Source organism: Cervus elaphus, unplaced genomic scaffold (genome assembly GCF_910594005.1).
Source record: "Cervus elaphus unplaced genomic scaffold, mCerEla1.1, whole genome shotgun sequence".
NCBI classification, from domain to species: Eukaryota; Metazoa; Chordata; class Mammalia; order Artiodactyla; family Cervidae; genus Cervus; species Cervus elaphus.
Genome location: NW_025316787.1, coordinates 342 through 72,430, shown reverse-complemented (window position 1 = coordinate 72,430; position 72,089 = coordinate 342). Strand labels below are relative to the sequence as shown.

General features: G+C 40.3%; 1 protein-coding gene across 1 annotated transcript; it reads right to left on the bottom strand.

Moving 5' to 3' along the window:
- Positions 1-24,712: 24,712 nt before the first annotated feature.
- LOC122691408 (cyclin-Y-like protein 1) lies at positions 24,713-62,224 on the bottom strand. Its single transcript, XM_043897971.1, has 10 exons — positions 61,833-62,224; positions 51,022-51,096; positions 49,201-49,235; positions 43,772-43,872; positions 38,469-38,504; positions 36,285-36,336; positions 35,318-35,440; positions 31,283-31,443; positions 27,906-28,068; positions 24,713-26,784 (listed from the first exon to the last, which is right to left on the bottom strand). The coding sequence occupies exons 1-10, from the start codon at positions 62,041-62,043 to the stop codon at positions 26,671-26,673; spliced, it is 1,071 nt and encodes a 356-aa protein (XP_043753906.1). The 5' UTR covers positions 62,044-62,224; the 3' UTR covers positions 24,713-26,670.
- Between the last annotated feature and the right edge of the window lie 9,865 nt (positions 62,225-72,089).

Here is a 72,089-nt window from a genome sequence, read left to right as displayed (position 1 = left end):
ACTGGACCTGAGCTATACAGTAGGCTCTCATTATTATCTATTTTTTACATAATATCAACAATGATACATACACAGGGAACTCTCCTCAGTGCTCTGTAGTGACCTAAATGGGACAGGGAAGCCTGGAGTGCTGCAGTCCGTGGAGTCGCAAAGAGCTGGACACGACTGAGTGACTGAACAAGAAATGGGAAGGGAATGCAAAAAAGAAAGGGGAGCTGATTCACTTTGCTATACAGTAGAGACTAACACAACATCGTAAAACAACTATACATAAATGAAAATTAGTTAAAAATTATTTTTCTATTGTCGAGTAATATTCAAGGTGTGGGTGCATCAGTTTTCTAACCATTCAGCCATTTAGGAATATGTAATTGTTTTCACTTTTTGGCTATGAGCATCTGATAACAGTTTTTTAATCAACAGTGTCACTCCTCTGGGATAAATGTCCAAGAGTGCAATTGTTAGGATGTATGGTAGTGGCATGTTTAGTTTTATAAGAAACTCCCAAGTGCCTTGTACCATTTTTACATTCCTACCAACTGTGTATGAATGATCCAATTTCTCCACATCCTCACCAGCATTTGCTGTCACTATTTTTGTTTTAGTCATTTTGATAGATATGTAGTATCTCCTTGAGGTTTTAATTTGCATTTTTCTAACGGTTAATGATGTGGAATATTTTTGTGGGCTTGTTTGCCATCTGTATATCTTCTTCACTGAAATGTCTGTTCATATCTTTTGCTCATTTTCTAATTAGATTGCTCATTTGAGAATAATTAAACATTATTTAAGTTTTGAGAGTCCTTTGTATGTTCCAGATACTGATCCTCTATTAGATATGTGGTTTGCAGTCTTTTCTCTTAGTACTAAACTTCTGGGGTTTAAGCTGGGCATCTGGCTACTTTTCCCAACCTCTCTTGCAGCTAGGTGTGGCCATCTGGCAAAGTTCAGAGCAATGAGATAAAAGCAGAAATCCTACATGCTATGCCTGAATCATCTCCAAGGAAAACAAAAACTGTGTGTTCTGAATTTCCATCTTCTCCCTCTTCACGCAACACGCTGTTGCAACTACCCAGCTTCAGCCATGTATATGAAAACTGTGCCTTAGGGCAAGATGGGCAGACTTTTTGTTGAGGGACAGACAGTTTGGGCTTGTGGGCCTTACGGTCTCCACACATGCTCTTCATCTCTGCTGTTGATAGAAAAGCAGCTGTTGTCACGGAAGCAGCTGTGACAGTGTGCAGTCAAGTAGGCATGGCTGTGTTTACATAAAATTCATTTTGAAAAACAGGTGGTCTGCTCACGAACTTCAGTTTGCTGACTCTCCTTTAGGAGTCTATATTAACACAAAACCACACACAGCAGGAATGGGATCTCTGAAGTCACATGGAACCATTCCATCATCCTGGATTGCTACCCTCTAGATTAATTCCTGACAAAGAGATAAACTTGTCTTATTCAAGTCACTTTCTTTTACAGGCTCTTTGGTAGCATCTCAGCCTATGCCTATCTAAGAGCAATAAACTTGGCTTTCACAAGGCACTTGTTCTGCTTGATGTACAAAGATGATTCAAAGGTGTATACCTATATTCATTGCCTAGAGAGAGTTTGCAGTGTGGTGTGAGAGAGTATCCCAGTACTGTAGATTGAGCTATAACCTAATTATAAAAAAAAAAAAAAAATGTGCTCTGTAAACAGCATGGGGATGACTGGGGAGAAGGAAAGAAACACCGAGTGCCTAACATATGGCAGGCATTTTAGTGTTATTATGTGGCTGAAGTTTCAGAGACATCTATGAAATATGTTGCATTTCCATTTTAGGGAGAAAAAAATGAGTCTCCAAAAAATTATTGAACTTTCCCTGTAGCAGAGATGAACCTTTGAAAAGTGTCCACTTCCATCATGGATTTACTCCTTGCTGACATTCACAGACTGACCTGAGTCCCCTCCTTGGGCAGCACAGCACCTTTCTCTCCAAGTCCCCTCTGGCAGGCAGAGCCCTCATCATCATATTCTGTTAAAGTTAGCTCAGCAAGCATTTACTATGCACCTTCTATCTGCCTGCAACCAAAACCAGGAAATATAAAGGAATGTAGTAAAAGGCCTGAAAACTGTTTCATTTTTTTTTTTTTCTTCACTTTTTGGCTATGGGGCCTTTGTTGCTACTCACGGGCTTTCTCTAGCTGTAGCGAGTTGGGGCTACCCTCTGGTTGTGGCAAGAGTGTTTCTCACTGCAGTGGCTTCTCTAGCCGTCAAGCACAGGCTCTGCAGCAGTTGTGACTTGCGGGCTCTAGAATGTGGGTTGAGTAGTTGTGGTGCAGGGGCTTTGTTGCCCCGCAGCATGTGGAAACTTCTCTGACCAGGAATGGCATCTGTGTCCCCTGCATTGACAGGTGGATTCTCAACCACTGGACCACCAGGGAAGTCCAGGAGTTCATCTTTGAAAGAACAAATCTTTGGACAGTGTTGCATTTTATATGAGCCCTGCACTCCTGGAAGCTTTTGTGTTCCTGGACTTGCTAACAACAAAGGAGGTCCTTGTATATTCTGAGATAAGATCTGTCTCCATCCTTATCCAGGACTCCCATGAGACTCCTAATAAGTTGTTTGCTTACCTGCCTCTATAAATCCCAGGTCCCCTTATTTTTCTGTGAGACATTCCTCATTAATTACCATTTTCCTTATTGCAATAGTATAAGTAAAATCATATCCTTAATTGTCCAATGCATTTTGTCTTTCACAGTTTCGGTGCTGTGACTTAAACAAGATTGGACCTCATCTTTGAATTCACATTTACTCTATCTACATACTGAAGCTTCTCAGAGTCAGCTGTGCTCCCTCCTTGACTTCTAACTTGGGACCCCCATGGTGCCCCTGACTCCTGGCTGGTATTCTGGGCTCTTGCCTGTTAATAGCTGAGTAAGGATTTGGTGCTGATTCTGCGTACTCACTCGACTTCCAGTCCTGGCTTTTCTTGGTTTTATTGTCTGACAAATTGGTGTTCTCTGTAAATAGACTAATGTAAATGTAACAGATGTAACATCATGAAAAAGTTCTTTTCTCTATTGGATGGAAGATAGCACAGAATCAGAATTGTTAGTCTTTCCTGTTTGTCTTTTGTTTGTTTTGAATTTGAATTAACTAAGAATTTGTATGGGAAAAATTCCTTGATACAGACCAGCGAGTCTTGTATTTCTGTTTTTATGCTTGATCCATAGCTGACATTTTAAACTTGAAGCTATTTCTCTCTGTATGTGTTTGTGTGTTTATATATATATGATTCAGAAAGACCTTCACCTTTCCTTTGTGTGACTGTGTAATGTTTTCCTGTTTCTGAATTGTATTACTAAATTAGATTATAAATCTCTTTATAGGAGCTCTATTCTGATTACCTTAGAGGTAAATAAGTGCTTATGTAAATGGAATATTCCTAAAATTCCAAGAAATTAAGGAAATTAAGCCCCAAATATTTTCAATGTGAAAAAGAGATATTCCTATGTAAATGAACTCAGAAATGATTTAAGAATTCAAGTTAACATAATTTAGGTAAATCTTTCACAAAGAAGACTTGTATAATTTTGGTTTAATAAAAACAGCTGTTTTTCTGAGTTATTGACAGTAAGTATAAAAATAGCATATATTTTGTTGTACTTTATGGGTTTTCTAAACATACACGTGTTCACTTATTAGATAATTAACATTACTTTTACTTAATGCTTAAGGTTATGAAAGACATACATTTATATTTTCCCAAATTGAATCACTATTCTGAAAACTTTATTTCAACAGTAATTATCTTTTGTAATATGTAAGCTTGAAGGTAATTTCCCAGAATATTAGGTGATTTAAAACTTTAGACTTCTACTAAATTGAGTTTACATACATCACCTCCAAGTAAGATAGAGTACTAAAACATTAATTACTAATCATAATTTAAAGTTTGAATACACTTGCCTCTTATTTTTATACACTGCAGAGAGGTTTTCTACTTTGGGTTGTTAATGAGCATGTTTAATTTTTGCCACTTTGAGACACTGTATTGTAAGGGACATGTATGGTTACAGGAAGTTGTGAGCTCTGCTAATGTGCTGCAAAATGCTGGTGTGTGGCAGATTGTTCAGTTATCAGCCTCTTAATTTTCCCTCTGGAATAGAAGTTGCTGTGGTTAAAAGTTATAATCAATATATGTGAAGGAGATGCCAGAGAGGACTAACTCCATATGCAAGGTAGGTAGGATGTGCTTTTGTTAATGAAGCAAGAGAGTGGTTTGGTTCTAAGCTATCACTGGTTGCTGCAGAATGAGAAAGAGAAAAGAGGAAGGCCGAACCTAAATGGATGTAAAACCTAATAGAAAATTTGTGAAAAGGAAATTTTATTTGTTGTGGTCAGTGCTATCTCAACTTTGATAGGTTTCTTATAAGATTTCAAAAAGGGCTTTTAGTGTCAAATATTGGTGGTAGTGGTTTAGTTACTAAGTCATGTTTGACTCTTGCAACCCCAAGGACTGTAAAGTGCCAGGCTCCTCTGTCCCTGGGATTTCCAGAATACTGGAGGCGGTTGCCATTTCCTTCTCCAGGATCAGGAGAAGGGATCCTGATCTTCCTGGATCAGGGATCAAACCTCAGTATCCTGCATTGAAGGCAGATTCTACACCATCCAAGCCACCAGAGAAGCCCGAGTGTCAAATATTATGCTGATGCAAAATTGAGATTGTTTTTATCTCTGTTAAAACGGCAAAATTTTCTGTCCATTTAGCATGAAGTTTTAAAATATTATTCTTTGCCTTCTGCATAATGTTTTAGTTCACAAAGATTTTGTGTCTTAACAGAATAACCCTCTATGGTTTAATGTTGGTTTTAATGTATCTTTGAAGATTTAAGAAAATAAAAGCTTATCACTTAGGAAAAAGCACGTTACCTTCGGTGTTTATTTTTGGATGTTCCATTGTCACTTTGAAACAAGAAGCAAAATGTCTCAGGCACTCATGATGCAATTCTATCTTAGATGTTCAAATTTCCTAACAACTTTTGAGTTTTGTATTTCCAAAATACAGTTATAAATGATATCTTTACACCTAAAACTGCCTTTGAGATTTCCCAGAGGGCCCCTAGAAACTCACAGAGAATTTGTTCTTTCACCTTATCAAAAGAGAGGTGCTAGAAATAATCAAATTTATTTCCTATGTTACTATTGATGAAAGGCAAAGAGTTGTCAAATCAAAAGAGATGCTTAGCCTTCCCTAGGTAAATTTGTATGGGTGATATTATTAATACAAACATTTTAAATTGTATGTCATAGAGGAAGTTCCTAGAGATCTGTCGGTGCCCTTGCTTTCTACAGTATGTTTCTATTTATCAGATTCCTGGTTCTTCATTGCCTTATATTAGATAACATCAGTGTAGTATTAGTCATATTTTCAGTATTTAAAAAAAATTTAACTTTGTTGCAACTTTATTTCTTTACTTTAAATCTGATAACTTCTAGAACTGAAATCTGACTGCCTAGATCCCTATTAGGATACTAGATTGCCTTGTAGGTGGTGCTATTTCCCAAGATCTGAAGAGGCCCTGCAAGCTGAAGCCCAGCAACTTGCCATAAACTTCCAAGGGCTCACCACTGCAGCAGAATTCTCCCTGTACAAGCTGTGTTTGGATCACTAAGTGAGTGCAGTGAAAAGTTCAGGTCATACATGCTCTTTTACAAGATGTAACCAAGACAGTGGACAACATCACCAAGAACAACAACGTCCCAACTGGAGAACTTTAAGAAATCGAGTACTGCCGAACAACCTTCTCCAACCTCTTGGAGTCCATTGGACTAGCTGCCCTTAGAATTCAGCTTCTGGCTCTTTACCTTAATACAACATTCAGTGCTAATATTTACCTTTCTAACTTTAGGTATCCCTCTTTCAAGATGCCTGATCTCCAGAACCCTAAAACGACTGATCTTCGCTACCACTTCTCAACAGATGGTTCACCTGGTCTTACATGAATGGCATTAACAAGAATGCTTGCATTGCAGGAAGAGGGACCCTGAGAGTGGATTCTTGTCTAACACTTGGAAATGAATTGGCACCTCCTTTTGACTTTCCCAAGTTCTTCTATTAATCATTGTTGGTGGCTTGTTAGTTTCATGTTCCTTACCAGGATCACTTGTCATCAAATAACTCACACAAATTGTTACTGTGGTGGCTGGCCAGGATAGGCAGTTTCAGTCAGTGTTTTCTCTAACAACTACCTTCCTGCAACACCTGGGAGACTATTTCTTAGATTCTACCTTGCCCTCTCAAGAGGCTTATAATTACCTCTGAGTTGTTCAGCAATGAATGATGCTTGTCTGGAAAAAAGGGGTTCTGACAATGTTGAATTATTTTCTGAAACTTGTGCTCTCAGAAAGTTGCAACAGTTAAGAAATCCCTACACTACTGTATATAAAATAAACAAGGTCCTACTGTGTAGCATAGGGAACTATATTCAACACCTTGTGATAGCCTATAATGGAAAAGAATTTGAAAAGAAAATTAGTTGTGCATATGTGTGTGTGTGTATAACTTTGCTGTACACCAGAAAATAACACAGCACTGTAAACCAACTATACTTCAAAAAGTAAAGTAAAAATGAATGCCAAAAGTCAAAAATCCAAAACCAACCAACCAAACAAAAAAGAAACCTTCCCCCTAATCCTTCCTTTGTATACTCCAAGATCCATTCCCATCCTTTCTCCTGACTTCCATAAGACTTGTAGATTACTTCCTTATTTATCTGCTCTACAAAACCCAGGTTCTCTTCCTTTTTATGAGATGCTCTTCATTAATGAATGTTGTCCTTGTTGCAATAGCCTGAACAAAATCATATCCTTAATTATCTGATACAGTCTGTCACACTCTCATTTCTACGGTTGAGTTCTCTCAATTTCTTCATTTCTCTGAGCCTCAATTTCCCCATCTATAAAGGACCATTATGTCCACCTCCAAAAGATGTGAAGGTTGAGGCAATACACAAGATAGAACAAGCTAGTCTAATAGCAGGTGGTCAATAAGTAATAGTCCTTCTCCCTAGAGGAAAACAATCTCAATGCAATTGGTAGCCAGAGTGGGAACTGTGGTGACTCAAGATTGAAATAGCAGATGAAACCAAGGAGGGGCTTGGAATGCAGGAACAGAAAAGCCAGACCCTTATTGTCCTTCCCTCCCCCATGTTGTAACTATTAATGGATTTCAGGTCCTCCTGGGCAGTGTAACCTGTCTCCCCTCCTACCCCACAGGGAGAAGGTATTTGCCCTACTCTTCCCCCCACCCACTACATGTGCCTTATCCAATCAGCAAATGACCCGCAAGACCCCTATCCCACTCCTTGTACCCTGGGTATAAAAGTGGACTAAGGACCCCTGTTCAACGTCCCTTCTCTCTTGAGCTGGCCAGCTGTTCTAACAGCGCCTCCCACTCTAATAAACTGTATTTCCCTCTCATTCTGTCTCATGTCTGGAAATTCTTTTCCTACTACTGCCCGGACCACGACCTTTTTGGGGCCTGTATGGGGACTTGGGGTCTCTTCCCCACTGCCTCAATTCTCCTTTCTCAAAGGGACCCTCTGCGAACACACAAGTGCTGTGGAGCAACTGAGGCACTCTGGCCAGGGTTATCCTCTGGTGTGTTCCAAAGGGCCCGCTGCCCGCTGCGCCCCAGTAGCTGCTGCCAGAACGGGTGAGGGTCTTTCCTTTGTCTTCTTTCCAACTGAGGACTAGGCCAACCAATATCGTGTGAGCACAGGTTAGGCACTTAAAAGCCACATGAAGACTCCCGTGTGAGGATAAGGGGCACACGGAACAGATCAGGCCACAAGGGCCTCCGCCCACAGCAAGACAACTTCCATGCACCGTGTCAGGCTCACAGTGGTTAACGCAAAGCAGAGCCCACTGTCCCCTGGTCACCGCCTCCCCAGGAGGCTCGGAAGGCAGATTCCTCAGCCTTCTTCCCTGTCACTCTCCCTTCTTTCCCTTTCAGTCCGGATTCGGTTACAGGAGCCTCGGTGTTGCCTCTGGGCCATGCCAAGAGTGCCCTCCGCGTTTCAGGGAGTCTCCCAGCCGTGCATCACCCTGTTGCTCCCGGGAAGCTGTCTTTCTCTGCCCGGGTCACACGGTGCCCTAGCTGCACGGCTCTCGGGGGTCGCCTCTCACTGTCGGACACGGCTGTGGGGAAGGGCAGCCATTTTTATGCCGTTAGTGGCACAGAGAGATCCCTGGGACAAAGGGACGCCTTTCTGTCAGCCGGTGACTCTCAGGACCCACGTTCTATGGCAGGTAGGCTAAGAGTGGGTTCTGGGTGTCCTGGGAGCCCTCTCAGACTCACCCCCTGGCTACATTCTCAGAGACGGGAAAATTCTGACCTTGTGAAAGGTCTGGCCTCAATACAAACTGGGGGACGCCCCCAAAATGGCCTCTGAATGGCACACTAGCTCTTGCCAAGAGCAGGGAAACGACCCAGAATCTCCTCACATTCAGTCCTTCATGGCCCTCAGTCAGAATTCGGATTTCAGGACTCATGCCTCACGTGTCTGTCTGTTGCCTCCTTATCTCCCGTCCCCCTCTGACTCTCTCCACCAGATTTCCTAGGCGACCCCTACTCGACCTTTCATATCCGCATGATTTCTAGGAAAGGATTCTGAGGTTCCCTTTGGTCCAAGTCTTTCTCCTATATTCAAAAGCCTGAAGGATTAAAACCTCTCCTAACATTCTAAAGAATGTTCTAACTACACTCATCTCACGGGTGTGGAGGGAACCAAGCTTTCCCCACTCCTGAACATCCTAAAGAATTCCCTTCTAACTACTTCTGTTTCTCAGGGTAGAGAAATACCAAGCTTCCCCCACTCCTGCAAACTCCCTTAACCCTTCAGATTCTTCTGATGTGACGAAGACCTCCCTTCCCACCAGAGATTTTTATCAGCTGATATCGCCTGATATCAGAGTCAGTTTGAGCACTATTTGGTCTATATTTTAGCTATAGAACTATGACTACAGAAAGGAAAGATGACTTTTTGACACAGGATGGCCATGATATTCTTTAGACTCTGGAGAAATCTGGTTAAAATGAAAATTTTTTTTTCTTGGAAATTGCAAGACCAATTCTTTTTGCATATGCAATTAAAAAAAAACTAGCTTGTCAAAAGGCCTGCCTAGGGAAAAGCTTGAAGTTAACCCCTTCCATGTCCTTGAAACACACAACCAACTTTGAGACCTCAACCTTGGCCAAATTAGAACTGCAAGCCAAAAAAGAGGGTGGGGGCCGGGGAGGTGGTGTCAAAGTGATATTTTAAAGCTCAAGCAGAAAATTATGAGATCTTGCAGAAAACTGAGATCTCTGTCTGTCTGTCTGGATTTATGCATGTCTCAGTGTGTGTCTTTTGTGTTTTGTTTTTTTGATAATATTGCTGAAGTTGTAAATGAGTTCTAAATTGGCCTAAAGAAAAGTAAGCACTTACAAGTGAGATAATTCTAAATACAAGAGAAATTAACCTAAATGAATTTAAGATTCACATGAACTGGGAAATATTCAGTATTAGATATCTAGTATTAATGTTTGCTTGTTAACCTAATATAGGCATGTCCAAGAGTTATTAACATTAAGCATACTATTTTCACTGTCCCTAGGTTTATTATAAGTTATGTGTTATTATATTGTTATTATCTATTACAAGTTTATCCACAAGGAAAGAACCTCAAGAGAAGAAACTTCCAAAAAATATGTAAATGAGATATGAGCTTTTAGATAAACTCTGTTAAGAATAACCATACTTTAGAAATGTCTGTCTAAAACAGTCTCTCTAGATTTTGGTAACCTGAATTTCTAGGGTTGTGCTAAACTAAGTAACAGAAGTTTATTGAATAGATAGGTCATTTCCAAATAAAATAAGATTCTGAAACATTCATTACTGAATACTAACTTCCTCTTACAGAGAAACTAGAGATTTTGGACTATTAATGAATAATGTTTGATGGCATCCTGAGATGTTCTATAGAATTTTTTTTTTTAGAAATTGTCTATGTTCACCAATCTATAGAATGCTAATATAAAAGTCACTTCTTGGTTGCTTGAGGAAGGTAGGATGTGTGTTTTCAGTAAAGAAGGTATGAGGAATGAAATTACATTTTATAAATGGAAACATGAGTAGGTCTGACTTATAGGTGGCTGTTTCAGGATGGGTGAGGAAAGTAATGGGTACAGATAGTGATAAGAAGATTTTATGGAAAGTGGACCCCAAGGGAAGAGTTTTTTGCATAAATACAAGTTTTCTTGAGATGTTGAACTGCCTTTGATAATAGATTTTAAGTTTCTTTACCTCTGAAGTGATATGTTCTATGTTTACCTTTGAAATCTTCCTTAATACTTTGGTTAAATGAATATATTGTTTTACAGTGATCTATATGATTCTATCTGACTGTTATAAACCCTTTTGATATTTATCGACAAAACTTCTTAAATAACTTAACTTCTAGCTAACTTTGGGATGCTTCAGAGGGCCCCTGAGACATCCCAAGGAGCTATTAAACTACCTGGGTTCATTGGACATGTTAAAGTACATGGGAAGTACTATTGAAGGGGTGACAAATCTTCTCAGGTTATACTGAATGGTTGATGTTATTAATATAGATATCCTAAAGTTATATGGAATTCATATAGATCTGATATACCCTGAGAAAATGTGGTTAACTATAATGCTAGTTAGCATATTGAAGTGTTACATCTCACAGCAATGACCAGGCTATTTTGTCAATTGGAATTTAATCAGATTTTAAACATGCCTTCTATGGTTTCACTCTGATAACTGCAAGAATACTGCTACTTCAAGATTTATGGAAAAGACTTATCTAAGATTAACCAATAAACAAATTTTCTTTGTTTCTTATCTGGTAAACTGGTAACAGACTGGAATTTATTCTACTCTCTTTGTTAAGAGAACAAAGTTTTCTTAGAATGAAACTTTTGTTAATGGATTATGAATTTCTTTGCCTTTAAGTGATTTATATTTGTTTTTAAAATCTTTTGTTACTTTGATAAAGTAAATAAGTATTATTTAAGATTATGGTACATATAGGCAAAGCTCATTCTGCTTCTACAAAAAATAAGTCCTCACTGTTAGACCTTTGCTATCCTGATGTCCTTAAAACATGGCAACAGTCTACTCCTAAATCGGGGAATTAGAAATAGGTGAACAATAGCTGTAAATCAAAGAGTCAGGGCTGTGGGAAATCCAAGGTGGCCGCTTGGCTTTCCTTGCTCCCTGACAAACCTCATTTTCATTTGATGAGTTAAAGCCTTCCCTGGCTACAGGGTTAATGTCCTCACAATGACAAAAAATTATATTTCACTTAATATTAAGTTCTAGTTTTGCTAATTAAGGCCTGGTTTAGTACGATTCATTTCTGAGATAGTTCCTTGTTGTTATGTTATATTGCTAAAAGGTTTAATTAATTAAGTTATTAGAAAGGACATTCTAAGTTTGTTTCTAAAGCTTATCTCAACGACTAATCTTTGGATAAAGGTCAGAGGCTCCATGATGTACACCAGGAGATTAACACATGGCTATAGTCATTTAACTAAGTCAGATGACCTGGGGTATACTGGGCTATACCTAATGAAAGTTCTTGACTTAAATTCTTGCTTAAAGTGAAGTCGCTCAGTCGTGTCCGACTCTATGACCCCATGGACTGTAGCCTACCAGGCTTCTCCGTCCATGGGATTTTCCAGGCAAGAATACTGGAGTGGGTTGCCATTTCCTTCTCCAAAATTCTTGCTTATGACCTTACTAATACCTGCTAGCTATATTATTTTCTGTGTCACTTGTTTCAGAACTGTTTCTTATGTTACTAAATGTGTGCCTGAGCCTGTGATAAAATGCTGATATGCAGTTTCATATGAGATCAATGATTGTAATAATGTAACTCTAGAATTGGGAAGAAGCAACAAGAGGGAATACTTTCCTGGACCAAGAGGCTAGTAAGACAGGTATGGTCCAGAGACTTTTGCTACTCTCAAGGTCTGGTCCAATAACAGCACACTGAGTGGCCTCTCAATGGGATCTTCCCAAGACCTGGGAATGAGCCTTCCCAGCACCGTGGGACACAATGGCCATGAAATGCCCCCCAAACATGGTCAAATATGTGACTATGAAGGGATCCTGCTGACTGGAAATTGGTGCTTGCCAGCTATCTCTACAAAGATTACATCATGACCATTGCAAGCTGTTGACCTTCAACACCCCTTGAAAGAAATTCAGGGTGGAGATCAGAAATAAGGCACTCTGTGCTCTGGGAAAAACCCAAAAGAACTGGCCTTCAGAGGGTCAGATGCTTTCAGGTAAAGGTTTTTATGAGCCCAAATTCTTGCATCTTCTCTTACCTGGAAAAACACTAATGTCACAAACCAAAGTCTAGTCCTGGTTCTCCTGGCTAGCTCCTCAGAATCTTTTCTACTTCTATTAGTCTTTAGGCCATATATCTTTAAATTTCTCATTAAGCTGATTTCTTCTAGAAAACAAAAAATCTCCGAGTGATAGTTTGACAAGAATATTCCCGACCAACACCTAGACAATGCTGAAACAAGCCACTTTATTATTCCATGGACTCTCATCTCCCTCCATAAATGCACCCTGACAGAGAGCAGGCAAAGGGAACTGAAACCCAGAGCCCCAGTATGCCCCTACAGCCTGAAGAAACCAGAGTGGTCATCGCCTCTTTTCCTTTGAGACTGGGTTCCCAAATGCTTGAAAAGGAAAATAGGTAGATAGTTAGACGTGAGCAGAGTATCAACAGGGGCCAAAAATTTGGTCCTAAAAGTAAAGAGAGGGAGGAATGTGGTGACCCAAGGACGAATGAGCAGATGAAACCAAGGAGGGTCCTGGAATTCAGGAACAGAAAACCAGACCCTTATTGTCCTTCCTTCCCCCACATTGTAACTATTAATGGATTTCAGGTTCTCCTGAGAAGTATAACCTGTCTCCCTCCTACCCAATAGTGAGAAGGTATTTGCCTTACTCTTCCTCCCACACCATATATGTGCCTAGTCCAATCAGCAAGTGACCCGCAAGTCCCCTATCACACTCATTGTACCCTGGGTATAAAAGTGAGCTAAGGACCCCTTTTCAACATCCCTTCTCTCTTGGGCTGGCCAGCTGTTCTAACAGCCTCTTCCACTCTAATAAACTTTATTTCCCTCTCATTCTGTCTCATGTCTGGAAATCCTTTTCCAACCCGCACACAGACCATGACATAGATGATATAGATGTAGAATAGACTTATTAATAGATGGTATAGATATAGTGCAACTGAGTAGGATTCTAGGGGGCTTTTTCAGACAAGCCTTCCTCGATGCCGTATGCTTCTCTCTAAAGTACCTAGATTTGATGCACATTTCCCGAGTTGTTTTGCAGATGTGAAAATCCCTCCACAGATTCAGTGCAGTTCAGTTCAGTCGCTCAGTCGTGTCTGACTCTTTGTGACTCCATGAATCACAGCACGCCAGGCCTCCCTGTCTATCACCGACTCCCGGAGTTGACTCAAACTCATGCCTGTTGAGTCGGTGATGCCATCCGGCCATCTCATCTTCTGTCGTCCCCTTCTCTTCCTGCCCCCAATCCCTCCCAGGATCAGGGTCTTTTCCAATGAGTCAACTCTTCGCATGAGGTGGCCAAAGTATTGGAGTTTCAGCTTCAGCATCAGTCCTTCCAATGAACACCCAGGACTGATTTCCTTTAGGATGGACTGGTTCAATCTCCTTACAGTCCAAGGGACTCTCAAGAGTCTTCTCCAGCACCACAGTTCAAAAGCAATTTTTCAGCGCTCAGCTTTCTTCACAGTCCAATTCTCACATCCATACATGACCACTGGTAAAATCATAGCCTTGACTAGATGGACCTTTGTTGGCAAAGTAATGTCTCTGCTTTTTAATATGCTATCTAGGTTGGTCATAACTTTCCTTCTAAGGAGTAAACATCTTTTAATTTCATGGCTCCACAGAATAGAAGACACTAATTACTTGACAACTAAAAGCACACAGCCTCAGGCCTCCTGGAGCCTAAGGACTGATAATGTGACACCACCCTGTTCCCTCCCCAAATCAGAGAATTGTATACCAGCTCACCCCTCCCCCCTCACCTGGCTTTTAAAAGTGCTTTGCTAAACTCTTAAGGGAGTTTGGGCTTTTAGGGTGTGAGCCACCTGTCTCCTTGCATAGCCCTGCAATAAACCTTTCTCTGCTTCAAACTCTGATGTTTCAGTTTGTTTGACCCCAGTGTGCATGCACAGGAATGTGTGCTAACAGTAGAATAAGTGTAGTTGATATAGATATAGAATAGATGGAAATAATAGAGACATAGAATAGATGTAGTTCATATAGATGTAGATGTAGAATAGATGGAGATGATACAGATATAGAATCTGTGAAGAGCACCCTGGGGTGACAGTGGGGATGATACTGGGCTGGTGGAGGGACCAGATCCAGGGCTGGCTTACAAGCAGTGGCAGTGACACCAACGAACCCAAGATGGGGGCCCGCACCATCATTGTGAGGCCGGCCATTTCCTCCGACCTCAGCAGCCAAGAACACATGCCTCCCGCCAGCCCTGCTTATTCCTGACTGGCTTTGGGATACCATTCAGCAGCAGGAGAACCAGGAGTCAAGGAGAAGACCAGAGAGCCTGCCACTCCCTCACCCTGCCCGGAGGCGAGGACCGTCACCCCCAGCTCAGCCCCCTCCACTCACGACACCCATGATGACAGCAGCGCCCGAGCCACCGATCACGCCGGTGACCGCCACGACACGTGCAGCACCACGGCCGTGGGGGACCACGCTGAGGCAAGCGCTGCGCTCACGGGCAGGACCGGGCCCCCCGGCCCAGCCGCCGCCGCCGCCACCTACCACAAGTAGGTGTCCCTGTCGCACGTGTAGGAGGAGGCGGACAAGGGACCAGGAGCCGGGCGGGAGTTGAGGGAGCTAGGTTGTTTTCCGTTGGTAGCTTTGCCAAGGTCACTTCCGTTTTACCTTAATGGTGCTGACGCCCGCTCCTGGGGCAACTTGGAGAGGAGGGGAAGGGGCTGTTTCCAGGGGGGCACCTGTCCCAGGACTTCTCAGAGGGGCTCAGCTGACGTCTGCTCTATCTTCCTGCCTTTTTGAGGGGAACCATGTTTTTAATTTATATGTCGTTTTCTTAATTTTTAACTTTGTTGCATTTTGGCAACAAAACTTACCTTTGCTTTGGGGGGGCAGTTACAATCCTGAGGTTGGCATTATAATGAAGGTCCACTTGGTTCAGGGTTCTGTGAACTGTGTGGTCTCAATTGGGAAAATGTATTTCCTATACTTGTGTCTTTAAAAATAATGTGAACAGTGAAAGTTTAGGTTGCTGTGAGCGGGAAGTTTCTCGTGGGCTTCTCCAGCTTACTTCTCCTTCCACTGCTTAAAGTGTCCCAGATGCTTTAAGATGAGCTGCTTGGCCCTTTCCCTAACTTTGGGGACACCCTAAGTCATACTGAGGAGGGGGAGCATAATGGGTTTACACCTCCAGAAAGTGACAAGGTTAGGAAATGTTGAGAGTTTCTGTGTGCGTCCTAGCTTTGTTTAGCAAGCTTGAGTTTCTTTTCTGTAGTCCTTGTAATCATTCTCATTCTTAACAGTGCCAGCTTTGCTTGAATGACTTAGAGGTAGCATTGTAAGTGTCCAGAATAAATGTTTGGAATAGTGCTAACCTAAGGGATGGCGATTGGTTGAACTTCAATTCCAGACTGTTAAGATGGCAGCTTTGTGCTGGAGGAGTGGGTGGTTCTTAATAGACTCTAGTGATCTTACTTAAAAAAAAACCAACAAAAAACTTGTGTTATATTTTGGTAAAAATGAGCCCACTTCCTTCTTCTGAAAGTACTTAGTGATAGAGCTGAAGGGGTCTCCTTTTTACATTTAAGGACTAAACTGGATATACCTCCTGTAATTAAGTAAATTTCCAACACTTCTCTTATCTGCTCCTCCCCCATCCCACCTCCTTTATCATGTTAAACAGTCCTTTTGCTTTTCTTATTCCTCCTCTCCTGGAGAGCTGTGATTAGAAACCACACCCATCCTTGAATGAGGGGCTTGAAAGGGAGGCTGGCTACCTGTGAACAAACATTGGCAGCAATGAGGGAAAATGACTGTCCCTGGACATTGGACTAGATTACAGCCAGATATTTCAAAAGCAGCGAGACACTGCTCTCTGCAGCCTCTGACAACAAATGAGACCCATAACACACTTGCTTAAGCTTTTGAAACGTGAATCAGTGTAGCAAAAGGAAAGCCGTTTTCCCCACCCCACCTCAATATATTTTTCTTTTCCTCCTCTTCTGAGAAAGCTTGTATATTGGTGAGCACACCCTCACAAACTTTACTGTTAGAGAATTCTGTTTGCTTTTCTAATCTGTTGAACCATTCCCTCATTCTTATATGAAAGCCTGCGTATTGTTGAATACACACGTACACACACTACACACACACACTTTACTATTAAAAATGCTGTTTGCTTTTCTAATCTGTTTAACCATTCATTCAAGAAGAGTGTGAGGCTATAGTTGGGGAAGGGAGTGACAGTGCATTTTCCAGTAAAATACTGGGGACTAGATTTAAGAAGCTAAAATGGCAAATGCAATTAAAATTTGGGAAGGCCTCTCTAGAAAAATGACAAGTATAACGATTTGCACTTCATTTATACCAAAGTTGGAAAAGTAAGATTTAAGCCCAGGGCAGCTTTTACTTTATGGATATTAAGTAAACAAGTGTGTATTTTCCACAATGGATTTAAGCACTATGCTGATGGAAAGAAGCATGATGTTAATAGTCTTCATGAACTTTCAAAGGCTGTTCATGTTTATAAAAATGCACTGCTCTTAAACACTCACCTAAATCAAAATTAAATTTCAGTATATTTGACAAAACCTGGTACACCGAGCTACAGAACTTTCTGCACATCTAATTCGTCTGCTTTTTCTGCAGCTGCTTAGAACCTTGAAATAGATCCCCTGCCTGAGGGCCAGTTCCTCTCCTGTTTTTCAAATGAGGACCTTTTCTGATCACCTTGACCTCTTCCCAGAAAATACATAGATTATTCTGCTGCCTTCAGTCATTGTGTCTAATTTGGGTTGTTCCTTTTCCTTTTTTTTTTTTTCTTTTGTGGAAGAGTGTAAAGATGATGCAGAATTTATCTAAAAGTTGTGAGAGGATGTGGTTGAAGTGATTTAATTCTTACTTTTAAAACAATTATTTTTTTATTTCGGCAACATACCAAACCTAAAAAGAACAACCAATTTACTTTAAAAACAATTTAAGACAGTTAAGAGAAAAGATACTAAGGCAAAGAGCAGTAATAGAGGTAATGCACTGGAGGTTTTTTGGTTCATCCCAGTTGTTAGCGTTGCCTGTTTTCAGTCTCTCTCTCACCCCTGCTCTCCCTTCCCTCAAAGATTAAGCCCACTGCTTCCTGAAGTCTTGCATCAGCCACCCCTCCCCCTACCCAGGCAGAGAAACCCATCTATTTATGCTCACCCCCTGTTTCCATCTCATACTCAATTCTCTCCTGATTTTTATTTTCATTAGGCAGACCATCCATACTCATGAAAGCAATTATAAAATGAAAGGATGTGAGGTAGTTTAGCAACTTCTTTACAGCTAGCTCTGATTTTAGTGAGGATTTAAGGCCCAGTTTAGTCTCATACACAGCTTTTGGGCTGTCCCTTTCGTGGTTCAATTTTAAGCAATGTCTCTCAGCATAGATAGGAGGGTGAAGATTTAGAAGGAACTAATATGCGACCTATCAGTGAATCAGCTGACAAGAGCCTTAGGAAGTCTTTTTACTATGTATTATTAACCTCACATTCTGAAGCTGTCTAAATTGACTGGAAGAAAGTTCTCTTGGTGCCTTATTGGTTTATCCTTGCAAACCTTTGTCATACTTTCTTGCCGTCGCTTCCAACGACGGGCCCATGTGTGTGTTGTGTGTCACTGTGCGCATGTACAGGCTTAAATAATGTGCCAGCAGCCCTGTTTCCAAGTTGGTATTCATTAGGCCCTTTCCTCCTGGGCTAGGGCTGCACTAATCCTGACACCGGCTGCCAGGAGAAAACCTCATGGATCCCGCACCGAACCTTAGTAACAGCATCCGTGACCCGCAGTCTCAAGTACAGAATGGGAACCCCAGAGCTAGGAGACGTAGTTGTATATTTTAATGAACTGCCACCCCTGCTAAAGAGGCTTCTTTCACTTTTGTGCTCTACAGAAAGACCAAGGCGGGTAGGAGGGACAAAGCTTTGAATCACTGCTTTCTAACACTGAATGGGGCCAACAGGACAGAGAACATCACAAATCTAGGCAGGTGTGAGGTACAGTGGCTGAGAATTGCCTGCTCCCTCAGCGTGCCCTTTCTTGCCTCCAAAGTCCAATCAAGTGATCCTGGGAAAGAAATCTGCCTGGGTTGAGGAGGGTGGTTCTGAAAGAAAAAGCTACCAGGACATGAAAGCAGGGTGAAGGGTAGGCAGGATGAAAGTAACTAAGTAACCCGACTCAGAACTCTCAAAAGCTTCTAGCAGCTTGATGACAATTACAGGATTTATTTCAGCCAGGATAATGTCTGTGGTACATCATTTGAAGACAATATTACTTCATGTTGTTAAAAACTGTATGCATAGTATGTATGTGTTGTGGGTGTATATAAATAATTTTTATATATGGGAGATTTAGTGACTTTTGATACGGGTTTGGTGCAGGTGAATTTATTACTGAGCCAAATGAGGCACATACCGAGTCAGTAGTTTGAGCCCAGGGCATTCACTACTTTTTCTGATTTCCACATATGTGTATTGCCTGTCCCATGAGGTATTGTCGATGTCATGTCAAATCCAGAACTCATAAAGCAATGCCAGTGGTATTTTATTTGTAGACAATCAACTCAAATCTATAAATTATTACTGGCAGATGATTATAATATTGAATCTCTTAACACTAACAAAAGGAAATCCAGAGCATCTTGATAAAAAGTTTTTTGTTTTGTTCCTGGAAGTCAGTAGAACAGCAGTTGCATGTGGTTATGTTAGTTTCAAGGTACTTAATTTGCTGACACTATTTCAGATAAAAAATCTGTATGTATTATATTTGTGGGAAGCTAAAATAATGGTTTGAGATTTTTATCAAATATGGAGAGTAGCTATTTATGAAAAACAAAGAAATGTCTGTTTTTGTTTCTTTGTTCCCAATATAGATAAATTTTAAAGTGCATTAAAGCAATGGTAAAGTAAGTAAAAAGATGCTACACAAGTATTTTTCTCCTCATGCTTTTTACAAAGAGACACACTGCTTTCTAAGGGATTCCCTGGAGTAGGAAATGGCAAACCACTCCAGTATTCCTGCCTGAAAAATTCCAAGGACAGAGGAGCCTGGTGGGCTACAGTTCACGGCATCTCACAGAGTTGGACATGAATGAGCATGTGCTGGCTGAAGGCGCTATGTGGATTCTAACTTAATTATCAGATTTTTCAGATATGAGTGGCAACCTTTTTGTTGATAATGAAATTAAGCAAACTCCAATCACAGAAGCAGAACTAATGAAAACATGTTTTACTTGAATATACTTCTTAGGTTTCTCCTGCCAATCCTGTGATTGTTTTATGATTCACTGGAAGAAGGGAAATACACAAGAGCAGAGGCACTGCCTGACATTGTGTTGTTTTGTCAGCTCTGTCTAGACTGCTGAAGCAATTTGGATGGAAGCGGTGCTGTTCTGTGTGTCTGCTTGGCAGTCATGAACTCCCCAAACTTGATCATTCAATTTACAACTTGGTATGAAGGCCTCCCAGGTGGCTGAGACGGTAAATTATGTGCCTGCAATGCTGGAGACCTGGGTTCTATCCCTGGGTCTGGAAGATCCCCTGGAGAAGGAAATGGCAACCTACTCCAGTATTCTTGCCTGGAGAATTCCATGGACAGAGGAGCCTGGTGGGCTATAGTCCATGGGGTCACAAAGAGTTGGACATGACTGAGCAACTAACACCTTCACTTTCATTAAGGTCTAAACACCAGTCAAGGAGCCCAGATAAGGAGATATATATTCTCCCTCTATATTTGTGGAGTACTGGTTCCAGGAACTTTCCCTCCTGCAAATACCAAAATCCACAGATGCTCAAGTCCTTTATGTAAAATGGTGCAATATTTCCATATAACCTACACACAGTCCTTCCGTCTTCCCCCTGCATCCTCCCATATACTTTAAATCATGTCTAGATTACTTCTAATGTCTAATACAAATCCTCAGTAAGGAGTTGTTTTAAGTATAATGCAAATGGTTGGTAGTATGCAGCAAATTAAAGTTTTGTTTTTCGGAACTTTCTTAAATTTTTTCCCCAAGTATTTCCAACCCATGGTGATTGAATCCACTGATCAGAATCTGTGGGTACAGAGGACCTATTGTAAGTTGATTTAAAGTTGCCACTTCCCTGACAATATGGACAGATGCTTAGCAAACCTGAGAGAATGTAGTGTCAAAGTAAGATGAGCATTGTTAGACTGGTACACATTAGGGCATTTGAGAGAATAGAAAATACAGCAGCTGAGCTGGATCCTGGTAGAAGAGCCACTGTGCCTTCCCCATACAGGTCTCCATAGTTGACACATCTTCCTGATGCTTTCTAAGACATTGCTTATTCCCCACCAGTAGAAAAGGGGCCTGTTAGACTTGGGTGGCTAGAGAAGTAGGTCATAATGCATTTTTAGTGGCTTAGTTGCACAGCTCTTTAATTGGTCACATCCAGCAGAAGGAGAGGCAGTATAAGCGTTCTATGCATAGATTTGGGAGCTAGACTGACGAGGGACTCAGATTCCAGCTCCATCAATCATGGGCTGCTTGATCCTAGACAGATGGCTTAACCTTTTAGTACTCTCATCTTAGCACTTTCTCATCTGTGAAAGGGCGATAATGATAGTATTTATATTTTAGAGTTGAGAGGACCTGAAGGATTAAACCAGGTTAAGGTAAGTATCAATAAAATGAGGAGGAAGCAGCCATTCAGGCATGGGATGGGAGAGAATTGAAAGACTAGTTTTCAAGTTTGTGTCTGTGTAAGAATCATTGGGGGTTCCTATTAGAAATGTAGATTTCCTGGCTTCGCTCCAGGAACTGAGATTCGTTTAGTCTAGGGCCCAGGAAGTGGTTCTCTTTGTTTTGTTTGCTTGTTTAAACTTTTAGAATTATTTTAGGTTTACACAGAAGTTGCAAAAATATATACATCTTGCCCTAATATTAACATATTATCATAGCACTTTTGTTAAACTGAAGTCAAGATTATCATATTACTATTAACTCCAGACTTCATTTGGATCTCACCAGACTTTCTACTAATGTTTCTTTATCTGTTCCAGGATTCCCCTCATTTCTTACAAGTTTTCAGCCCATGAGAGGCAAGATGGTCTAGAGACCACATCTTGTGAAATACTGGGACATGTAAAGGACCAAGCAAGGTCAAACTGCCCTATCCTCATGTTGGGAAGATGAATGCAATTTTGAAGCAGAAGGGAATAAACTGGTGAGGTTCTGGAGGGGATGGGGGTGGATATAGCAGTTTGATTTTAAGCCTTGGGATGGAATTGCCTCCGTTGGATGAGAGGGGTTACCTTAAGAGTGAGGCATCTGTTCCTAACGCCAGGTGAAACAAGTTGTGGAGTCTGCACGTGGGGTTGCTGCTTAGCCTGAGGTGATACGTCTAGAATTGTGGGCAGGTCAGGGGACTGAGTGCAGCAGATGGGGAACAAGCACCTTGAGGAGGGCCCAAGCAGTTGATTAAAGGGGATCACAGGGACCAGTTAGCCTGTGAGCCATATAAATCCTGTACTTCCTGGAACCTGCTAAGGCTTTGGAAGTGGATCACAGTAGTAACCAGCATCAAGCACTGCCACATTTGGCACTAGCAGAAAATCAGAGGGTGAAGCTGAGATGATCCTGAGAGAGGCCAGTGGGAGGTGACCGAACACTCAACCTTTGCCCTTGGAAGGGTCAGTTCCCACAGGGAACTGTGGGAATACAGGGCCACCGTCTGGGGAGCCAGAAGTAAAGGTTGGAAATGAGAATGCTAGGATGAAGGAATAGATGTTTTAAGAAAAAGTCAGAACAATCTGAGTAGATATGGACACATTCTTGAGTACCTTAGGTTCTGAGGCTGTCGCTGAATTTTTCTAATATTCAAATTACTAGCTCCCTTCACATTTACCTGGGCCTTTTTTTTTTTTTTTTTTTTTATGAAGATTACTTTCCTGTATCCATTTTATGCTTCTAACTTAGCAGTTTATCTTGCACCAATGTTATTCCTGTATTTTTGAAAAAACAGAAATGACGTGTTGTTTGTTTGGTAATTTCTTTTTTTTTTTTTTTTTAATTTTTTTATTAGTTGGAGGCTAATTACTTCACAACATTTCAGTGGGTTTTGTCATACATTGATATGAATCAGCCATAGATTTACACTTATTCCCCATCCCGATCCCCCCTCCCACCTCCCTCTCCACCCGACTCCTCTGGGTCTTCCCAGTGCACCAGGCCCGAGCACTTGTCTCATGCATCCCACCTGGGCTGGTGATCTGTTTCACCATAGATAGTATACATGCTGTTCTTTTGAAACATCCCACCCTCACATTCTCCCACAGAGTTCAAAAGTCTGTTCTGTATTTCTGTGTCTCTTTTTCTGTTTTGCATACCTGGGCCTTTTTTAAAGAATGTTAACCACTTTTCATTTGACTCTGGATTCCTCTTAATTTCTGTTTCACTTTCCTAGTTCTTTCTGCATCCTAGAGTTCCCTAAACCACAAACTGGTATTCTTAAAATTTGTTTCACATTAAATTGTTCTCTCATCTGCCAAACCCATTTAAAATAGACTAAATTGCCTCCGAAACCAGACTGCACCTGTGTACAAGGGACCAGACTTTGCTGAAGGGCTCCTGGATTTTATTTTTGCTGGCAGTGTCAGGCCGGCCAGGGTGATAAGTAGCCAACAGTTGAGATCTTAGGTGATCTAATCCTTGGTAGATGCTAGGGATAATCGACAGATTCTGCACAGAAACTAGCGCTTGCCTGAGAGAGGCTCTGCCAGCCATCAGGTGCTTTACCTAGTAGCTCTGAACTCACAGACCACGGCTTCTGGGCGAGGAACAGTCCTAGTCACTCTACACGTGGTAGAAGGCTTGTGTGATCAAAGAGTTCAGGTAACCTACATGCTGTATGGAAACACTTCCCAAAACACTGCATAACCTGAAATATAGAGTGAATGAGTTTCCAGTAAATACTGACTTCATCAGCACTTTTAAAAAATCAAGTAATGGTATATCTTATAAAATGGGAAAACTAACAAATGAAACATGAGTTGTTATAAAACCAGGACTTTGTAAGGTTGAATTTCAATAATGGGCATACAGGGTACTTTAGATGTGATAGAATAGGGTCATGATAGAATCTGATACAGAATGGAAAAAACTTCTCAGAAACACTGGGCCCTAAGTTGTCTTAGGGTGAACCACGTGAATTTAATGTAGAAAAATGACAATTTCATTTGGTTCATACATAGATTTGAAACCTTTGTCTTGTCCTTATAAAGTTCAGTTCACAGTATTCCAGTTAAAATTGCACCGTCAGTATATTCCAAAAACTAAAAATGAAAATAAATTTGAGTTGAGGTATTCTTTTATAGTCTTAGTACTTTAGGGAATAAACTCTTCCTAGGTATAAAATCTCAACACTACCCTATTGCCCCTACTAGGAACTAGTTTTCATGCCCTATAGTACTTATGAGAATCTTTAAGTTTTCCATTTATCAAAATGGCTGTAATTGTCTCTAGAATTAACACTGAAAGAGCAATGTTTAGTGATTCTAACTTGTCTTCAAACTACAGTCGTGTCCAAGCAGTGTTCCTACCCCCACTTTTTTTTAACCTTTGACCACTCAAGATGTGACAGCATTTCTGCTTAGTAACTGGCATATTATTACATGGTACAAACTATCTTAGTGATTTGTCATAGTTTTTTCTCTCCTTCTGCACTAATTCAGATTATTTCTCCTAATCAACAACTTACCAAGAACAAAGTTAAAAGATCTGACCTTAGGTAGTGAATTAAGGTGGATGAAGACACAACAATACTATCAGGAGTGATGGAATATTGCGCGAGTGCAGTGACTAGGGTCTTAGAGAAACCTGATGGTGATCTGGTTCATCACATGGCTTGTTTAACATCACCCTCTTTACAACAACCTCAGTTCTACTTCCTCTTATTCCATTTTCTTTCCTGTTCAGTGGCTTGAAATCCTCAAGTAACTCATGTTCTGATTCAACAGTATTTCTGTAACTCCTTTCTGTGTTTTACCTTTTATCTTCCAATGTGCTTTTTTCCCCTGTTGGTACAATAACACACAATTCCAAAGTGCCATCTAATGCACTATGCCACTGAGCACCACAGCCAGTGATTTTAAGTGTACTAAATTATCTTCTGGTTGAAAAGAACATAAGCCGAAGAAATAAATGCCTCTTAACTAAAGGCAACGGTCAAAGAAACTTTTGAATGGGTAGTCGGAAAATGCTTTCAGGCCTGCCTATCAGAGCGGATTGAGAACATTTGCGCTAAGCAGAGCCGTGATGTTACGTGAGCAGTGAGAAGGTGCACAACAGCCACGTATTTTAATTAAAATACTTTTATTCTTTTCTTTTAATATAAACATGAGGAAGAAAAACCACACAAGTTGTAGCATCCTTTTCAAAATAAAACTGCAATCGATACTTGAATCTCCAAGCTCCATAAACAACATTTTTTGAGGTGGTAGACTGTAATATTTTATATCCATTATTTATCGTTTATGTCTCTGTCCTTTAAAAATGATGGAACCTGTGGCACTCAATATAATGTGAAGCCTTGCTATAAAGAGAGAAAGTATTTATAGCCCAGAAATGCTTTGTTTACAGGCAAAATTCCTAGGATTATGTTTGAGAAGGTAGGAGAAAGATTTTACATAGTTGAGAACACTTTTTTTTTTTAATGTTTCACATTTAGGTGACATCATTACCAATTTCCTAAAAGACTGATTACTGGACCTCCCTGTCTTTTAATGGGCTTCCTGGTGGCTAAGTGGTACCCTGTGTTTTAAAAAGCCTGAGGTAAGGGTTCCTAAGATTTATCTTTCCTCAAGTAACAACTTGAACTGACACACCTACAGCCAGGTTAACACGCAGAACAGAAAAGCTGTTTCATGTCGCTTACTTCCCTGTCACTACTACTAGGGTCCAGTTCCTTTCAGTTTATTATCGATAACTAATGCTATTGTTCGTAATTCCTTTACCAAACCTATAAAAAAGAAACTTCCGGGCTCAAGCAGATCAACAGCCCAGCCAGGCAAAGGACTATTTTAAAAAGAGGAGGCCAGGTCTATAAAGATACAAGATATCCTCCTGAAGTCTTTGTGCAATTTGAAGCTTTGATACTTGTAGAAATATAAATGCTACAAACTTACAAAACATCACCTGAGAGTTTACTTGAATTTCTTCTAAACTTATTTAGTTTTGTAAATTTTAAACATTAAGCTCTTAATTTTAATCTTTTGTTTTAGCCTATTGTTTGCCATCTTCAAGAGGGACTGAAACAAAAAATTCAAATTAAAAGCTTAACATCTAAGATTTACAAAACCAAATGAGTTTAGAAGAAATTCAAGTAAACTTTCAAGTCACATTTTGCGTCTGTAGCATTTATACTTCCACGGCAGTGTCCTGGAGTGTCCAAGCACACTGTATTAAAGCTTAAAATTGCACCAAGACTTTTGGGACACCTTCTATTTCACTATCTGCTTATTCCTGGACTAACAGGTTGGCTGCAATTATGAAAATATCCTTTAATACAAGTATTTAACAAAGAGGAAAATCATCAGAAAATGAGAAGCACCATTAGAGTTAACAAGAAACGCAGCAGGGACCCAATAGAAGCAGGTAACAACATACTTTCTCTGCTTATGATCCCAAACATGCTAATATGCTAATAAGTAGTGCTTGCAAAAAAACTGAATGACAAGTGTTATTCAGCAGCTTTTTGGTTTAAACTGATTGCCAAAAATGACTAGCAGCTTCAATGAAATAGGGAGGAAGAATCCTTCAAAACCTAACAGTGCTACAGCAGTCTGTTCCTAAGTGGCTATATGAGTTGTCAGGAGTCCCGTGTTTGAACGGCAATACTGCACTGATTCTAAAGGAATATGCAGCAATATGGGTGAGAAAAATAGGAAAAAGTAAAAGTTACACAGTTAGTGTCTTTAAAGTCTAAAAATTTAAACTATTAAAAAAACCTCACATAGTTCACAGTTATCGGCCTACACAGTAAGCAAATATCTGTGGGTGGGTTGGGAGCTTTTAGCTTTGGAGTGGTTTTTGTAACTCTGTTTACATTAAAAAGGACAGAAGAGTGTGTTGTCTTGACAAGGTCCAGTTTTTTCCTATGACCATAACCTTTGCTGTCTGCAAGTCTCTTGAATTCAGTGTCTTTCTTCTGGGTGAAATACTAACTTTGCTGGTTTCTGAGCAGGAGAGGTGGTATTTCTCCAGTCCTTGTTACGAGGGGTTCATGATGTTACAACCCCTCACCTCTCTCTGTTCATGAGAGGATGGCATTGGAGCGCTGAATACCAATGAAATGATCAGCGCTGAAAGACCTTCTCACAGCAACTCTGCCCACTTTGTATTTGTCTTCACACAGTCTGGAGATGGCCTAAGAAAGTCAATCAGATAGAACATAAGTATAATTGGGGGAAAAAAGTTCCAACCTTAAAGAAAGCAGCATTGATAAGCCACACATCTGCATTCATTTAGGTTGACAGTTGCTGCTACTTTGGATAGCTCATATCTACACTGCTGATTCCCTAAGATAATATTCTTCAAGGGCTATGATGAGATTGCTGGGGCAGGGAGGAACATATTTAAAAACTGGGTTCCCAAAATAGGCCCCATCTAACAGCAATATGATGTTACCTACATACTAGGTCCTTAAGCATAATGAACACACCTGAGCAAAATCAGTGTTTACCCAGCTATTCAACTTCTATTCAGTCTTCATTATTTACTACACTACGAACATTTTAATGAGGGTAGGTGTGTGTTGAAGGCAAGAAAGGTCTAGTGATGAAGCACTACAAGGTGCTATTTCACATGCATGTAAATTATTGTAGAAAAATGTCTTATTTCTAAAGTACCAAGGTACCAGAAAAAGTGTCAACTTTATATGTATTCATTTCAGTTGTAAATTTTGCTGTATACCCACCAGAAATCACAAACTACTTCAAATTACTCTTCAAATCACTACTACAAATTCCTTCATCCCATGTATGTTACCACTTCCATTAAAAACCCACCTACTTTCTACATCCAGTTTCTGAACCCACATTCTAATTTCCAAGTATAGGTCTCACAGGTTAGCCCCTGATGCTTCTGGTCTAATAAACTCATGGGGCTGAACTGTGATACACAAACACACACTACAAGCTCAGGCAGTTAAGAATGGTAAGTAATTATCAATGTACATATGATTAGGGACACAATTATAAGAATTATTCCTGTATGGTTATATGTAAGTGTGGAGGTTCAAATGGAAAACCATTAAGAACAATTAAATCTGATTTAAAATATTCTGAATTATGGTTACATAAAAGATATCTGTAATTTTTTAAAAAAAATAATGTGATATCTCTGTCTAACCCATAAAAGACACAGGGAATAAGATGCCAATGGGTTAATAAGCTCTGCAAACTGTCAGTCACTGCAGAGTGTAAGTCAGCCACAGACGCTGGCTTTGGTGGCTGACAGAAAACCCAGTTAGTGAATCCCCAGTCTTACCTCTAGGCTCTGTGCTCTTTCTGTGCTAAAAGGAGCAATTGGAAAACTCAGGTTGTCGTCATCTGCTAAGGAGAAAAGGTCAAAGTAGTATCTGGCATAAACACTGGTGGAAACCTTAAGATGAAACTGGAGGAGCTCCACAAAGTGCAGTTCCGCCTCATTCCTGGGGGAGGAGAAGACAAAACCAACATAGGACAATTTTAGTCAACTGGGCTATCTTCAGAAACCCCATTCTGTGCCACAACAGCTCTAAATACAGCTTGGAAACAAATAACGGCTCCCCAGCTGGATTAATACACTCATGTTCAAACAAGGGACAGCTCTTGGTGGTTCTTCCTGCGTCCTGGCACTTGGAGTTTGGGACAAGGGGGGGAGGTTACGGCCCTCTTATGCACCCATGCTGCTGACTCGGGGGCTCATTCCTCAGAGTTCCATCAGTGCAGCTGCGCATTCATGCTCCACGCTCGCTCACACGGCCCCGCTACAGTCATCAGATGACAGGAATGATGTGTGCTGTTTACTAGCTCTGGAGAACTTGCAGACATTCCCACAGATAACAGGAAGGGGCTTATTGAAGTAGAGACACGCCAACAAAAGGAGTAGGCACATCACCACGGCAACAAATGGGGCCATGGAGAGCCACTGCTATTATCTCTGAGGGGAGAAGACTCTTGAGGCAACAAGGATTCATCTCAGATAAATAAATAAATAAGCTACACGCGATGCGAAAGGGAATCCCCTCCCCCCGCTCCAGTGCAGGGGACTGTGGCAAAGGGCAGAATGCAAGTTTCTGTTCCTCTTAATCCCAGTAGGACCAGAAGGTGTTCCTGGGACAGGATGGGATACACTTTTCAAGCTATGGGAGGCAGTAGGATTAAGGGGAGACGTCTTGGCTAGACTAAATGCACCTGAGCAATGACCCCGATGGAGCAGTTCCCCCTGCGCTCTGTCCGCCGGCCCTGACTAGGACAGAAGGTGCATAGGCACGCAGGGGGCGAATTCAATGAAGTGGGAAAGTAGGGTCCTGGGAGCAGGTCTTTCCTGTGGGACCATACACAGTCATTAGCTTGTCTAATGTTTAAGTAAATAAAATCAGAGTAAGTCTTACCACTTTCACAGCAATCACTTTAAAGAGTTAATTATATACAAATGATAAATACCCAGACAAATGAAAGTGACTTATTTTTCAAAATATTTGTTTCCTGGTTTTAAAGTGTTAATATTTTATCCATTGGTAAGTCATCAAATGTTTGATGTTCTCCTGCATGGAGAGCAGAGTGTGAGCAGAAATGAGGTTTCTCATTTGCTGAACTTTAAACCTAACTGAACCTACCTCCAAAATTAATTTCCTGTTCATATGGCCATAAGTCTATAGAAATGTAAAACAGATAATGTTTTGATAATCAGCTAATGAGGACTTAATTTATTATGGGAATAAATGCACTTCACTATCCCTTTTATATTCTCTTCCACTAATACATTTTAATTGTGTGGAAATACAGTACTTCATAGGATTAACATGTCTATTAACAGAGCTTTACTTACTGAAGAAAAAGGCATTAGAACTACAGAATACGCTTCTGCGTTTTTTTTTTTTTTTTAAATGACTAGATGACTGAAGAGCATGCCATTTATAGGTGCAGCAAATTTTCTGAACAGCAGCTGCTCAATATATTCAAACAAGATACATGAATGTTAGAAAACTTTTAAGGAAAAGCTGATAGATGCCAATTTTTCAATTTAGACTCAAAATGAGACCATTACAAATAGCAGCCAACAGCAGGGGGATGAGACAAATGTGACTTGAACACTTGGCTGTAATGCTTTCCAGTTTCCAAAGATCATAAACAAAAGCAACCTATTACGAACATAGCTCCTGGTGATTCTGTTGTACACAGAAAAGGGCTGTTTACAATTAGCTTCTTCCTGTAGCTAGACACTGCCATCAGTGCTATTGGGCTCACATCTATGAACATCCACACACTTCCCTGCATGTTCTCTGATGCTGTAACTGGACCCAGAGCCCCCGTCAGCTTAGCTGCAGGTTCTGAGAAAATTTCAGCTGCCATCATGGCAGACCTGGTGTTTATGATTACACATTTTCCTTCCTTCAAGGAACCAGTTTAAAGATGGATGATAGTGGTGCTCAACGTCACCTTAGTTTCTACAAATTCCAAAAGTACTTCTACTTATCTCGAATTATCTGCCGTAACACTAAGGTGGCTACCAGCAATATCACCATGACACTTTCTATCATCAAAGTGGACATTTTCACCAAAAGCCACTTTGACAGCTACCAACAATCACTGGTCCCTTCTCTTAGTCACAAGCTTCTTTGCTTCAGTTGTAAATATGCACTTTGGTAAATCTGAATTAAGAGTCAGGGGCAAAGGGAACAAACTCTTGCCACTGCCTGCCATGACCTTGATCGTCCTCTGCTGTTCAGTATAATAAAGAGGTGCCCCTTTACGTTTTCCTAAATGCCACCCACAAGGACATTTTTCCTGTCAAGTGAGCACTTCTAGAGTCTGCTGCAAATACCTCTCTGGTTCCTGCTGCCTCCCACCCTCGAGGCCCTTCCCTGCAGCCAGACAGCAAGCCTGATGTTTCACGCCCATGGGAGCATGCCATCTGTGAGGAACCCCCCAAGTTAACTCGAGGCCCCACCAAGTACCACTGTGGTTGCTGAGTGCCCCGGGTGAGGCCCCACTGACACTTCCTGGGCTATCTGAGACAAAGGAGTTTCCTAACTCAGCAGACCTACTTCTAAACATGGGGAACACTCCTGACAGTGGAGGAGACAGAACACAGAGATCTGAAACCTTTCTATTTGGTCATCTGTACATCATGGTTTCCGTAACAACAGAACCTTAGAGACAACCTCAGATTACAAAAGAAAAGACCTGCAAAAACAAACATACAATGTGTGACTCAAGTTGAAGTTATAACCTCAGTAGTCTGGAGGTGCTAAGATCTCAGCAGTGACCACTTAACTTCCAAGGCCAGACACGTGTCTCTTAAAAACAGACTGGACCTGGTAGACAGCTTTAAGAAAGACGTGAAGTTATTTACTGCATCATGTTGTTCTGGTAGTGAGCTTGTAAAATGGCAAAAACGACCAGAAAAGTAATTTCAATTTATCAAGCAGAATATTACAACAGTAACACACCAAGATTTAACTAATTAATGATGGGAAATACAAATGGTTATACTACAGCTAGACAGAAAGAAGTCTAATTTTATATTTATACCTAATTCAGCTCTCTGCACAATGTAACATTTCTTAAAATGTAACATTTCTTAAGCTGTAAACTTTATGGGAGCAAATAAGGTATTGGAAAATGGTTAGACAGTTCACCGTAACCTTACAAACTCACATGTCCTCAAGTGTAATGTCCTTTAGGATCTGGCAGTAGTCCGAAATAGCCTTATCGTCCCAAACCTTGGAGGCAAGAAGAATGGCTCCCAAAACAATTCTTTTCCAGTTAGTGGGGCAAAGGTCGATCTCAGCATAAGTTAAAAGCCTTTCTAAGTAAACCTGCAAAAGTAGAGGACTGACCTTTGATTTTAGTTCAGTTTAAAAGCTGTCATAGAATTGTTAGGAATGATAGGTTTCATCTGTTTTTAACATATCTTTTATTCTTTGGTTCTACAGAGACTTTTGCTTGGCCAGCCAAGGCCAAAGGCCAGGTCACAGTTGTAAGGCAAATATTTCTGTCAGTCTGGTATTTCTACTCTGCCCATGTGAATTTCCAACCCAATTTTGGTCGCAGGAATGAAAGGACATCTCAGCATTCTAAAGACAGGCATTGTGTTATTACCTTCCCACTTGTAAAAGGCAGCACGTATGGCCCAGCATTGATTCAACCGTTCAGTAAATGCTTGAGTGCCTACCGTGTGCAATGTACCTACCATACTGGTGGTGGGTACGTGGCAATTTTACATAAAGCTTGAGTATGTAAAACTCTGGTAAGACTGAGCATTTCTTTATCTTCTCTTCAGAGGGTGAACTTGAAGATAATAACTGGTGGTCAAGGAGCCTCCCAGGTCAAGGAGCCTCCTTGCTGCGCCCCACAGGGCAGGCAGCACGGAGCAGCTGTGCTTTACACTCAGGGCCTCTTCAGGGAAGATTCACGCACAAAGAGCTCTTTGTTCACACCCCGATTTTTCACATCTCCATTATTTCATAACTCACTGGTCTTACATATTCTGCAACTTAGTCAATTTGTTTGGTTCTAAGGTGGTTAAGAGCTGCCGATGTCTGAATCCCTGGGGCTCCTCTAAATCTGCCAGGTAGTTTGTGAGATGACTTCATGGCTTCTTTTATATGTGTCAAATGGCTATTCTATAAAGAACCAGACCAAGTTAACAGCTGAGTAAAGACTAAAGACATAAGTTGTGATGGTGTTACCTCTGCAGAAGAAAATATATGCCATTTGACAAAAAGAAAAATGTCCCGTTATCAGACTGACAGCTCCGATCTGCCAAAGCTCTCCAAACTCAATTGTGTTTCAAACACGGTTACTGAGATTATATACTCTTAGTGAACTTCTGCACCCCACTCCCCAGAGAACTCCACACGCGCCAGTACTCTCCAAGAACGAGTCTCCCGCAGGGTCCGCCCCTCTGCTGTATTATGGCACTGACAGAGGCAGTTCAGCCTTAGGGGCAGTCCCTCAGCTTCCTCTCAGCTTCACTTTATAAAGGCAAACCTGGTCTCATTTACACCACTTGCCCTCCTGTCTCAGTGGAAGTTACACTTCTTTCTTTTCCCTGAAGCTAACTCTTCTATGAATGAAGTCAGTCCCACCTCTCATTTCTGCAGAACACTGTTCCCACAATTCATCTCTTCTTGAACAACCCCCTCTCTGTCAGAGATTTTCTCCAATGTTTTCTTACATGTTCTCAGCCCATCCGTCACCACCCCTTAGAACACTTCCTTCAGGAAATGTTCTGACACTGGCTCCTCATGACCCATCCTCTCCTTAGCCCATCTAGTCTGCCCCTGGCCGCCACTGCCCCCCTGAAACTACTGAGGCATGGTCACTGCTGCCTTCATGACAAACAGCCAGCGCTCTTCATTACAGTGCCCCACTCCCCAGGCATGCCCTCAGAGCCGAAAGACACTGCCACACGCCTGGCTGCCGGGACCAAAGACCTCCACTTGAGTTATCTCACTACCATCTGTTGGGAATTCTTATCTCCACTTTCACTGGTCACCTGCCGGCTCTGCTCTTCTGTCCGTCACTTCTGGCTTCTATCACTGCCATTGCCTCCTAACTTCTCTGCTTCCACTGAAAGCCAACCACAGTCTGTTCTCCCCAGAGCAGCCAGGAGAGCCTCTCAGATTAAGTGCACTTCACGGGCCTGCTCAACATCTGCCAGGGCTCTCCCATCAAACAGGTCACTTCTGTGGCCTGCTAGTCACGAGGCCCTGGGTGAGATGCCATTGTCCTTCTGTGCCCTCATTGCCTGTGCCTTCCCTCATTCCCTACTCTGATCACAGCGGCACCCTGCTGACCCCTCAGCACAGAACCCGCTCCTGTCTGCGCCTCGTGCTCTGCCCCCTGCCTGTGCTCTCAGGCCCCTCATCTTCCTCAGTCCAGCCAGGTCCTGGTTCAGATCTCACCTCTGTAAAGAGGCTCTTCCTGGTCTTTCTAGCGTGCATGTGTTAAGTCGCTCAGTCGTGTCTGACTCTGTGACCCCATGGACCCGTCTGGCTCCTCTGTCCATGGGGAATTCTCCAGGCAAGAATACTGCAGTGGGTTGCCACTCCCTTCTCCAGGGGATCTTCCCAAACCAGGGATGGAACCCAAGTCTCCTGCACTGCAGGCAGACTGCTTCCTGTCTGAGCCACCAGGGAAGCCCCTCGAATCTCTCCATCCCTTTACCTTGCTTTCTCTTTCTAGCTTTCACTACTACTTCAAACAGTCATCTTTTTAAAAATACTCATTTTAAAAAGTCTTACACTCTGTGGTACACCCGATACTTACACACACTGTAAATGAACCATACTCCATAAAAACTAGAGAAAAACAAAACCCTTATGTCTGCTATACTTACCTCAGAAAGGCAAGAACTCTCCTCTATGCCCAGCACTTAGAACCGTGACACGGGCAGGCATCTGGTGCCCATGTATGCCCTAAGGAGTTCCTTGGCAGCACTCAGCACGTGCACCATGCTCTCCTTCTTCAAGCTCTCCTGGCAGCTCTTCTGATTCTGTCCTGGGTTTCCTACCACTCCGGCCACTCCTCTGGGGATGTGTCCTGTGAGTGCTGACAGTCCCCACAGATCTATCTTCTCCTCAACTTTTATTTAATGTACTTTCTCTGCATTTGAACAGCTACACGTAATTCCCTGCCTCTTGCTCAGCTTCGGGCTCCAATCCCATACAGTCAAATGACTGCTAGACACTGTCACTCTGCTGTCTCACAGGTCCATCGGGCTTAACTTGTCTACAAAGAAATGCCCCTCTTCCAACCCACACACCCTCTCCTGCCTGCATTTCCCAGCTCTCCACGTGCCAGCGCCACTCCCGCCTCTCTCAAGCACATGCCAACTGAGCCCTGTACCTGGCTCGCAGCTCCAAGAAAAGGCCTGCGTCTGACCCGGGCCCACTGAGGGGAAGCCTCCTCTCCTACACTCTGCCTGCAGGGGCGCGGGCAGCGGTGGACGCAGGCCCTCCCTCCAGACCATGCAGCTGACCTTCCCCTATGGGTTTGCTATAGGGAGGAGTTAGGCAATCCCAACGACCTCTCAGCTGAATATGATGTATTAGTCAAATGATGAAATCTTACCACAGGAATTCAGTATGGATGACAGAAAGGTCCTCACATAGCTGGAGCTCGGCAGGCTAACCTGAGTAAAGCCTTTCCAAGCACTGCTGACACCCCAGTCCTGGGTACCTTCACACGCCGGCACCAGGGGACAGTAGAGATGGTTAACACTGTCGTCCAAGGTCAGGGAGGTGAAGGCAGTCAGTCTCAATCAAGACACACATCACACTGCCTAGGCAACACAGCCTGAGACTCAGAAACACACTGAATCTACACCTGCCGTGGGCCAGGAAGTTCAGTGATCGCCTCCATCCTACCACCCAGCACACTTTGCCGGTGTGCGCCTGTGTGCCCTGTGTGTGCATGCATCCTGAGGTGTGGAAGGAGAAACCAGAAGTCTCTCCTGCTGCCTTTAACATCAATTGTTTTGTGATGAGAAAAGCAGTGGCAACATTTTAAATCATGATGATTACTAAAGCTCAAATCTGTATGTTTTCATTCCTTTTGATACATTTCTCTTTAATAAAGTTCTGATGATCATTTCAGGAACCTACTTTCATTTGAAAAACAGGCCCATACCTTCTGTACAAGAAAAAAATTTCTAGAGATGCTTCTATTAAGAGAAAAATATATTACCAAAGTCACTATTGCACATTTAATAGTAGCCAGCTGGGCGGCACTGAAGAGAGCATACACAAATCTGTAGATGTATTTGGGTTCAGGATCATGCTGAAAGTACTCCTCCGGAACCCTTTCTCGCTGAAAGAAGAAAAAACACAGTGTTAAGTATCCACTGAAGAAAAATACTTAAAAGTACCCTCAAGATAGCAATCTTCACACGTGGGCCCACGTGCTACTTAAAATAATTTTGACTAGGTGACATATCTTGTAGTCTTTTAAATATAAACAATTGGATCCTAAAGTACCATAGTGATTCAATACTCACTACCATTCATTAAAGAAAAATGCAAGCACAACCTCAGAAAATGTATTTTCACCTTCTTCCCCAAAGAATTCTAACCAAATGCAAACTATTTTTAGGCTCAAAGTCTTGCTGATCATTGTACGTCATCAGACTTTTCTGCAGTCAACTATGAAAACACCTTTCCAGTGTCCTGTAACCAGAGGCTCTAAGAGTGTGCTCTCTTACACAGCGGTCACCAGTCACATGTGTCTACTGAGCACCTGAAGAAGTGAGTTTTTAAACCCTGTCATTTTAATTAGTTTAAAATTTAAACAGTTTTTAAATTTTCTCCTTAGAGGTCTTACATATGTGTTAGGAAATGTTTATATTGTGTGACGCTATGGAAAATCATCCTTTAAAAACCTACATTTTCTGTTGCTTGTGTATGTTTACTTACCTGCTCATTCGTCATACAAAGCGTAACTTGGTTCTTATCAGTCACACCCCTGACACAACATGCTTTTGGTAAAATTACTTGACATAATATGGGGTGGGGGAAGAAGACTTAAAGGAAGACAATCTTGGCTTTGAGCTGGAGGCAATAATTTTCTTCTAGTAATTAATTTCAAAGCAAATCAGCATGAAATAAACACAACTGTAATAAGAGAAAAATACACCTTCAATAAAAGTGACACTTACTGTGAGTGGATGTGATCTCTCATCAAAAATGTCCAAGGACCTATTAGAATCTCTATAAAATAAGAATGTGTATTTTAAAAATTAATTCAGGAGTTACTAGCTTAGTAAAATATCTGCTAAAAGTAGAGAGAGGAGTAGAGGAAGCTTAACCTTAATAAAGCAAACAGTTTTACATATTCTCCTGGATTCTGCCCTTAGAAAGGTTTTCTGACCTATTTTATACTCAGCACACCAAGTTGCATGAAATCTCTTCTATAACCAGCCAGAGCTGCCTTTACCCACACAGACCCCTTCTAACAGGCAATGTTCGTAGACCAATACATTTCCACTTCACTAACCTCACAATGGAATATACAAGAACATTTTATAAAGTGGTAGTAGTAGGCAATAAAGTCTTCTAACTTCAATGAATGTAAATATGAGATTCATGATTTTTTCTTGTCTCCACCCCGCTTTTGTTCTTCATATTATATTCTTATTGTTTATTTCTTCTTGTCTCTTTTAAATAGTTTGAGTTAAAAATTTTAATTGTCTTTTAAGAGAGACCAGGCTTTTTCTTTTAAATTCCACCACACTACTACACTGTGCCCATTTAAACAGTAGTTCTGCAAATGTGGTCTATAGGCCTCTATAGGAATCTCCCCTGGCCCCTCTTCAGAAATCCTGTAAGTCCAAGAGGTCAAAACGTGTTTTATAAGAATACCAAGACATCACCTGCCTTTACCCTGTTTGACACTTAACTATGATTGTATAAAAGCAAAAGTGGGTAAAATTGCTCATTTCTGAGTGTGAATCAAGGCAGTGGTATGAAACTAAATTAGAAGTCATTCACTTATTCCTGGCCAAATGAATGTAAAAAATCTGCTTCACTTAAGAACATCCATGATGAAAGAGTAAAAATTAAGTGTTCTTAAACCTTTACTCTTCTTCTTCATATTCTGAGTAAGCGGAAAGTATGCATTAAGCGCTTGTATGGACTGAAATATGGCTGTGCTAAGGAAGAGCATTTGTAACTTACTGGTAACCAAGTCACTTTCTTCCCCCTAGAACATCATATTTAAACCACTTTTTTCATGAAACGCCAATTGACAGTCATTTTTTCAAAAATGAACAAAGTGAGCCTGTCACTTCAAAGAAAACTCTAAACTATTTGTTGCCAATGATAAAATTCAAACCATCAAGCTAAAAATATTAGGATTTTTGGAAAATTTGTACCTTCCAGTGTGTTATTTATGGTGAGCTTGATTTATCAATACTTAAAGACTTTCCTGATAAGACTGGTAGTGATACTAACAAGAGTGAGTTTTTGACACTGTCTGAAGACATGTGAACCAATACTTTGCAAATGACAATGTATAATATAAAATCATGTACAGATAAAAAGATCCACTCAGTATGCATGACAGATCAATGGGCATTAATTTAACATAGTATCTACCTCAAGTTCACTGATAATGACTTGGAACTCCATCTTAACTAATTTAATAAACTGGCACATGTGGATTTTGGGGACAGTATCAAAGAATATGTCCAATTATCTCAAGGCTTTAAAAATTCACCTTTTCCCAACTATATGTCTGCATGTAGCTGGATCTTCATATTGCTTCTTCAAAGCAAATGACTGAAGACAATGTTGACATGAGAATCAACTGTCTCCTATTAATGAGATACTATCCTCTCCACTATTTTGTTGTGGAAAATGGTTATTTTTCATTAAAAAAATGACTTATGTTAAACACTGGGGTCCCCAGTCAGATGGTGATCTCATCCCTCAGGAGACAGTGTTCCTGTCCTAATGTGGAGAGAAGCAGAACACCTTACTTGCACCTACAGAGCAGAGGCCGGGGTGCTGCTAAACACTCTGCGGCACACAGGGTGGCACCCCACGCCAAAGCCTCATCCGGCTCAGAACTTCAGCAGTGCTGAGGAAAGCCTGTTTTCACATACAGTGGATTTAATTTTTTAAATTTCAATTTCTAATACAGTAAATATCCATGTAAACCACATAAAACTTAAAGAATTAAGAGTCTCAAAATAAAAATAAATGATTCACTTCAATACTGTAATGAAAGGACTCCTAACAGTAAAAGCTTACTCTAATACTGTCCATTGTTATTAACACTAAACTTGATACTGTGTAAATTAATTAGCTGGAATAACAAGACAGGTTTTAAAAGAGCTCACCTGTTTTTTATGTGGTTATATATTTCTAAGCTCACCCTGTGGAGGAAAAAAAAATATTGTAATAATTGGTTTTTATCACATTAGGCCTGAAGACATTTTAAAGGGTTGGTAGAGAGGTAAGACCATCCAGATGCCCGGTGGCCCCCACACCCCCTAATTCAGAGCAGTACCCATAGGTGGTATCCCCCATGTTTTAGGTTCTTTGGCTTTTAGCAAAATTAGGAGACCCAAAATATAGATGTGCTCTTAGAAGACATGTTTGGGTTGATTATTATAATATATAAATTCTTACATATTTCCCCGGTCATTTGTCCTTCTATGCACAGAATCTTTCATCCCATACAAGTTACATCATCTATCCACATGGTTAAATTTAAGCCATACAGATTTTGTGCGTGTGGCTTTTTGTTAGGCACTGCATTTCAGTTGATTCCGTTCGGTAGTCCCCCTAACACATCTATTTTCCATTATTTCTCTAAAAGTAAGTAATACAAGTGCTCCATATCAAATAAAATGGATTTAAAATCACTTTCATACATAATTATTAGAAAATTTAATAGCAAAATTTTATAGTCACAAAATTGATGATAGGCCTAGTTATCCTGAAATAAGCACTGCTAATAAGGCAGCACAATACAACACAGTACACTATTAATGACAGGTATTTCCACATTATTTTAAATAAAGTATTAACTAACCAACAGGTACAAGTCCTCAGATAGTTTTTACACTACTATAGCCCTAAGTTATTCACAGATGCTGTGTATTAGGCAATTAAGGGGTTCTCTGGTTAAGTTATTTGCTTCCCTTTGTTCTCAGTATCTAAAATGAAACTCAAAATAATAGAGAGAAGGCAAATCTGAATTTTGTAACTCCTCTATAGAATCTTAGCATTTGCAGAAAGGCCTGTAACACTGTTAGCATCAAAGATGGATACTTCTATAGTGCTTCAAAGTTTCTTCAAATTGATTTTAAAGTCACAGAATTAAAAGTTACACGATAAAAAGGGCAACTGAACCTAATATGATACTTAACCCATTTTACAAATAAGAGAATCAAGGCTTAAAATTGACTTACTCAACGTCCCACCAGTTATCAGAAGTAGTTCTCTTTCTCCTACCCTCAAAGCAGAGAGTGGTTCCCAAGGTCAGCTGCACACTGGATTACCCGGGACGCTTTAAACACTGCCTGGCTTCTGCTTCAAAATGTTCTGATTTAACTGCATTAGGTACGACCTGGGCAACAGGATTGTATTTAAAGCTCCCCAGGTGACTGCAACGTGCAGCCAAGTCTAGGAATGAATGAGTCAGGGTTAAGATCAGAATCTCTCAGGATGCTTTTGTCTATGAAATCATGCCTCACACATCATTCCTCAGCTTGTCAAAAGGGGTGTGTGTGTGAGAGAAAGAGACACAGGGACAGAGAGGCAGATAGACCCACAGACTGTGTCTTGAGGGCAGGGAGGAAAGGTGGAATTCATGTATGTGTTCAGAGACATACATCTTGAAAAAGTTGCACAAGTGATTCTAATAAGGCTCACCTACCCCAAATGAAAACTAATCCCATCGTATTTTTCAAGATCATTCCTAAAAGCCAATTTGCCCTATTAATTTTCTCAGTAAACCTTTATTTCATCAATAATGAATGTGAATGGTCATTTTTAAAACTTAATGAGAAAAAAATTTACTTTATTTCCAAACACTAAGACTAGGTTGAGAATAAAAAGCATGAAACCTACTTGTCTGAGCAAGGTTAATCTTTAAAACTACTTCTGAATTATATACTGGAACATCAGGCTCTTTTGAATTCAAAAGAAGCTGTGAGTCGAGCCACAGTGAGAGTAGTTTTTAACCCACAGATTTAGAGTCTTGGCTGAATAAAAACATTCAGTGATTACGAGAGAAGTGCCAAAACTCAGGACTTTAAAGAGCAATGGGGCTCAGTTTTTGTTGAAATACGATTTGACCGAAACTAATATTATAAGAAAGTTACATTATTATGATTGTGAACTGGTTGTTTTTAATTAAAGTTAGAAGTTACTGATCATTTAAATAGCTAAAAAATAAAAAGCCTTGCACATTAAAAATTAAATTAAATTTATAAGCTAATTATACTTTTAAGACAGAAAAGTAAAATTAATGATAAGGATACTAATATATTTTTTTTAAATTTTATTTATTTTTTCAGTGGGTTTTGTCATACATTGATATGAATCAGCAATAGATTTACACGTATTCCCCATCCCGATCCCCCCCTCCCACCTCCCTCTCCACCCGATTCCTCTGGGTCTTCCCAGTGCACCAGGCCGGAGCACTTTGTCTCATGCATCCCACCTGGGCTGGTGACCTGTTTCACCATAGATAATATACATGCTGTTCTTTCGAAACATCCCACCCTCACCTTCTCCCAGAGAGTTCAAAAGTCTGTTCTGTACTTCTGTGTCTCTTTTTCTGTTTTTGCATATAGGGTTGTCGTTACCATATTTCTAAATTCCATATATATGTGTTAGTATGCTGTAATGGTCTTTATCTTTCTGGCTCACTTCACTCTGTATAAGGGGCTCCAGTTTCATCCATTTCATTAGAACTGATTCAAATGAATTCTTTTTAACGGCTGAGTAATATTCCATGGTGTATATGTACCACAGCTTCCTTATCCATTCATCTGCTGATGGGCATCTAGGTTGCTTCCATGTCCTGGCTATTATAAACAGTGCTGTGATGAACATTGGGGTGCACGTGTCTCTTTCAGATCTGGTTTCCTCAGTGTGTATGCCCAGAAGTGGGATTGCTGGGTCATATGGCAGTTCCATTTCCAGTTTTTTAAGAAATCTCCACACTGTTTTCCATAGCGGCTGTACTAGTTTGCATTCCCACCAACAGTGTAAGAGGGTTCCCTTTTCTCCACACCCTCTCCAGCATTTATTGCTTGTAGACTTTTGGATAGCAGCCATCCTGACTGGCGTGTAATGGTACCTCATTGTGGTTTTGATTTGCATTTCTCTGATAATGAGTGATGTTGAGCATCTTTTCATGTGTTTGTTAGCCATCTGTATGTCTTCTTTGGAGAAATGTCTGTTTAGTTCTTTGGCCCATTTTTTGATTGGGTCATTTATTTTTCTGGAATTGAGCTTCAAGAGTTGCTTGTATATTTTTGAGATTAATCCTTTGTCTGTTTCTTCATTTGCTATTATTTTCTCCCAATCTGACGGCTGTCTTTTCACCTTACTTATAGTTTCCTTTGTAGTGCAAAAGCTTTTAAGTTTCATTAGGTCCCATTTGTTTATTTTTGCTTTTATTTCCAATATTCTGGGAGGTGGGTCATAGAGGATCTTGCTGTGATTTATGTCGGAGAGTGTTTTGCCTATGTTCTCCTCTAGGAGTTTTATAGTTTCTGGTCTTACATTTAGATCTTTAATCCATTTTGAGTTTATTTTTGTGTATGGTGTTAGAAAGTGTTCTAGTTTCAGAATCCAGATAGGAAAAGAAGAAGTGAAACTCTCGCTGTTTGCAGATGACATGATCCTCTACATAGAAAACCCTAAAGACTCTACCAGAAAATTACTAGAGCTAATCAATGAATATAGTAAAGTTGCAGGATATAAAATTAACACACGAAAATCCCTTGCATTCCTATATACTAACAATGAGAAAACAGAAAGAGAAATTAAGGAAACAATACCATTCACCATTGCAACAAAAAGAATAAAATACTTAGGAGTATATCTACCTAAAGAAACAAAAGACCTATACATAGAAAACTATAAAACACTGATGAAAGAAATCAAAGAGGACACAAACAGATGGAGAAACATACCGTGTTCATGGATTGGAAGAATCAATATTGTCAAAATGGCTATTCTACCCAAAGCAATCTATAGATTCAATGCAATCCCTATCAAGCTACCAACGGTATTTGTCACAGAACTAGACCAAAGCATTTCACAATTTGTATGGAAATACAAAAAACCTCGAATAGCCAAAGTAATCTTGAGAAAGAAGAATGGAACTGGAGGAATCAACCTCCCTGACTTCAGACTCTACTACAAAGCCACAGTCATCAAGACAGTATGGTACTGGCACAAAGACAGAAATACAGATCAATGGAACAGAATAGAAAGCCCAGAGATAAATCCATGAACTTATGGACACCTTATCTTTGACAAAGGAGGCAAGGATATACAATGGAAAAAAGACAACCTCTTTAACAAGTGGTGCTGGGAAAGCTGGTCAACCACTTGTAAAAGAATGAAACTAGGATACTAATATTTTCAAGTAGCATTTCCCAAACTGTTCTGGAAAGTCAACATTCATATGCTAAGAAGACATTATTTAATGTTCCATGGACAACCCCAAGGGAGGTAGGAAGGTCTGCATCCTGTTTCGTTTTTAATTCTCTCTCTTAAATAAACTTGAACATTCCCATGATTAGGGCGTTTTGAACTGTGCATCTCCAATTGTGGACTATGAGGGGCTTCCAGAAGTTGAGGAATAGTTTTCGTCATTGTAACACTGTTCGTGTCTTCTTAAGTATAAGCCTGGCCACAGCCTTGTTTCTGAAACTTCATCTCTTTTTTTGTTCTCTGCTTTGATTGATACAGTGTGTTAGAGATACACATATATAAACAAAAATTAAAAAAAACAAAACAAAAACAAAAATTTAATGTGTCTATTAAGTTAAAATCTCAGTTGAACAAATTTCATCTATGGAGAAATTAAGCTTGAGAGTATGCCCCTTAAAACGGTTTTGATATATTTTCCCCCTCTTTGGGGGAGAGGAAGGAGAAGTAAAATTTCCTACAGAAATATTGCAGGAAAAAAATGCACGGTGGGATAAATCTGACCAAGTCCAGTTAAATTTAACTGCAGATTCACTTCAGTGCCAATAGGGGACAAGCTGTTCCTTCTTCTAATGGTAGCTTCCAAACTAGTATACATAGTTGTAGGACTCTCCCAACTCATAAAGAAATAATTTTTTTTCTAGAAACATACAATAAACAGGTACCTCTGTTTCTCATTATGTTCAACATTGTCTTAACAATAGAAATGAATCAAATGAGGTTTACATTTTTCCTGGGATTTCTCACTTGCTAACTGACTTTCCCTTCTATCATGTACTCTATGATTAACATGGAAACTGAAGACTCATATTGAGAGGTCCCTGAAGCCAACATAGAGTTGACACCAGTTTCTTAACCTGATCACTGAAAAGGACAAACCAAACGAATGAAATAATGTATGGCGAGGATGCTTTCAGCATGAAGGGGGTCTGCCACTCAGCCTTGGCAACCTAGTTGTACTCACCATTTTATTGTGGTTCTAAGATTAGGCTCGCTGACTGTGCTGTCATCTGGAAATATGGTTGGGCATGAGCTATACCTTTTAGTAAGCTTCCTTGGAGATACCTGAAGGGGAAGGGAGATAGAAGAAAATGTCACAGTAAGTTAAACCTATAAAAGTGTGTTTTTTCCTTGGTTAAAATGTCAAACGATAAAGCATTAAGATTTTCCTTATACTCCATGAACTGCTGAGTGTGGCATCACGTGCAGCTCCATGGGAAACCTCTGTACTCTCACTTCCACAGGCAAGATCTGAGAAATGTGGTATAAACTGCTGCTCTTGAAAAAGGACCCACAAATGAACCTGGAAAGCACCTATTATAAATTGCCTTTATAGTAATGAGAAAGCTTTTAGTAAGACTTCAGTGTTTCTTCCTTAAGCAATGAAATGCAGCGGAGATTTCTATTTCTATTCATTTACTACAATAAAATGCAATGCTTTATATAATATCGATGTGAGAGCATTTCATTGCAGTCAATGAACGCCAATCATAAATGTATTAGTTTGGGAGACAGTGTGAGGAAACAAGCGTTTTTGAATCAGAGGCTGGGCATGCCAGGGCTGCTCTATCACTAGTGACCTGAAGGCCATAAATCTCTTTGAGCCTCAGTTTCCTTATCTGGAGGATGAAAGGGTATAGCTTTAAGATTCTCTCACAGCCAAGAAACAGACAAAGCAGCTCTGAGAATTTCACGGTTAAGTAAGACTGCCATTATATTACACAAGGGAGAGCCTCAGAGAATACTTTCCACTCATCTCACAGTTTTATTAATTCTACTCTACATGTTATCTGCCACTCATCATGGCACTCTGCTGCCTTGCACATGCTGCTCTCTGCCTGCAGTGGCTTCTTCCTCCTCCTTGTCCCAGCAAGCTTGACCCCATCGACCTCCAGCAAACCTCAGCCAGCAGCCACACCACCAAACTTCTACCTTTCTGCACACTTACACCTCTGTTTCACCACCTGTTACATGGTCTCAACTGCTTGCCTGGTATCCCCCTCCTAAGTAAGCAAACAAGCTCCTCCAGGTGACAGATTCTTACTGCTCCTCCTCCAGCTGCTGAGAACAGAATCTGGGACAAATTAGGAATCAAGAAGCATTTGACCAATTATTTAAGATCGATTACAACTGGAAGGTAAATCATGCTAATGATACACATTCAAACTATCTGCAGTGGTGCTGGGTAGGTGACAAAGAGCTTTGTCAGACCCTCTAGAGAACAAGCTATCTTTAAAACACTTTAGAAGTATCCATTTATTTGTGAAGAGCCCAAAACACAGCCATAGTCAAATACTAAAACAGCCTGAACTATGTGAGGACAATTCTCTTCCTTTAAGTAAAGGCCAATAATCAAATCCCAGTCACTGTCAGTAGCTCTGAGTAATAGCATTCTTTAATACCACAGAACACAAACAGTTTTAACACTTGGTTTTCTTGGGTTTTGTTTACTAATTCAGATGAGCCTTCCTTCCTTCTATTAAAATAGTTTTCACCACGCTGTCACACTCTATCCATGTCCTCCACAAACGCATCAAAGGTGAAACAAGGAGAAAGTCTAGTCAATGTTTTTTTTTAAATACAGAGCATTTAAATAAACATTGCCAGTAGCCAATAATAAGAACTATCCAAATGGGTGTATAAGCCACCGTTTTGCTTGTTTCAGGTATTTTATGGCAAGGCCACTTACTCCTTATTAACAAAAAGTTCTACACATAACATACCTGAAAAGTACCACTATTTGGGAGAATTTCTCCTTCAAGCTAGAAATGATTTCAACTGAAACTCATATATTCCTTAAGCCATCTGGTTAATGTGTAATTTCAGAATCTCAAAAGAGACACAGCATGAAAACTGTTCATTCAAATAGTTATATTCTAAATGAAGTTATCTTTTAAAAGGTCACCACTATTAAGAGTATGACACATTACACACAGTAAAAGTCAGTTCTGACTATAAAATCTACCTATGAGGGGAATAAAAATAGTAAGAAAATGCACCAAAATATAGACTAGTTTGTAGAGCTTTGGCTTTGGGTAACATTTATCCCGTTTTTCTCTATTAAAACTTTTTTCTTTATTATGAATTATATCTGTTTATCTTTGGAAATATTAGTGCTGAAACGTTTAAGAAGTTTAATCAGACGTAGCCCTACAGACTACGGGCGCTCATTTAGTCTATCAGTAACCTACAGACTACTGGCTAGATCCTACCAAAGAAATAGTGAACGCTTCTCCAGGCCTACTCCTGAAGCGATTCAAACTTTTGGCATCTACTATTCACTAAAGGATGGCAGAATTAAAGCCTCTGAGCAAAGCCTGGATGTATTAGCTGCCAACAGGTTACTTTCCCCTCATCTCACTTTAAAATTTAAGGTAACTGTCCTTTATGATTAAAGCCTTATCATCACTGGCTCAAAACCTCAATAAACTACACTGACAAAGATTAATGATATAAAATGCAAATACAAAAATCAAACAGCAGAACCCACTCACTGATAGTTTAATGTTCAATGAAGAAGAGTATTTACCTTCATTCAGAGCTAAGGACAGAACAGATGGACTTCTACAATCTTTACAAGAAGGGAAAAGGCTTACTTAGTAGACTTCAGTGTTAATGGCAAAGACTAGAAAATCATCATACTGGAAGACTAATAAGTAACAATCCCCCCCAAAACTTATCATTAAAAGTCAAGCACCTGTTGAAATTCTGCCTCCACCCAAGTGAATCTTCCCATCCTGCCTACTGCCTCTGAGTTTAACCCATCAAAAAAATTAAGCTGAAATTCACTTTTTTCTTCCCCTTTCCACAAGCTTTAGATGTGTTTATTAATAATTATTAAGACTTTAACTTAAAATTTTGTAATATTCTATGCATTAGCGTGGGGCTTCCCTGGTGGCTCAGTGGGTGAAGAATCCACCTGCCAATGCAGGAGACGCAGGTTTGATCCCTCAATCAGGAAGATCCCCTGAAGAAGGAAATAGCAACCCACTCCAGTATTCTTGCCTGGAAAAGTCCATGAACAGGGGAGCCTGGTGGGATACAGTCCCTGGGGTTGCAGAAGAGTCATGTCTGACTTAGCAACAAAACAACAAGAAGTGCATGAGTGGAAACTACTCCATCCACATTACTGCACGTTAATGGCCAATGTGGCAGGATGAGTAGTCTGAACAGGATTCTTATCAAGGCCTTAGTAGAAATGTGCAGTATTCTAATTGTAGGTATAATAGAAAGTACTGTCTGAGTCAGTATCATTAACTATACTGAATTAAAACTTTTAAACTGAGAATTTACATTCAAAGTATAAATCCAACTTTGAGTGGACCAACCACAAATCTACTTCTTTTCCCACCTTCTTTCAGAGATATCATCTCATTAGAATTAAAAGTATTTTGTCAAAAAAGCTGTACCCAAGACAGGATAAACTGCAGATGATTTTTGATGTTTGAAAGATGAAAAAATGAGATAAAGGAGTAGTAACTGACATGGCATAACAGAGGAAGCACAACCTTGGAACTACAGAGTGACTGGGCCAGGAACAACAAAACCAATCTGGCTTACAGAACCCAAGGCAGGTTCAAAATTCAGAGACGTGGTCGCCAAATCTGTGCAGTGAGGTCTATCAGTTAGCAAAGTGATGCTTCCAATTAGATCTTAACAGACAGCGAGGGACCATCACATGTTTGAGGGAAACCTCCAAGAAGTCACAGATCAAAGCAGGGAGAAGGAACTGATGGGAATGATAAAAATCCAGGAGCAAATAAAAACTTAAAAAAAAATCTTCAACATCTACAGAAAGATGAGAAATTGCATCAGTGAAAAAAAGAATGAAAGGATGGAAGAGAACTCTAAAAAATAAGGTAGACAAAACAATATATTCAATAGAAGGATTAGAGCAGAGTCAAGGAAACCTCCATGAAGTAGGACAAGAAGACAAAATGGAAAACAGAAGGGGAAAAAAATCTGTACAGAAATATTGCTCTAAAATTTTCAACATCTAACAGGAATCCAAAAGAAAAAAATAGAAAATACCAAAGCAGCACACAAAAAAATTCACTAGAAGAAAAGATGTTCTGCATGTTTAAATGCCCCAATAGCGTGACAAGGTCTATACCAAACCATGTTATGAAATTTCAAAACCCCACAAAGACAGAGGGTACTACAAAGTTCCACAGGAGGAAGGAATGGAGAAAAGACTAACTTGGTAATATACAATGTATCAAATTCAATAGATTTAAGAGCAACACTGTAAATGAGAAGACAAGAGGGAAATGTCTCTAAAACTGCAAAAATTAGTTTCGACCTAGAATTCTACACTGTATCAAATAGAAGGAGTTTCACAGAGGCTAGGTCTTTATAAAATTTTTGCTCATGTGCCTTTTTCCAGGAAAATGTGCTCCAGTAAAACAGGACAGAGGGAAACAGAATCTAGGACATAGGCGATCCAACACGAGAGAGCAGTGATGTGAGATCCCAGGTGACTTCACATAGATATCCCAGGAAAACAGGCACAGAGCTAGTCCAGGAATCATTAGTATGTAGGAGGTAGGAAGACAAAAGGTTGGCGAAGAGTGTCTCCAAGAAGAAATGGAACAGATGTGGTTTTCTGGATGGTAAATATTTTTGATAGGCATGTGACAAATGTTACAACATTTGGGGGAAAAAATAGCTGATAGAGTGAATATAGTCAGGAAATTAATTCCACAGAACAAAAATGAAGAATGTGAAAACAGGGAGACTGGCCAGGGAGCTACTCAACTATGTTGGGCTGTGTGAGATCATGTTTGCTAGAAAAAGCAGAACTGGATTATCCTGAGAAGTGTAGAAGTGCTCAGATTTCATTAATATTGAAGAAAAAGAATGAAAGGTGTATAAGGAGGTGGCACAGAGAACTATATGGCTCAGCAATGAACAATACTTGCTTAGTCATAATAAAGTAAACAGTGATTCCGATTTAACAAAAACTGATGCATGTAAAGGGACCAGAAGGAGGGAAATAAAATCACGGTGGACGAGGAGGTTAAGCTTTCACCTGTTGTGCCAAGAAGTCAATGGACGGTGCTAAAAATTAAATTACCTATTACACTTTTATTACTTTGGTTAAAAACTAAGATAAAAAATTTAAGGCAAAAGAATTTAAGGTAGATCTTTATGCTATAACCATATTATTGAAATTTAACTTAAATGTCAGGACCCTTAAAAAAAAAAGGGTACTACTAAGTCAAAAACCTTTCTGAATATACTTGATAATTAGGAACTAGAGATTCAGAAATTTTATAAATAAGAGGTTAAATGCTAACAGTATTGGATCCATCATACTTTTTAGGAATCATGGCAGACATACTTTTAATTAATCAAACTATTGATTTCTTAACTTTTCAACTATTTACTCACATGGTTTAAATGGTTGCTCTTCCTCTTTTCTCGCACTAAGAATAAAAAAAAAAAACTAACTGATGAATTCTGATAAAACTACCATAGACAAATAAGTCACTAATTATCTGATGGATTACCAATATACACAATGAGTTAAAATTTCATTCTGTTTTTTAAAATAACTTCCAACAAAATATATAATTTAAACCACCCAGCAAAATGAATCCTATAAATAATATTTAAAAACTTAGTTTTACTATTTGACTAATACTAACAGATACTCTGTATTAGGTACAAATCAAAGACTCTCCATTTACAAAAGAAAAGGACAAAGCAAATTAGGCCAGGTGAGATATTTAGCTGATACCAGCTGCACAGTATGTAGTATTTTCTAGTTCTACATGTACTTTAGTCACCAGGATTAACAGATGACAACTCCAAGTTCCAGTTTCTGGTCAAGCACCCGTGTCTCTGGAAGCATCCCGAACCACTTATTGGTCACCCAACTTAAAAAATACAGGTTCTTTACACACTGGAAAGTAATCTATAAATTTTAACATACGTGCTGACCTCACTGAACATACATCGACAGCACATAGAACTGTTTTGCTCCAACAAAGGCCAGAAGAATATAAGCTCAAAGAGGGTCTTAGGCCATACACTTTCCCATGGCATCACAAGCACGAATTCCTTTAGACTGAGGAGAGACAGGGGCATGGGAGAGTGTTTCTTTTACTCTCTCCACCGTCTCTCTACAGTGTGAGCAGCTCAGGAGTCTGGAAAAGACTGAGAAATACAGTAATCCTAACTAAAAATAATTGCCTCAAGGCAAAGTACACACACTTTAAGAAAATGCAAACTAGAAACCCCAGGAGCTCCCAGGTTGGAGAACATGTGGTACACTCTGGGCCCTGCCCCCATGCCTGGCCCTCTTCCGTCTGGCTGTTCCTGAGACAGACCCTTTGATAAAAACCAGTAATCTAATGAAAATAAAAGAGGAAAAGAACCCTCTATTTTTTACTGTGCTGCATTACTTCAAATATTATAGAACGTTCACTTCTGGTATTCCTGCTCTCATAAACAACCGAAAAACCTGATCATATATGGCTTTTTAGCAAATAAACTAGGATTTAACATATATTAAGGAAGACAAGCAGGCAAGACAAGCAGGAGTGCAAAAACTTCTGATTCTCATCTTAAAACAAGCAGGACACTGGAAATTTACACAAGGTTTCCCACACTGAGGATAACCTTCTGGAAAATCCCATATGGCAGGCACATTGGTCTGATTACCCTGACCCAGCACTACATCAGGATGAAAGAACTTTGAAGAGCTAAAAGTTCTTATAAGAACTTTTAAAAGAACTTAAAAATTCACATGAATCTGGATGTGAGAGAGGTTCACCCGGTTGAGCACTGTGCAAAATGGTGCCGAAATCACAAGCCTCGACTCCCATACATAACAACTGATTATGAAGACCTAACTGTGACCTAAACCGTGTCATTCATCTTTACCTCATGTGCTCTTGGAGCGAAAGGAAAAGGACAAAGTAGCATGGAAAAACAGACCACAACTAAATCATGTGGCAAGCTGACTGCTGATAAAGAAATAGCAAAGTGTATAAACAGATGGTCTGGGTGTTTTTCCTCATTAAAACAGTGACACCTAAATGAAAAATGTATCATCACATATTAAAATAAAACATCACATATTAAAATATTATCACATATGAAAAAAAAAAATTAAACCATTCTAAGTGCTTTTCTGTATCTTCCTATAATACACAAAACAAAAACAGTTTTCAATCTTTTTCTCAGGGGGGGAAAACACTGTCTTACCGTCCGTTTCAGATTTGCTCCGGAAAATTGTGCTTGCCCTTGGGTGGTCAAAAGGGTTTGATTCCAAAGCTAAGTCTGCACAGGAAAAAGAAAAAGGTGTGACAATTTAGTTGAGTAGAAAAAGACATGACTTTTAAAACAGCTACACGCTGATTTTAATCAAGTTTAATAGTCTTAAGAAGAGCGTTTAGTAATGACAAGAAGGAAACTGTAGTAAAGGCAACAATACAAAAATTCTATTGGGAAACAGAAAAATTGTAGAAATTCTCCATATATGTGGAATAAAACCAGGGCTATGTCTTAGGCTTTTTTTTTTTTTAACTTGCACTTAATCTATGCCACTTTTAGGCAAATCATGTATGTGATTCCCCTCCTACATATTGATTAAAAATTCAGTCACCTCTCTTTAAGCTGATATTACTAGCACATTTCAAGAAGTCTCAAGAAGCAAGTTATGCTGTAGTCACTTACTATCAGATACCAGATCAATCAAATATGCTATAACCAAATGAGCTGCTTTTGGCAAACGTTCTTCAGACAATCTAATGGCTAATTCCAACTACACTCAACAAACCAACTCATTTAGTTGGCTGCCGTTTATCTAGGGGCTATTCATCATGGCAGATTTAAGAGGATTACATAAGAGTTCAATGTTCTGATCCATAGGAACACTTCCAGGATAGTGAGTTTTAACTTTGCCCTCTATTTCCAAAGCTAAACTCTCACTTCTTCCTTTCATGCTGCATGATTAATAGAGGGCTTCAGTAACAGTATTTTCCTGGAGCACATCAAAGGGCTGCTTGAAAAAAATTTTGCCCATACCTACATAAAAAAGGTGGGTCTGCTGGCAGTTCACCTTGCACCAAGGTGGGACAGTCTTCTATTTAGGCAGAAATATCAAGCAAGCACAGGCTGCCATGCTGGACAGTAAGGTTGTTGTTTAAAACAAACGTAAAAGCCCTATGGGCAGTTACTTAGTGAAGTCCACCTCAAACCAATTAAACAATCTTTTAAGAAACTGGACCAAGATTTTTAAAGAGCAACAGTTAAGGCAGCATTTCCCAAACCACATAATAATTGGCCTATTTTTAAAGGGGACTTTGGTGGTCAACGTGATTTACACATTATCGCTGAGAATCAAAAGAATATACACATTGATATATTAAAAACTAACCATGTGTTCCCCATCCCGTATGGCAAAAACTACTACAATATTGTAAAGTAATTACCCTCCAACTAATAAAAATAAATGAAAAAATAAATAAAAACTAACCAGTCCCATAGTGAATTCTGTCTGACCCAGCATTTAACAAATGTTATCTACCTAGAAGCCTTTTCTTCCCCAAAGAAAGAATTTTGCATGAACAGTAATTTGGGACTTCCTGGTTTAATGGGAATTTAATTGTTACTGCCAGCACTAGAAATTTACATAGCTAAACCGACTGCTTTGTTCTTCGTGAAAATTCCTTCACTGCATTTGGAGTTTATTAAGCTGTTTTTGGAGAAAATATTCTACTCAACAGTTTTATGTAAAAGACCCATAAAATTATTTTAAAGTTTTTTCCCCCCTACAGATTTGAAAAGTGGGACACTGGGAAAATAAATTATTTCAGTTATACACAAAGTTGACAGGCACAGACTTTCGACCTAAGGCTTCTGAAAGGATTCATGACTACTTACTTGTACCAGAAAGTAAACAGACTACACTGGAATCTAAAAAATAAGCAGAAATGCTTGCAAAGTAGCCATATTTTTCATCAGGGTTTATGGAATGGTAAAATTTAACAAGAGTCAATGGAAGTCCAGGGAAAATAAGTGTCAGGATCAAAGAGAAGCAAGCTTTAACATACACACACACACACACCCCTGCCAAACACACACACACACACACACACACACACACACCCCTGCCAAACCAGGGTGTGTTACAGGTATGCTATGATGTGCTACTACGGATCTATATATAGAAATCAAGAAGGCTGGGATAAAAGAAATGACAACATGCAGGAAAAAAGTAAACTTGCCCAAGTGATCAGAAAAGAGCTGGCACTCCCCCTACCCTACCCTAGAGGTTTCAAGGGTGGGCACATGCCCCAGAACTGACTGACAGATCACAGCTTTCCTGGAACTTTCCAAGAAGCAGAAGAAGGCAGAGGGGTGCCCTAGGACCCTTAGCTAGTCTGGGGCTGCTGGACACTCCTCTTGCCATCATGAGGGGAAAGGCTTTTCAGGAGAGATCAATAGAGGACAGCAGAACTGAGATAGGCTGTGAGGTCATTGAACTCCTGGGTCAAGTACTGCTTAATTTACTCATTCAACTCCAGTTATATAAAAGTCAATATATATATTTTTTAATTTAAGCTATTCTGAGACATTTTCTCAAACTTGCAACTGAAAGAGACCTGGTTAACCAGCAGTACTGATGATCACAATGAAGGTGGGGAAAGGTAAAAGTCACTTGCTCATTCCTTTAACAAATGTCATGAACAAAAATTTGCATGAGCCAAAATGACCCTATTTAAAAATTAACCCACAGACTTACAACCCTTACTTTTAGTTGTTTTCCTTATACATTAGAAAAAGCTCTAATTAGTGTATAATTTATGTCTTCTTGTTACTAACAACCCTTCTACATCTCACTGTTGCATATTTACTGTTTAATGAATACACAACAGTCCATCAAGCGTTATTCCTGTGCTGGACTTAGCCAATCCCCTATTGCTGGGGTTTAGGTACTTACAACATTCTATTCTTTGATGAGGAAACTTTTCATCTATAGTTATACAGCTTTTTAAATAAATAATGGTTTTATCTCCTTAGCAAAGATCTTCAAAAGTGGGATGTCTAAGCCAAAAGGTTAGATCATTTTCATGGCTCAAGGTACAGTGCTAAACTGCTTCCTGAAGAAGGTGGGGCCACATTAATGTATAATACTACCAATCATGACAGTTTTAGTTCCGACCCCTGCTCTGTACAGTTGAGAGGCGGGGGGGAAGTTCTACTAATATAAATAAGGAACAGCACTGTAGATCTAATCTGTATTTCTTTCGATTACACAGTTTTTACTACTTTCCCATAATTATCAGCATCATTTCCACTTTGGTGAGCTGCCTATCATTCATACATACTAAACATACCAGGGCCTTACTGCTGTCAATTTGCATGAGGTTTTCAGAAAATATTAATCTTCTGTTTACAGCCTATATAACAATTTTCTATACAACTTGCACTTTTTGCCAGTGAAAACTACATCACTATTTTATAACAGACTTGACAGGTAAGCCATTAGACAGTAAACTCATACATACACACAATATTTCTGCACACTCCATTAACTGTTTTGCCAAGAGTCTAAGGAGACGATGAAAAAAACCTACCGTACTCTTCACTGTCACAAAGGTAAGACTGTCAACTCTGAAGCAAAGCATTACCACCCACACTTCCCCTCATCCCCTCTCCCACAAGCACACACAGTAATGTTAGAGGTATTTTGAGAAATTACTGTGCATTTTATATGTGAATTCTTCCTAAAATTACTTCTCTAGCAATCTTTAAGAATGTTTTAACCCAGGAGAAATATTCTTGAGCTTATGATTAGGGGTTATCATTAAAGTTATATTTTAAGACCCATCACTTTTATATTACCAATTTAAATTGCAACTTATTTGACAGCATGATAGACTTATGTGGAAAAAGGATGGCTAAAAAAATTTAAGTTGGGGTCTTAATATAAACACTCCCAGGAGGAAACCTGTAAAATACCAGGTCACTGAACATTACTTTTCCTCCAACCTAACATTCTATCAATCGTGAGATCCATCTCAATTGCAGATGTTAAAAATATGAAAATAAAGGCCACTTAGGACAAACAAGATGCATTACTGAAGCCTAAAAGTGTTAAAATTATGCTGTCAAACTGTCAATAAATGATTTTCCCCTGTCAAAATATCAGAGAGAGGGTAGTGACTAAGAAATCATCTGACAGGAGGAGACTAATGCCAACATACTGACTTCAGTTCAGTTCAGTTCAGTGGAGTCCGACTCTTTGCGACCCCATGAATCGCAGCACGCCAGGCCTCCCTGTCCATCACCAACTCCCGGAGTCCACCCAAACCCATGTCCATTGTGCCGGTGATTCCATCCAACCATCTCATCCGCTGTCGTCCCCTTCTCTGCCTGCCCTCAATCTTTCCCAGCATCAGGGTCTTTTCAAATGAGTCAGCTCTCTGCATCAGGTGGCCAGAGTATTGGAGTTTCACCTTCAACATCAGTCCTTCCAATGAACATCCAGGACTCATCTCCTTTAGGATGGACTGGTTGGATCTCCTTGCAGTTCAAGGGACTCTCAGGAGTCTTCTCCAACACCACAGTTCAAAAGCATCAATTCTTTGGCGCTCAGCTTTCTGTATAGTCCAACTCTCACATCCATACATGACCACTGAAAAACCATGGCCTTGACTAGATGGACCTTTTGTCTCTGCTTTTTAGTATGCTGTCTAGGTTGGTCATAACTTTTCTTCTAAGGAGCAAGCGTCTTTTAATTTCATGGCTGCAATCACCATCCACAGTGATTTTGGAGCCCAGAAAAATAAAGTCAGCCACTGTTTCCACATCTATTTGCCATGAAGTGATGGGACTGTATGCAATGATCTTGGTTTTCTCAATGTTGAGCTTTAAGCCAACTTTTTCACTCTCCTCTTTCACTTTCACCTTCATCAAGAGGCTCTTTAGTTCTTTTTCACTTAATATATTGCAATTAAACAGGACTGTCAGCATTTTCTGGGCCAACTTCTGGGCTCCAGTTTACTTAAAGGTTTACTCCATTTACTGAACTGCCCTATCACCCCTAGTAGTACAGTATATTAGTTTTATGGCTAATATTACATTTCATGTCTTACAGTCATCCGGTGATTTCATCTGAGTCCACACTTCACACCCTAGCCAAGCGGTTCTTGCCAGCAGATGCTGACCTGGGCTGTCTCACCGGAGGGCACACAGCATGCTCCTGCAACCCCCTCAACTGACCTGCTTCCCCAGTTTCTGACCAACCTGGCTTCCAAACTGCTTCTCAACTTGCCTCTAACTTGGTTCTCAGTCCTGCCTTACCTTAATCCTCAATCAAATGCTGTAATGATGATGACCAAGAGATGATAGACAGGTAAGTATACCTGGATTTATGTATTTCTAAGGAGTACTTAGCTCGGGCTTCTTGGACTTTTAGGAACCTTTCTGGGTTGCAAGCTATGGTGATTTCATTTCACATCATACAATGTTACTGTTTTAACTCTTCAAGTTTTATTGCTTTAATACCCTAAAAATAAACAATTTTTCTAAAAGGGGCGAGAAAAAAGGTAGTATTTCAAAGCAGAGCACAAAATGACATCAATAAATTTTATCCCTATATGTCATGTACATGGAATTTACAGTCCTGATCTATCAAGGTTTTAAAAATGAGTAAAACCTTGGACAATTCTATACCTCAGAGAAGAATCCCTACACTGCCTAACTCAGAACACGATAAGAATCAAATGAAATTCAAGAGCAATCCATACACTATAGCTTCACAGAGTTACACAAGCCCCTTCACCATGACAAGGCTGCAATCCATGAGGGGATATACTATATAAAGCATAATAAATGACACATCACAGCTTTCACAAATTAACTCAAAAGCCAAAAGTGAACATTTAGCATTTCATAGGAAAACTGATGTCCACTTATCACCCTCAGCCAAATAACATCTTAAGTAGATAGTGCTTTGTTGTTGTTCAGTCACTAAGTTGTGTCTGACTTTGCAACTCCATGGACTGCAGCACGCCAGGCTTCCCAGTCCTACACGATTCTGTTTGTGCAAACTCATGTCATTGAGTCAGGCCACCCACTAAAGGAAAGAGGATAAGAGTACCCAAGGGCAAGCATTTCTCCTAGTGTTCTTCCTTTTTCTTCTTTAATAAGCAAATACATATCATTTCTCCTGCTTCTGTCATGGAGATTGGTGTATATTTTCTCCCCATTTTTTTTCAGGTTAACATCCCCTGCAGGTGAAGTCATTAACAGTGGAGAGAGCTCCTTCACAGCTCCCTAATTCTTCAGTGTCTGGATGTGCTAGTTTACCAGTCCCTTACTGGACATCTGAATTATTTCCAGTATTTTGCTACTGAAGATAATGCAACATATGCAGCCTATACCTTCAGAATAAATTCCTTTAGTAGGATCTCTGGATTAAGTGAGACTGTGCCAACTTCCCCTTCAAGGGTTGACCAATCTCCCATTTTTACCAGCAATATATGAATGTAACTTTCCTCAGTATCACCAAAGAATGCAGTGCCGAGTTTCTGAATTTTCTCCCAACACAAGCTACAGTAGTTGTATTTTCATTTCTCTTATGTGTGAGGATACGCTTAAAAGCCATCCGCATTTCTTTTTCTGTGACTTATCCCATTCATATTGTTGTTAGCCTACTTTTAGATTCACTCAGTTTCTTCAAGTCAGCCTATTTTAGGCCCTTCTTAATGTTGCTTTTTTGTTCAAACCACTGTTGGCTCTCAGCTGAGTGACTACACCAGCCTCCTAGCTTGTCTCCCTGCTTCATTCTACCCCTGCCCACGTGAGAGTAGCGAGTAGCTCGTCTGATCTCCCTCCCCTCTCCCCACGTCTCCTTCCCCTTCTTTAAGAATTATCACCATTCCCTTGCATATAACCTTTCAATGGTTTCCCATTACAATTAGACTAAAATCCGTATTTTTTCTTGTCAAGGTCTACTAGACACAAGGCCTTAACCCCCTGATATTCCTCCTGGCATTCTTTCACTCAGCTGCAGCCACCCTCTTTCTGTCCTCTGCCTACACCGAGCATATTTCCTTCTGAGGACCTCACAGGGCTCCCCTTCACTCCTAGGATGCTCACTGTCACTTAAGGAGACCACCCCCAGTAACACTGCCCCCTCCCCAGTCCATGACCATCCTTTTCTTTCTTCTCAGTGTTTCGCTACTTGACATTATTCCTGTGTCAACAGGCCCCAGGGACCTCTAGGAAGTAAAGACCAGAGTTAGGGTTTGGGTTTTGTCAGTATAACCTCTGTTTGTCCTGCCCCTAAATCGTGCCCAATAATCATCCATTTCAGTGTACCCCAAATCATTTATGCTTCCCCCAATTTTCCTTCATCATCTAAGATTTCTTCTAATGCTGTCCTTTGATGGGTCTGTCACCCAAGACCAGCATTAATTTCAGATCTCTTCGAGCGGTAGTTTAGTTACTCAGACTCAAAGACACCGACAGGTTACCAAGACCCACAAAAACCTAAGAGAGGAAATCTACTGTTCAGTGACAAATCAATGGTAACTTTAATTTGGGGACAGAACATTTAATGTTAAAATACCTTAACTACAAAATGACTCACCCTATGAATTTAATTAAGTCGAAAGACAAAGCCACAAGACCAGAATTCTGCAGGGAAGTACGATACATCACTTTTTATGTCTGTGCCCAGATTAAAGCAATATAATGAGATTATAAAAGACAACCATAAAGGGTGGGTAAATGAATGATGCTCCAACCATTAAACAGGTGGTAAAAAGCAGACTGCACAGCTACATGCAGCTGCGTGGAAATACATCCTGGGGCACGCTTCAGGTGTCAGCACGGTTCCAGGAGCTTCCCGTCTTCACTTTACAAGAGAAAGTTACAATGTGGCACACAAAGAACGATCTCATACAATAAACACAACATTCTGTTTATTCGTATACAAAAGGTTCAGGAAGAACCAACACCAAAATATTAATGAAAATTCTGGATATTCTGAGTATGAGTGAATGACTTTTTAGTATTTTGCAAATCTTTTACCCCAAATGTTTACTGGTATCAAAAAAGTAAAAAAAAAAAAAAAAAAAGTGTTTATAATAGCTACTGAAAGGAGGAAAAACCTGTTGCTCAGAGGTTTTCCCCCATTACGTTGTCAATTCCTTCCCTACCCGCTCCTTGGAGGATGGAAGGAAGGAATCACTTGAGAGAGCAGCTTGCACCAGAGAATGAGCAAAGTTCCTAAGAGGAGAATATAAAGGCTGTTTGAAAAGCTGATGCATAATAATAAAATCAGATAATAGGACCTTAGCATCTTATTTTCTATTATTGACAGTAACATCAGTTACATTAGATACACTGTTAAAGGCAAGATAGCCACAAAATTCTTTTGAGTCTATCTGATATTTATACTAGGTTCGTAGGAGTTAACTGAAACAGCTTGAAGAAATCATGTTCTTCTCAAAGGTTTCTGAAGAAAAACACACAGCATCATTTATGTTTGGTTTTGTCTAAGTAACCAAATAATTCTTCATTGCAGAAAAGCCAAAATGTTTTATATCAATGCAGGTATTTCTCAGTTTCCAGGGAAACTGATATAAAATTGTCTGAAATAAAAACATTAAGAGCAAACTTCCAATGTGCTTGCACTTTACATTCGTGTTCTGACCTCGTATCTATGGAAACTTAATAATAGGCAAATGCTGAAATTGAGGTTTCTCTCATCACTTTATTGAATGCCAAAAAAGAGAGACAAATTTAAGTAAAATTTTCACAATCATGTCAAACATAAAAAGGTAAATTCTGTGCTCATGAACCCTCTTTTTCTAGTTCCCGGCTCAGCACTCCCCCTCACTAAATGCTTCGTACCTTACCTGCCCCCTTACCGGTTTCTCCTAATGTCCCTCTGTCCAGGGCATTCTCGGCTTCAATTTGAGTCAGCAGAACAAACTCTTTAAAATATACCAACATGTTTACCTGACTGGTAAATTGAGGCTATTTCACGACTTCTTTTATTCCTATCCATTGTAAGAAATGTACAGACACAGAATGCAGAGGTATGTGTTGCTTCTGAGTTGTGAACAATAAACTCAAATGGAAATAACCAAACTGAAGTTGAGTTAGGCCTATCTTATGGATAAATTATAAAATAAAAAGTGCATTCCAAACTTTTTTTTAAGCACCCAACAACTGAATTTGGTGTATCTACCATTCTCAAGTCTGTCTCTTCTGTTCAGTAGCTATGTTACACAGTTATTTCAGAGCTCTAAGTCTTGGCTTCTTCATTGGCATCACAGGGAGAATATTCACAGGCCTTATTTATAGATGGAAGGGTCAGGTGAAATACACCCGAAAATATGTTGTAAATCGTAAAAGAATCATACAGAAGTCCAATTTTGGTCTCCCTACACTAGCCTACTACTGTTTTTTAAAATCACTTAGAGGCTTACCTTATAGCAACAAGCTGAGCAGTTTTCACAGGTATGCACAAGCTTTGTTTTTAAAGCTACAATTAATTTACATTAATTTGTGCTTTCACAGTATCTGAGTATTCTGAAAAGGGAGTACTTTCCACTTACAAAGCCATGTCCATCATATGGGTGAGTTCACAGGCTTACCTATTCTAACTTTGAAAGAAATTAAATAAACCCAAATAAAATTTAAATAGAAGAGCTATAAGACATATCCTCTATGAAATAAAGAAATACTCTCTGGCATTTAAATGAAACAAGTGGGCCAGTGGGGCTTTAACATCTTCACGGCACAATGTTTTCTACTTTAAAGAACACAGTCTTGATTAATGAGCCACAGTGTTATCCAGAATCTTTTTTTTTTAGAACCTAGAGCCGTCCAGTCTCAAAATTCTAGAGGAAAAAAAAAATCAAACATTTCCTCTCCTCTCTCTCCTCTTCTCCGTGACAACCCACCCCCACCCCCAGCCACTTCGTCTTCAGAATTTTCCCTGAACGTTATAAAAGTTGACTAGGATTCCACGGGCAGGAGGGGGTTGGAAGGAGAGGTAGCCATGGAGACAACTTTCCTGCAGGATCTGCCATCTCAACTGCCAAATCTTTGCATTACAAATTACAGTCTGAATTTCTCTTTTCTCCTTTGAAACTTTTGACCAACAGTCTCAGGAACCACCCCCAATCCTCCCTTAGAAGAGGCAACATGCAAGTGAAGTTGGTTAAAGCTGGGGAGCTGAAGACATTTTTGTGTCAAAGTGGGAATCTTAATCTGAGCTCCGTGGGATCGTCTTTGGGTAAAAACAACAACAACAACAACAAAACTATTCCCTGCAGCCGTTGCAGTAACGTTTCACACCGTTCAGTTATTTTAAGACCCCCTCTAACCTTTTTCTTATCGTTTTCAAATTATAGTTAGAATAAGGTCGCTTCAATCAGGACAACTCTAGACAGAATATTACTTAACGCCACACTAACTCTGTCGATAGCAGTTTTGATTTTAAATAACAAACCCTAAAATCTGTCTTAATTGTCCCGAGTATCAACTATCCTAACGAGTGGAAGTGTATCTAGATCCTTACCTCGTTCCTTCTCTTAGGTACCACCTGAATAGGTAAGGATTGGAAGATGGGATGGATATCGCCGAAGTTGGGAGTATTTAAGTTTTCATTGAGAAAAGAGAGAATACATCAGAAAGTCTTTACAAAGTCCCACAAGATGTTAAATAGAATCACGAACAGGAGCCACAGACTTGAGGGTCTTGGGTCGGGTTGCGAAAAGGGAATGAGGAAGAATTGGGCGTTCGGGTAGAGAAGAGGGAGAAAGACTGGCCGGACGCGACGGAGAAAGAATAAGGGGTGGGGACGCCAGGCAGGGCCAGCCTCCGTCCTTGGTGCCCAGCCCCGAGAGAGCCAACTCCAGGCAGGAAGGAGCCCTAGGCGGCGGCTTCCTCCCGGGGGACCTGGGGGTCGGCGGAGGCCAGAGGTAAGCCCGAGAGCAGACGGGGCCGGCCCCGCGAGGGGCGAGGCGCGCCGGCCGCTTCCTTACCTTCGGGCATCTCCCGGTCGCTGATGTGCTGCAGGTGGTGGCCTTCACCCGCTCGGAAATCCAACTCGGTGGGTTCCACGGCAGCCGGCGCCGGTGCTACGGCCACCGGGTCTCCGGCCGCCGCCTCGTAGACCTCAGACTCGGAGTCTGGTGCAGGCCCCACGCGCCGGTTGGCACTGAGGCACACGCAACAGCTCAACGTGTTCCCCATGGGGCGCCTCCGCTCGGCCCCGGACTCCGCCAAGCTCAGAGACCGCCCCCTCCCCCAACAATGGAGCGGCGGGCACCGGCAGACCCGGGCTATGCCGGGGCTGCGCCGCACAGGTAGACGCGGCCTCGCCTGCCTCTCTCCTGTCCGCCACGCCGCCGGGGCCGGAGCAGGGCTCCGGCCCGGCCGCACCCCCGCTGTCCCGCCGCCGCCGCCTCCCCGGAGTCAACTAGTCAGTGAAGGCGGCGACCAGCCCAGCTTAAATAAAAGGGGTGGGGACCCGACAAGCGCTGAGACGCACAGCCACTGCCGGGAGAGAAAGCGGTCGGAGCTCCTCCTCCTTCCGCCGCCGCCTCCCGACTGAAAGCCGCTCGCCTGGCTGGCCCTTGCCAACCGGAATGCGTCCTTCGGTCACCTGGTTACGACGGACCAATCACACACAGAGGTTCCTCCCCGCGCCCGCCTCAGAGAGCAGGCACGTGACTCACAATGCCCCGCCCCCACCCGGGCACATCAGACGGAAGTTCCTATAGCAAAACGGCTGGTGGGCTGCACGGGAAGAACCGCGCATGACACGTCAATCCAAGATGGAGGCAGCAGGCCGAGAAGCTGCACTCGGCCCTCGGAATCCATTAGGCGCACGCACGCAGGCACGTGCAGAGAGAACCCCGCCCCCTCCTTGCTTTGGCACGCACGCAGGCACGTGCGGAGAGAACCCCGCCCCCTCCTTGCTTTGGCGTATATAAAGCAGCCCCCACCACAGCCTTCGGCCCTGAAGAGCACGTGCTCCAGTGCGTGAGCTGGTGTCTCTCCGTTCGTCTGTCAGAGAAGGACGCTTTCCTTTGCTTCTGAAGCTAACTGAGTCACATTCTGTCAGCTGAAAGGACACCGAGCAGAAGGACCGTTCATAAGGAAAGTCCTTGACTTAATAAGCAAAGGAAAAATGTATGCTGCGGTTCCTGAAGATCTCTGGTAAGAACGACTCTTCTCTTGGTAAAATTGTGAAGGAGAAATCCATGTTAGATTTTCTGTTGCACCATAAACTGGAGAAATTACAGCCACGGAAAAGCGTTTAGTTAACATAGAAAAGTTAACATAGAAAAGGCTTTAACTTTGTCCAGTAAGCTATTTTGAGAGAGACCATGTCCACATAACATTTATGACAGTGCACTGTTACAATTATTGGCTTTGTTTTCAGTCTCTGCACGACCTCCCCACTTCCTTCCTGTCCTAGGGGTAGGTCTTGTCTCCCTAGTCCTATCCAGGAGGTAGTCTCCCCAGGCTGATACCTTGACTGCGGCCTTATGAGACACCCTGGGCCAGAACCACCCAGATAAACTGCTTCCAGGTTCCTGACCCACAAGCATGTGAGATAATACAGGTTTGTTGTTTAAAGCCCCTTAAGATTTGGAATAATGTGTTATGAGCAATAGATACATCATATTTTCCCCTGTGTTTCTTTGTTCCCTTCAAGATTATTCATTATTGTTTGTTGGCTAGTCTTCCTATTTTGTAGCAGAAGATGACTTTTTCTTCTTGAAAGATATTGGAGGTAGGTCTAAATGACCAAACCAAAAATGAATGCCAATCAGAATTTTGTTTTCCGTGACATTGGTATGAGAAGAGTCATAAATGTGATGGAACAAAGTGTGGCTGTTTCAAATAGGAAAACCATACTCAGTTGTCCCTTTTTAGTTGTTTTTTTTAAGCTTGACACTATAAAAAGACTTTATGAATTCCATCCCTAACAATTCAAATTTTGTGTTTATTTAGATGAAATCTGGGGAGCTTATTATCTTTGTGAGATTTCATATATATGGCACAGATTATATATAATACTATATATATATATTGCTTTGCCTTAGTATGTATGTGTATCGTAGGACCATTACTACTTGCTATAATTGAAAGCAGTCTCTATATTCTTTTTGTAGACGTATCGATATTCTCTCCCTCTTGCCTCTCATCCTCAGATGGAGGATTGCAAATTTCCAGTCATGGGTTTATTATCATTGTCTTCCAACTCTTCATACCTGTCTGTGTTGAAATAATAGCTTAAGAAAGTTGATATCAGTAAATTGGTTTTTATGTCTCTATGTAGTACAGTGTATATGCATATATACATACAGGTTTCCCAAGTGGCTTAGTAGTAAAGAATCTGCCTGCAGTGCAGGATATAGAGGTTCAGTCCCTGGGTCAGGGAGATCCCCTGGAGAAGGAAATGCAACCCACTCCAGTGTTTTTGCTTGGGAAATCCCAAGGACAGAGGAGCCCAGGTGAGCTCTAGTCCATGGGGTCACAGAGTCAGACATGACTTACTGATTGGGCATTTATACATGCATCTATATATAGAATACAGTATAAAAAGATTGTAAGGGTAAAGGAAATCTTTACTGGCTTCCACAAACTACTTTTTCCCTCAAAGTATAACAGCACCTTGACCTATAAATATACATAAAGTGAAAGTGAAGTTGCTCAGTCCTGTCTGACTCTTTGAGACTCCATAGCCTGCCAGGCTTCTAGTCCATGGAATTGTCCAGGCAAGGATACTGGAGTGGGTTGCCATTTCCTTCTCCAGATGATCTTCCTGACCCAGGGATTGAACCGGGGTCTCCTGCACTGCAGGCAGACTCTTGACTGAGCCACCAGGGAAGTCCATAAATACATGTAAAACTATATTCAATAGCCTTCATCTGGTCATCAAAATAGGTCCAATGAGATCTCCCCATGGTTCTGTCTTTGCCCAGTTCATATTTTATAATCTTATACTTTCCACACTCCAGTTTGATTCATTCATCCATCAGATATCAAAAGGTAATAAGATATACTTTCTTATAACTTATACTTTAATTAAGATTTTTATTAATTCAGAATTGCCTGTCCCTTCAGTAACTCTAAATTGGTGAGTTCTTCTTTGAGGCATTTTTAATATCTGTTCTGATCTTGAATCGGGTGGTATTGGATTACTTTGATGGATTAAGAACTTACTTCATTTTTAAAATAGCAGTCAGAATTTTCTCTGATGAACAAAGAAACAGGTAAAAACTTTTTTTCAGAGACTAGCAGATTGACTCATTTTCATAAAATATTTTGGGTAACAAAAGTATAAAAGATGTCTCGTTTGTAAGCTGATTGAATGAATTAATATGGCTTAAGTACTCAGAGTGTTAATGATGACATCTACCGTGTTTCATGTCATCTGGAGGCAGTAAACACATCTAATGTTAGGTGGGTGGGTGCCAGCTATAAATATGAGTTATAACATGTGAAAGTGAACATCCTCACCTATGACCTGCAGCTACAGAGTGGCAGGGGACCACAAATTTTGGAATTTTGCAAACCTTGGTCTGAAATCTGGCTTTACCTCTTATTTGCACGTTAATCTAAACCTTCTTGGCTTCAGTTTTCTCATCTTCAAAATAGAAAGAAACAATACTCTCTCTTCATATTGTTGTTTGTAATATTTAAATATGGTTAAGGAGCTAGTGCTTAATTTTTAACCAGGGGTCTGTAAATACATGACAAATAACTAGGTCATTATGTGAATGGTGAACCTCAACTTTTTCTCACAGAGAGATGACCTATTAATTATCAAAACACAATTGAAGAAATGAGCTTTTCTATTTCTGCTCCTCTCTTCAGTGCTATCTTTTGGAATTTCCCTTGTTGTAGATCAAAAGTGGTCAAATATTGGTTCATAGTGTCCAATCTAATGGCAGTTTTATATTCAGAAAATTATATTCTGCTTAATCATACAAACCATGAAAAATCTCAAGGATAAAAATGAGTTTCAAGTCCTGCAGGGATCTCTTAAGTTTCTGTCTGCACTTTACTCACTGCACTTGCTATAAGACATCATGAATTTCTTTGAACTCCTTAAGGGGAGATACTACCTTATTAAACATTGTTTCCTCAGAGCCTGTATTTGCATAGGGAAAACAGTATCTGGTTGAGGTTTAGCACATGCCTGCCAATGCAGGAGACTTGGATTCAGTTCCTGGGTTGGGAAGATTCCCCTGGAGGAGGAAATGGCAACCTACTTGCCTGGGAAATCCCATGGACAGCGGAGCCTGGTGGACTCAAGTTCAAGGTGTCGCAAAGTGTAGGGAAGGACTTAGCAACTGAGCAACAAAAACATGTTCTGGATCCAGGCTGCCTGAGTTGGAAGCCTGGCTCAGCCACCTACCTGCTGTGCGACCTCGGAGTGCCTTAAAAATGCTGTGTCTCGTGTGCAGTCTGCTTCCTGGATCCTTCCTTGCTTATGACTTCCTTACAATTCAAAGATTTTTAAAAAGTGAGAAACAGAAAGCATTTGGAGTAGCACTGGATACATTGTAAGTCTTCAGTTAATAACCGTGCATTTATTGCAAAATGCTATATTAGTTTGTCTTCAGATAGGTCAGCCCTGCCATCTCTTTTTTCTGGTTCTATACACTGTTTTTCCCTCTTAAATATTTCATCAGCTTTGTTAATCTTTGTGTTTGTTTATTTAGCCTAGGATCTAACAGTGATTCTCAAATCTAACCGTATGCTCTAGGCTCATCTGGGGGAGTCAGTCAGAAAACCCCAGACATACTTCCCAGTGATTCTGTGATTAGAGACCTGCAGCTTTAAGTTTACTAGGCAATTGATTACTAGGCAGTTGATTCCAAAGAGGTGTCCCATGAACTGGGCCAGCATTTGGAAACACTGCCCTAGGATTTCTATCCAATTTTAATTTGACTCCTTTATTTCCTAACTCATTTCTTAAGAGAGCACCTCATGTACACAATTTCCCCTTCAATTGAAGTCTGTTTAAAGCAAACATCTAAATGCCATTTCATTCTCCTTTTTGCACGATGCCCTTTTCTCTCCTCATTCTGTCCCCTTCACCAGCAGTTAGCATCTGACCCCGTCCTTGTTCACCAAAAGAGCTGGCCATTTGTAGTCAATGGATGAGCAGCTGACGGCTCCTTTTAGGGGAGTAAAATTGCAAATAAGGGTGATAAATAAAACCGTTCTCTGAAAGAACCAGTCTCTTTGGCACATTCTGTGCTTTCCTCTATCGGAGGCAGGGAAGACTGAGGCTTATTCATAAGGGAATGAATCAGTGGTCAAAGAATCACTCCAGAGAGTCAGAAGCTAATTCTTTTTTGTCAAGTGGGGAATGCTTCTCCCTATTTCATATTTGTTTATGAATGTCACAGCATGTATTCTGAAAACACCATCCCTGGAGAGAGCAGACCTATAATTCTGGGAGAATTTTATTACTCAATCATCTAAATTCAGGATAAATTTTAGATAGAAAGAAGATAGCAGAAAACCAATCCTTAGAACACACCTGTGAGACCCTTTGAATAGTGCTTTGTGAATGAATTGCCCTTTATCGCTGCCCCCCGCCCCCTGTGATGCTATCACAGCTTAACTGGCACTAACACAGCTGTTCACAGCTGCACACAAGATGCTTGCAAGAGCACAGTGTCAACCATTTGTTCTCATGGGGTGCAGCTTAATTTATTTCCTTTGAGGATGGAGTCTGATATTGTGTTCTAGCAAGACTAATCAGCAGATCTAAAAGACATGCAGTGGTCAGATTTAAGGGATGAGTTGCATTTCCAAGTATGATTCTTCTCTTGGATATCTACTCCTGCCCCTTGAAACATATCCAGTGGAGAACTCATTTTGAGGGTGAGTTTGTTTTTGATAGACCTTAAGCAGGAAGTGAATTGAGGTGGAACAAATGTTATTATTTCAGAGAGAACCATAGCCACACTCCACTTCTTAGCAGGGTCAGCTGATGCCAGAATGCTCTTCGCAAGCCAATTCATAGCAATGTGACAAAGGAAATGTATTGAGCACCTACTGTATGCCTAGCAAATGTGTAGGGCTGAAAAAGGCAATAAAAAGTTTTCATCTCATTACAATGTAAGTTTCATGTCTTGCTCTTGAATGCCTTTGACATCCCTGGCACAGTTTAGATGTTCAATGAATGTTGAATAAATGAATAAATAATGCACTCAGTAAATCAGTCTCCTAAGCTAAACCCGATAGATTTGTAACAGCTGCTTAAAAAGCTATGCCAAGAAAGACTCTGAGGCTATACCCATGTCAGTGGGAAATGTGACCTGATTGATTAGCAATGTCTGTCAAGGGCAGGAGAGAGGTAAAATCAAGTGTGCTGTATAATATATTCTGTGGCTAAACGTAAATGATATAGCTATTCATCCCCTCCTTCTCACCCTCCCCACTTTTCCCCCATAAACCTTTCCCTTCAGTTTCTGGAACAAGTGGAACGACTGTCAGGGTCTAATCAGAAGTATAAATCTTCTGCACTCATGAACTCCATCTTTTCAAAATTCATCTTCTTCCATTCAGGAGAGAAGAGCTAATAGATTCTGGTTTGAGTGAATCAAAGAGATCATAGAAGGAAATTCCATCTTGCTACCTCTGTGCCTTTGCCTGGTTGGTACAAAATGAAAGACCAGGCGGAATGCAGAGTTCAAAAAGTTGAGAGTACAGAGTACATTTTATTGATTTAGTTTGTATACACAAGCTTCACCTAATCCTTAGCAGGTGAGGATATTGTTGATGAGTGTCCTGGATTCATATGGATTTTCTGTTCCTCTTGTGAAAAACCACATATGTCTTGTCTCTTCTTAATTTCGCATTAAAAAAAAATTGTCCAAGAGGTATATTAGAGCATGAACATAATGGGAAGTAAAGAATGAAGTTGAGATCCAAATTGCATAATGAGTTATTCCTATCAAATTAATATAAGTGATATAATATTTGATTTGATAAGATTTCCCCTTTCCTCCTTTTCTCCTGGAAATTTTTGTTAGAGAAGTAAACAGGTATAGAAGAAAAATCACCTTCACATTTATCTAAATTCTATTTTCTGGGGAATATTGACTGAAACAAAATGTAGAGATTCATATAATAGAACAGAGATGATCCTGGAAAACATAAATAGGAGTAAATCAAATTTGGTTTCTGAATATATATTGTTGAAATCATTACTGCTTAGTAATATAACAAATGCATAATTGATTATCTTATGCACTAGAAAATGCTGAATATTCATTAGACACAGTAGTAGACATTGAGAAATGTATGCCAAGTCCTTCTGAACTTGCCAATGATTTTACTTACATTTAAAAAAAATCACTATATAAACATTGTTGCTAGTAGCCCAGACCAATGGAAATATGGAACCCCTTAGCTGCAAACTAGAAACAGTGAAAAAAGGAACTTACACAAATAGGGCAGACTGGAAAGAAACTAAATTTGCACTAAGTATCAATCTTATGATAATTAGTTCCTCCTGGAAAATAATTTTGCAATTAGAGATTGACTTCAACACTAAATGCATGAGAATAAATTTGTAAAATGTGCTTCCACCCACCTTTTTTGCTTAAGGGTTCTAGGTATAAAGAAAGGACCAAGAAAATAAAAGTCTATGACAAATGAAAGAATCCTAGACAAGCAAGTGAGGATGAGAAGAAAATAACATGGGTTCCAAAATTATGGAGTTTTAAAGACCTCAGCAGTTAATCGTTAAAGGTGGGAGGGGGGACTATCGGATGCATAGGCAAGTCCAAGATACTTAAAGTGAGCTTTAAAAGTTCTAGGAATTGGTCTGACTCTGGGATTGCCACGGTGAATTATTAAATTAATTATTGTGATATGGGAGAATAGTATATTGAAGTCTGGATTTGGGTCCTCTTCAAGTTTTTGTTACTCCGTGAAAAATGGTAGTCAGGCCTGTATGTCCTCTTGTTTCAGAGTGTGTGGATTGTAGGGCAGAAAGCAGAATCCACCTCTGGAGGACCCTTGCTGCTTGGCTTTTATTTTCGCCAAGTCTGCTTATTTTGTTTAAATTGAAATATAGTTGATTTATAATGTTGTGTTATAGTTTCTGGTATATGGCAAAGTGATTCAGTTTTGTGTGTGTGTGTGTGTGTGTGTGTGTGTATTCTTTTTTCTTATTCTTTTCCATTATGGTTTATCGTAGGATACTGAATATAGTTCCCTGTGCTGTACAGTAGGACCTTGTTGTTTATCCATTCTGTATATAATTGTTGGCATCTGCTAATCCCAAACTCCCAGTCCAACCTTCTTCCTACTCCTTGGCAACCAAAGTCTGTTCTTTACATCTGTGAATCCATTTCTATTTTGTAGATAAGTTCATTTGTGTCATATTTTAGATTTCCCATGTAAGTGATGGCATATGATATTTTTCTTTTTCTACATTCACTTAATGATCTCTAGGTCCGTCCATGTAACTGAAAATGGCATTATTTTGTTCTTATTGATGGCTGAGTGGTATTCCCTTGTGTATGTGCACCACGTATTCTTTATCCACTCATCAGTTCATTGAGATTTAGGTTGTTTCCATGTCTTAACTATTGTAAACAGCACTGCTGTGAACATAGGGGTCATAGATCATTTCAGATTATGTTTTTGTCAGGATATATGCACAGGAGTGGGATTGCTAGATCATATGGCAACTCTTTTTAGTTTTTTTAGGAGCCTCCATACTGTTTTCCATAGTGACTGTCCCAATTTACATTCCCACCAACAGTGCAGGAGGGTTAAAAGTCTACCTATTCATTAGGCCACTGTTACTTTGGGTCTCCATTACCCATAACAAACCTAATCCTAAGTGACATTGAAATTACTTCTAACCTGAATGAACAGCAGTTCAAAGTAAAATTTAATTTGATTTCAGAGAAATAGTATTTTTTTTTTTTTTTGTACAGCAGAGTTGGAGATATACTACTTACTCCTGCTGTACTGAATTTGAAGATGCAGTTATCCTGGTGATGTTGTCATTGCTTTGAAAATTTTGATGTGCATGTGAATTACCTGAAGACTTGCTACATAAATATCGCTGGGCCCTACCCAGGATCAAATGCTGCAAGTCTATGGTGGGAGTGAGATTTGCATTTCTAACAAGTACCTAAGAGATGCTGATTTTACTGTTTCAGGACCACACATTTTTTTTTTCTTTCAGTTCTACCAATTTATTGCTACCAACCCATCTCTGTCCACCCCCCTCATGAGTGTGTGCTCGGTCATGTAACCCCATGGACTGCAGCCCACCAAGCTCCTCTGTCCATGGATTTTTCCAGGAAAGAGTACTGGAATGGGTTGTCATTTCCTTCTCCAAGGAACACACATTTGAGGGCCCCTCTTCTAGACTAATTCTCAAACTAGCTAAGGTGAAAGGCAAGTCTCAGTGTCTGTACTTACCTAATGGACTGGTTACCAGAAGTTCACAGATAAGCCTGGTGCATGGCCCATGACAGAACCCTTAGCCTAGGACTAGGGGCACTTTGGCTGCTTCCTGAGAAATTTCTGCAGTAGAATTCAAAGACTCAAAGCCTAGGACAGTATCTCCTATCCTGCCTGAAAAAGTTCAGTCTTCTCTTTTTTTTGGCCATGTCATGGTTCAGTGGTTTAGAGAGCTTCCTAGCATTGCTTCAAGTAGCGCATTATTGAGGAGCTTCTGCTGCAAAGTCTTAAAAAGTAGTTGACAGCAAAAAATTCGTTGTCATCAGATTTTCCTTCTCTATGAAGGAATCTGCCCCTCTTTAAAAATACTATTTCTCAATAACTGGCAACTTATTTTTAGCACTTATATGTTTTAGGAACAATGATAAATTGTTTACAAGTAATATATGTGTTTTACATCCATTGTGTCATTTAAACTCGCAACAATCCCATGAGGCTGGTGCAAGCATTACCCCCATTTTCAGTGGAGAGGAAAAAAACAAAAACACAGCGAGGCCCAGGAAAGGGAAATAACTTTCATGAGATCATACAGTGGAAAGTAGGCAGTTAAATCGGGTCCATGCTTTTAAACACCAGGTTTTATTCCTCATTTCACTGAAGATCTTTCCTTGCAGAAATGCAGGCCAGATCAAGATGCCAGATTTATGCAGAGAATCCTAGAGACACCAGGAGACTCAGGCATAAGTCTGTACTCTGTCCCCAAGTAGATGAGGGCCTAGGAGAAGTCATTTTTCTCTTTGAGTATCACTGAGTTGTCATCCGTAATTTTCTTT

Bases quoted from the DNA above. Each gene is read 5' to 3' on its own strand.
- LOC122691408 (XM_043897971.1), bottom strand. From the start codon at position 62,043: ATGGGGAACACGTTGAGCTGTTGCGTGTGCCTCAGTGCCAACCGGCGC. The intron at 31,444-35,317 runs GTAATATATTTT...CTACTTTTGCAG, and splicing joins AATGTGCAATAGTGACTTTG to GTTTACTTAGAAAGGCTTTT. The intron at 28,069-31,282 runs GTGAGTTTGTAA...CTCCTCCCCCAG, and splicing joins GACATTACACTTGAGGACAT to GAATGAGGCGGAACTGCACT.